A 60,948-nucleotide genomic window follows, 5' to 3' on the forward strand; every position below is an offset into this window, starting at 1 on the left:
CTCAATATATGATCCGTTGGGATTCTTGGCACCAGTAATCCTCAGAGCAAAAGAAATAGTGCAAGAATTATGCAGACAGAAGTTGGGATGGGACGAACCCATACCTGCAGGCTTGAGGCCAAGGTGGGAGAGTTGGATAAGAGACTTGCAAAATTTGAAAGAAATTCGGATAATCAGATGTTTTGTACCTCCTGATTTCGGAAAGTACAAGAAAATAGAACTTCATCACTTTTCAGATGCCAGTAGTCATGGTTATGGTCAGTGCTCCTACATCAGAGTAATAGGAGAAGAAAAGATACACTGTGCCCTAGTTATGGGAAAGGCCAGAGTCGCACCCAACAATATTCAGACAATACCAAGACTTGAACTAACGGCAGCCGTCGTTTCAGCCTCAGTAAGTCAGTTTCTGAGAGAAGAATTGGAATTGAAAATAGATGAAGAGCATTTTTGGACAGACTCACAAGTTGTCCTAGGTTACATAAACAATGAAGCTCGAAGATTCCACACTTTTGTCGCTAACAGAGTTCAAAAAATTCGAAAAGCAACGAATCCAGAACATTGGCACTATGTTGACACAAAGCAAAAACTGGCAGATCATGCTTCAAGAGGCCTAAATGTAACAGAATTGAAGAATTCAAACTGGTTCACCGGTCCAGAGTTCCTTTGGGAAAGGGAAATCATACCCAGTGAAGGTTATACAGAACTGTCTATGGGTGATCCAGAAGTAAAGGTAGTTCAAACATTGAGCACTGCCGCTAAGTGTCAAGATGACATACTTGAACAACTAGCCAGATGTTCAAAGTGGAATACAGTCATAAACATAGTAGCTCGAATTCAATGCTTAGCAAAAGGAATCAGAAAGAAAAATCTTTGAATGTAGAGGAAAGAGTGAAAGCTGAAGAAACGGTTATAAGACTCATTCATCAAAGATTCTACAGTGAAGAATTGAAGAGACTTAGTCAAGAACCTAAGAGACTTCCAAACAACCACCCATTGTACAAGCTTAATCTTATTCTGCAGGATGGTATACTGAAGGTGGGAGGGAGGCTGGAAAATGCGTCGCTACCTAACAGAGTTAAACATCCAGCAATTGTACCCAAACATTCTACCTTCACAAGATTGATTATCAATCACTACCACAACAAATCCTTGCATCAAGGAAGAAGCTTTACTCAAAGCTGTTTGAGAGAAGGTGGTTACTGGATAGTGAAAGGAAGCAAAGTTATTGCGAAGTACATAAGTAAATGTGTAATCTGTAGAAAGGCACGTAGACCTACAGAAGAACAAAGAATGGCTGATCTACCAGCTGATCGTGTAAACCAATCACCACCATTTCTTTATAGTGGAATGGATTGCTTCGGCCCACTTATAACCAAACAAAACCGCAAGGAGTACAAGAGATATGGACTGATATTTACATGTCTAAGCTCCAGAGCAATTCACCTGGAAATGTTGGAAGATATGTCAACCGACGCCTTTATCAACGCCTTAAGATGTTTCATAGCCATTAGAGGTACTGTCAGAGAACTTAGATCTGACCAAGGATCTAATTTTTTGGAGCAAAGAACGAATTGAACAAGGCTCTAAAAGAGATTGATAAAGAAAAAGTAACTGAGTACTTGTTAGAGAAACAGTGTGATTTTCACATGAATGCTCCACATGCAAGCCATACAGGCGGAGTCTGGGAGAGGCAAATCAGAACTGTAAGAAACGTACTAAGTTCAGTGTTGAAAAAGAACGCCGGAAGATTAGATGATGCTTCACTTAGGACACTATTCTATGAAGTAATGTCTATTGTTAACAGTCGTCCACTTACAGTCAACAACATCAACGACCCAACAAGCTTGGAACCTTTAACTCCCAACCATCTACTTCACCTTAAAGCTGATTACATACAGCCAACGCCTGGCAACTTCACCAAAGAGGATTTATACGCAAGGAAAAGATGGCGAAGAGTTCAATATCTATCAGAGCAGTTTTGGAATAGATGGAGCAAGGAGTACTTAGCTCAGCTCATACTAAGAAGTAAATGGCAAACGCCTAGAAGAAATGTACATGTTGATGACATAGTGTTAGTAAAGGAAGACGACTTACCTAGAAGTCAATGGAAATTGGCCAAAGTCCTAGAAGCTCGAAAGGCCGAAGAAGGACTAGTAAGAAGATTTTTGTTACAAATGGGAGACTCAAAATTGGACAAAAAGGGAAAATGTCTCACAACTCCACTCAAGTTGGAACGTCCAATACAAAAGTTAGTTGTTCTGCTTGAGAGTAACAAAGACACTTGAGAGTTGAGAAACTGATGGAAAATTCCTCAAATTCATGTTCGAATCCTATTGCTGAGAACATAGATAATTTTGGTGGGAGTGTAGCTGGCCAGCTAAGACCAGTCCTAGGTTGTTAATATGGTTCACATATATGTGTATACCAAACCTGCCAATAACCTCAGTACAGTATATATGTGCATATGTTAAAGCCAAAAGCAGAATCATTGTTGTGATTTATGTCTTTGATTGTTATATGACATTTATATATTCATTGTGTTAGCAGAAGCAGAAAAGGAAAATATGCCTTTAAGAGTTAGTATAGAGCTGAGCCAATCACAGACAGCCTCACACTGTAAGAGCCTTAACCAATCCCAGCCAGTTTCACATTTATGCCTGTGTAAAACTCCCTGCTAGGATTTTCTAGAGACACATGCTGACCAGACAGAGGAGGAAACAGACAAAGTTCCAGTCAGAAAAGCTTTATGGAGACAGAGAAGGCCAAATAGGTATTTAATGCACTTGTGTGTTCCTCTGTTGTTTAGTAATGCAGGTAGATCTGTGTGTAAAAACTGTTGTGTGTGTGTTTACTTGTAGTTCCACCAAACTTATCGAACTTACGAATTTACGAATCAAGTCACTGTAGAGTAATCATAATCCAATCGAACCTATCGAATCTATCGAGATAAGCTATTGAATCAACCCAATGTAATACGAATTAAACCATTGTAATATGAAAGAAACAAGCCATTGTAAGCAGTGTTATATGAAGAAGATTGAAGTTATTAAAGAAGTTAACTAAAGTATTCGGTGTGCTCTTTAAACCTAGTGCATCCATAGAGCGGCATTGGAGGAATTACAGAGTAAAGTCAGTCTATCAAACAAAGAAACAGCAATTGAATAATTTTTCTAATGCCACAGCGCACTAGGCACCAAAGGGTGCTGCGCCTGCCACACTTGGTGTACAGCAAATGATGGAATAAATTTCTATTTACATCAGCATTCATCTGCGGTGTGCAGCCACTTATTCCAGTATATGATGTAATTACTTACTGAGGTTTGGGAAGAAGCACCATTTAACCCCAGGAATAGTTGAGTTAAAGCAGCATCCTTTGGAATAGCACTCGCCCGCACTAATTCCTGGATATCCGCAGTCGGTTCTGTCGTTCGGACTCACTGTGCACTGAGCCTTATCTGAGATGGAAAACAAAAACAATAGGAAATTCTTGTTACACCCTCAAATCAACTGAAAAAGCTAATTTGCTGATCTGATGTCTTCAATACTAATTGAGTAATTGGCTTAGAATAAGTAGATCAGGAGTTCTGGCCTTAATGCTTAGCTAAACCCAAAAAAGAAGATTTAATATATTATAGCCTAGCCACCCTTAGATGTAGGGGCTGCATTCATTTTCTGATTTCTGGGCTACGCTCATTCCTCCACTGTATATGTAGGGTAAGGACATGAATGTGCCCATGTAATTGTCCTTTCTGGCCACTAGATGACAACAGAATTAGTGGAATGAGTTAGGCCCAGGAACAGTTGGATTGGCAGGTAGTGCTGGTGCTGTAGGAGCCATTAGAGCTTTCCATAGGTAGGACACCAGTATAGGCAGTACATGGAGTACATGGTGTTAATACCAACCCTGCCTCTGCCACTAGTGGGGCATCCTGGGTTGTAGACTAGCATTTAGTTAAGGAGAAGAGCCCATACCTTACAGGGGTCATCTAGATTCCTGCATCCCTAGGCAGGGATGTATATAGTCCATAAAGTCCTGTTCATCTCCATGCCAGTGGTCTCCAAACTGTGGTCCATGGGCCTGATGCAACACTTTGATTGCCTTTGTCAGGCCTTTGGGGTACTACGCCTACCATTGACACCAACAATGGAGCACTATTCTTCCCACTAATACCAATGACTGGGCACTATTACTCCCACTGATACTAATGATGAGGCACTATTCCGTCCACTAATACCAAAAACAGCAGTGTTCCTCACGCTGATTCCAACAGTTGGGCACTATTTCTCCCATTGTTATCAACCACGGCACTATTCCACTTATAACAATGATGGGTCACTATTCCTTCCACTAATAAGAGCAATGGCACTATTACTCCCACTAACAACGACTGGGCACTATTCCTCCCACTAATACCTAACGTGAGCCACTATTCCTCCCACTAATAACAATGACTGGGCACTATTCCTCCCACTGATACTAACAATGGTGCAAAATTCCTTCCACTAATACCAACATTAGCACTATTCCTCCCACTAATACCAATGATGGGACACTATTCCTCCCACTAATACCAACAATGGGTCACTATTCCTCCCACTAATACCAGCAATGGGGCACTATTTCTTTCATTAATACCAACAACAGCACTGTTCCTCCAGCTGCTTCCAATGATTAGGCACTATTCTTCTGACTGTTATCAAGGACGGGACTATTCCTCCCACTTATACCAATGACGGGCACTATTCCTCCCACTGATACTAACAATGGAGCACTATTCTTTTCACTAATACCAACAATTGAGGACTATTTCTCCCACCTATTCCTACGATTGGGCTCTATATCTCCCATTATTATCAACGATGGCCCTCTTCCTACCACTAATACCAATGACCAAGCACTGTTCCTCCCACTGATACTAATGATGGGGCACTATTCCTTCCACTGATACCAACAATGGCACTATTCCTCAAACTAAAACCAATGATGGGGCACTATTCCTCACACTAATACCAATGATGGGGCATTATTCCTCCCACTAATGCCAATGATGGGGCAATATTCTTCCCACTAATACCAATAATGAGGTACTGTTTATCCTCCTACTGACCACAGTAATTTTTTTACTTCCACTGACCACCAAGCCTAAGGCATTTTCTACTCCCACTGGCCACAGTCTGGCTTCCCTAAAGACTGAAGGAACATAAACTGGTCCTTGCGCTAAGTTTCTCTCAGTGCCAGTTTTCTTTGAAAAATCAACTCTACTTTCTATTGAAGGAAATGAAGGAATATTCAAGAGTGTTTTAGAGATAATGGCAAATATAGCTTGTGATATTCTCCTTTGTGGAAAATTCAGGTTATGTTTGTTTTACAAGTTCTCTGTGGTAGTACTTACTTTCAGAGTTACTGTGGAAGCACCAGTTCACTCCCCGTACACTGCTATCAAAGCAGCACCCTCTCTTGGCACAGTCTGAAGCACTTACTCCAGGTAATCCGCAGCTTCTTCTCTCATATGGAGAACTGCCACACTCAGCCGGTGCTGGTTCATTTAAATAAAAACACATTTGGAAGAATTATGTAAGTATTTTAATACTAAACTCTCCAAACAAATAAAGCTTAACACTTCCTTCGTGCAACTGAATTATCTGCTAACATAATAGAAAGATATACAGTCCAGTTAAAATGTTCTTCAAAATATGTATCAAGCGCAACAAAGCTAATATGGGGGCTGTAGGACCTCAGTTTTGGAGAGCAATCACAAAAATGAAATGTATTCCTCCTGGAGAGGGATACACTGAGTATACACTAGTAGAATTTTGTTTGAGATGTTTTGTCATAAGAAAATTCTTTCATCTTCCTAATCATTGCTCATATAATCAGAACTCATATAAAGTTCTTATGTGCTGGTATCTAACACCAGTTCGTTCTTATAAATTTGTACCAGGCCACTCTCCTCTTTGCTTCAGATTGTGTGGACAGGAGGGCACAATGACCCATATCTGGTGGACCTGTCCCAGGGTTCGCACGCTTTAGTATGTTCCCTGATTGACACGCTCCTACACTATAATCTACAGAGGCATTACTACTCAAACCCATACAGATGGTGCGTAAGAAACACGCAAAATTAATCACCTTTCTATTTATTGCTAAACCATTGCCCATTCTTGGAAATCACCTGTTCTCCGATTCCAAGAAGTCAAAAACCGACTGACCGGCTTCATGGTCAATGAGAAATTGACGGCCATACTGGAGGATAAACATGCAAATTCTTGAAGATCTGGTCCCCCTGGATAGCTAATCTGATTTGAGAGCATTGCAACTGTAACCGCAACTTTTCTTTCTCTCCATCTGTTGCAAGATTGAATCATTAAACTGATTCAACTCTCTAGGATGTTGCCCCGTTCCTCTTTTCTATCAATCCCCTTTTCGTGATCACTTAGCCTCACCCTTCTCCTGCCCCCCTTTTCCTTTCCTAAAAACTATTTCCCCTCTCCCCCTACCATCCCCCCTCCTCCCCATAGATATATGTATTTACCCAGTTGGGCCCAGGGGCGGACTGACCATTTGGAAACTCGGGCACTGCCTGAGGGCCCGGGGTCAGTAGGGGGCCCCATGAGATGCCTCTGGTACCTTTTTCATAGGCTTTTTTGAGTTTGGGCAAGGACACAGGGGCCCCATGATCCCCTATTGCCCAGGGGCCCCATGAGTTGTCAGTCCACCCCTGGTTGGGCCATTTAGTTTGTGGCCCTTTTTTTTATGATGCTAGAAGGCAATCATATAGGTACCTGTCCCTACCTTATAATCATTACTGAAGAGTTGAGCCTTGGTAAATCCATGGGTTCCTGTTTTTTCTTCTGGTTTTGCCCAGAATTGGGTAGTATTTGGAATTATCCATCAAAAACCCATGTTTTCTCACTACATCTCTGTCACAAATGGTTTTCCTGGCTCTAGTAGTCTCGGATGCTCAGATGTTACTAAATAGTTTTGGTGCCTGCACTTGGGTGTCCTAGCCTTTTGTATTTCTGCAATCCAGCTTGGTTTCTTATTGTTTTCCACTGTGTAGGCCACTCTTGTAAACTGGTAAATTCTAATAAAAAGTATTGAACCAGAAATTCTGTTAGTGTATACCTAGCTGTAGACTGATACTGAAACTCCCTTCCATAGTTTGTAGCAGGGAGTGTAGATAAATTCAAACACTTTCAGATAGGTTTCTTAGTGAACACAATGTACAAGGATATGGAAAATGGTACATGGACACGCACGCACTCACACACATAGACAAGTGCTGGTGACCTTTGAACTGCTAAAGAATATTGAATGGATACCATCCATTTGGAGATTTCAAGTATCCATATATCTGCTGTTGGTCATACACTGTATAGATGCAGATTAAAATACAATTCCAAGTTTCATGTCATTCTTCATGTACTTTATTGGAACCAAATTGGCCAAACAAACTATTTCCATTACAGAACAGTGCAGCCACTGTGTGCTGTAATATACTGTAGTAGCATTAGCTACTTTACATGCAGTAAGCGGCGCTGTGTAGCAGCAACAGTATGGGAGGCTCCTCCACCATTCAGGAGAAGCCTTGTATTTTTTGTCAATGAATACAAGGCTTTCTTTGATTGGTTGAGGTGGGCACATTAAATTATGATCACCACCTTGACAGAGAAGCCTTGTTTTCATTGATAAAAACACAATGTTTCTCCTGAATGGTAGGGAAGCACTCGGCCCAACTCTTTATTTTCAGAAGCAGAGGAGATGTCACCGGTGCTGCTGCCAGAACACAGCACAGCATACTGTGTGTAACTAATGCTACTACAGTCCATTGCAGCACACCCATAAGCCCCATCATTCTGTAAAGAAAATAGATTGTTTGGACCAGTTTGACCCAAAATAACTATTTCAAGTGTCATTAAACCCACATCAATAAAAAAAACTGTCAGTACATGCTGTACATATTCACTCTGTGGGATTTATTTTCTGCATTCTGGTTGATCCTGCTGTTCACTATCCCTTCCCCCTTGTCTGTGTCCCCACTGCAGTCTGAGATTGTGTAGACCAGCCTCTGCCACATCTACTGAGCATGCTCCAGTTTCTGTTCCCTGCTAAGCTGTTCATTTTCTCCTTTTTCTTATCTCTGCAGCTCACATGACTATAGAGTCACACATGTGGGCATTTACACTCCAGATAAATGACAGCCTACTCCTTCTCTCCTCCTTGCCCTCTAAACAGCTATACACTATTGGGCTGGATATTACGTTGATTGGTGGAGATTTCACCTCCCTGAATCTCTCTAATGGGAGGGAATCTAAACACTATCCAAAATGAAAAACGTTTTGGCCTTAGATACATTTTAAAGTGTAGGTATAGCTAAGACTTTTTTTTTATATTTTGGTGGGATGGGGAAAGATTAGAACCCTTTATCAGGTCTATATTACTGTTTATATACTGGCTGGGGAGAGTCTTCTTCACTATTTGTCCCAGTGACCATTGTCTGTGGTACAAAAATGATGGGAAATCTAACATTTTTGAGCTGTCAAAAGAACAAGAGGTAAGGGGGAATTATTTAATGGGAATACCCTGTCTGATGACAACACTATAAGAGGGAATACTGATTTACTTTTGAGCAATTTCCTCTTTCTTAGATGTCTCTGGAACAAGAAGGGAACTATCCCCGATGTCACAGAGGAAAAAAACTACTATTACTATTCCGTACCCCAACTACATACCTCCTAACTTTCTGAAATGATAAAGAGGGACACCTTTTAGCACACAGTATGTGGGTAAAGGACATGTCCTGCAATGGTCCTGGTTACACGGACCACAAAGATCTATAATGCAGAAAATGATTGGCTAATCCAGGGGTCTCCAAACTTTCTAAGCAAAGAGACAGTGAATAGTTCTTCAGAGTTTGGGGGGGGGGCAGACTGTGGCTTAGTGGGAGTAGAAAATGCCTCAGTGTCAGTTGGAGTAATAATAGTGCCCCATCATTGGTTCTAGCGGGAGGAGTAGTGCCCCATTATTGGTATCAGTGGGGGGAACAGTGCCCCATCATTGATATTAGTGGAAAAAACAGTGTCCCATAAATGGTATTGGTGGGAGACATAGTGCCCCATCATTGGTACCAGTGGGAGACATAGTGCTCCATCATTGGAATTAGTGGGAGAAATGGTGTCCCATCATTGGTATCAGTGGGAGGAATAGTGCCCCATCATTGGTATTAGTGTGAAAAATAGTGTCCCATCATTGGCATTAGTGGGAGGAATAGTGTCCTATCATTAGAATTAGTGGGAGATATAGTGCCCCATCATAAGTATATGTGGGAGGAATAATGTCCCATCATTGGTATTAGTGGGAGGAATAGTGCCCCATCATTGGTATCAGTGGGAGGAATAGTGCCCCATCATTGGTATCAGTGGGAGGAATAGTGCCCAATAATTGGTATTAGTGGGAGGAATAGTGTCCCATCATTGGTATCAGTGGGAGGAATAATGTCCCATCATTGGTATTAGGGGGGTAAATAATGTCCCATCAGCGGTATTAGTGGGAGACATAGTGCCCCAGCATTGATATTAGTTGGAAAATAGTGTCCCATCATTGGTATTAGTGGGAGGAATAGTGTAATATCATTGGTATTAGTGGGAGGAATAGTGTACCATCATTTGTATTAGTGGGAGGAATAGTGCCCCATCATTGGTATCAGTGGGAGGAATAGTGCCCCATCATTGGTATCAGTGGGAGGAATAGTGCCCCATCATTGGTATTAGTGGGAGGAATAGTGTCCCATCATTGGTATCAGTGGGAGGAATAGTGTCCCATCATTGGCATCAGTGGGGGGAATAGTGCCCCATCATTGGTATCAGTGGGAGGAATAGTGCCCCATCATTGGTATTAGTGGGAGGAATAGTGCCGTATCATTGGTATTAGTGGGATAAATAGTGCCCCATCATTGGTATTAATGGGAGATATACTGCCCTGTCATTAGTATTAGTGGGAGACATAATGGCCCATAATTGATATCAGTGGGAGAAATAATGTCCCACCATTGTTATCAATAATAATGCTCCATCATTAATATTAGTGGGATATATAGTGACCCATCATTGGTATGGGGGGGATGAATGGTGCCCCATCATTGGTGTCAAGGAATAGTATCCCATTGTTGGTTTCAATGGGAGGAATAGTGCCTTGTATCAGTAGAAAAGAGCACCAGTTTGGAGACCACTGGGCTAAACTACATGTGTACTTTATTGACCTCTATTTTTCCTTTTAATTGACTTATTAAAATAACCAGTAAAATAGCAGTTGGATAAAAAAGTTTAGAGCAACTTAACACTTTTGGTAATAAAATAGTATATTTTGCATAGAAATGTACACATCAGATCAAAAAGAAGGACAACTGAGGCTGCACAAGGGATTTGGTCTCAAATGAGGGATAGTTGGAAACTATGAAACTCAAAAACACGAAAAAAAGTTTTACCAAACAAAGGGAAATTTCACTCCATCAATGTCTCATTGCAAACAAGCAATGCAACATTGGAGCCTTGAAAGGAGCAAAAACCAATGCAACATTGGAGCCTGGGAAGGAACAAAGACTAATGCAACATTGGAGCCTGGGAAGGTGCAAAGACCATTAGGTATGGTGCCATTTGTCTCGGTCATTTTGCCTACTTGTGACATGGCCCTTAGACTCTAGTCAGCCTGTTTGCTGTACAATTTTAAAATTTGTGAGTTGCAATTACTTACAGTTTTCCTTCCTTCCATTTCCATCAGCCAAGCTCTGAAGTGCTAGAAGTACACCGGTCAGCAGAAGGAGCCATTGTTTGGGTGCCATGATGGTGGTTCTATCTGGCCTACTGAGATGACAGACTGCAACTGGCTTTCATGGTCATATATGTATATTTATATAGCATTTGCAGACAAGGCATAGGGTCATTTTTGACGCAGAAAATATTTCATAACAAACCATGCTATTTTTCCAACAAAGGGCCGGGATTTTTCTCTTTGTTCCTACAAATCTCAGCACAGGACAGATAGGCGTTTCTGTAGTGTGCAATGTACAGTGTATTTGACAGCTATTTCAGAAATGCAAGGAGGTATATTTCAGCAAATAATTCCTATTGTATATAGAGTAAAGATAGGTACACCATAATCAGTCATCAATTCGATAAGGATCATGTACCTGTTTGACAACTAATACTGAAAATAGTGCAATGTGTTTGATATTCTGAAGTGCACCTGTACATCTAGAAATGTAAGTGTTGCCATGTTTTACTTGTTTTTAGAGGTGTAGGCCCGCAGGATGACCTTGTGAGTCACTTGGCTGGAACAAATATAGGAATGGGGCCTTTTTAAACTTCACTTGCTACATACTTGTTTTAGGTCATATGCTAGATAGTGAGGCCAGGATCAGGGTTTTCTATGAACTCCGGTCACTACAAATACCAACAGATCACCCGTACCATATGGTGACATCACCTCCAAAACCCCACCCTGTGCGTTTCGTCATCTGACGTCCTCCAGATAAGGAGGTTTTTTTGTCTTTTAGTCATATTTTGCTTATTCTACACTGGCCCAAAATGCTGTCTCTTCCCCTTCCCCACTACACATACACACTGAATGCTGGTATGTTAGATTCTGGGAAGCTAATATAAACCTTTATATATTCTTACTACCTTTAACTAAAAAATGCTCCTTAATAAATATATAACTCAATGAAAATTGAGAAGGTATTATTATTATTAATATTATACAGGATTTATATAGAGCCAAGAGTTTGCTCAGCGCTTTACAATATAAAGGGAGACAACACAGCAACGATACAGTTCAATACAAGAGGGTTGGGAGGGCCCTGCTCCTTGGAGCTTACAATCTAAGAGGGAGGGGCTGGTGATACAAAAGGAAATAACTGTGGGGGATGAACTGATAGGAGAAATATAGAAGATTCTGTAATTAGCTGTAGGCGAGGTAGGCTACCCTGAAGAGATAGGTTTTCAGAGATTGCCTAAAAGTGGGCAGAGTAGGCGATAGTCGGATAGATTGGGATAGAGATTTCCAGAGGATGGGGGAGGCTCTGGAGAAGTCCTGGAGACGAGAATGGGAGGAGGAGACAAGGGAGCTAGAGAGCAGGAGGTCATTGGAGGAGCGGAGAGGACGATTTGGGTGATATTTGGAGACAAGATCGGTGATGTAATTTGGGGCAGAGTTATAAATGGCTTTATATGTTATTGTTAATATTTTGAATTTTATTTGTTGGGCAATGGGAAGCCAGTGGAGGGATTGGCAGAGAGGGGTGGAGGACACTGAGTGGAGGCCAGTGGAGGGATTGGCAGAGAGAGGTGGAGGCCAGTGGAGGGATTGGCAGAGAGGGGTGGAGGACACTGAGTGGAGGCCAGTGGAGGGATTGGCAGAGAGGGGTGGAGGACACTGAGTGGAGGCCAGTGGAGGGATTGGCAGAGAGGGGTGGAGGACACTGAGTGGAGGCCAGTGGAGGGATTGGCAGAGAGGGGTGGAGGACACTGAGTGGAGGCCAGTGGAGGGATTGGCAGAGAGAGATGGCAGATATGGAACAGTTAGTAAGGTGGATGATTCTGGCAGCAGCATTCATGATAGACTGAGGAGGGGATAGCCTGCAGTGAGGTCGGCCAATGAGGAGGGAGTTACAAGAGTCAAGGCGAGAGATAACCAGGGAGTGAATAAGTTGATTAGTGGTTTCAGAGCTTAAGAATCTTGGAGATGTTATGGAGGTGAAGATAGATATAGATACATGAATGGATAGCTAGAAATATACATCTAAATGGATGGATGACTACACTGTCAGTTTGTGTTATTTGAATTGTGATTATTCAGATTTGCGAGCCCTTCATTTTTGCCAGTCTACAGTGCTGGTATGTAGGACTCATTGAAGCTAATATAAAGTTTATATATTTATACTACATGTAAGGAAAATGTATGATTAAATAAATATAAAAATGAATCAATATGCTGACTAAAAAACAATACTTTTTTGGAAAAATATAAAACCCAGCATATAATAAGAAAGCACAGTGACACACTGCTCTGGAGCTCAAAGTCATCAGACTACACCAGTCCATCACTGCTAGCCATCACACTGACACATTGGGGTTTATTTACTAAAGCTGGAGAGTCCAAAATCAGACTCCCTTCTGCATAGAAACCAATCAGCTTCCAGGTTTCATTGCCAAAGCTTCATTGAACAAGCTGAGGTTAGAAGCTGATTGGTTTCTATGCAGAATGGAGTCTGATTTTGGACTCTCCAGCTTTAGTAAATAAACCCCATTTCATCAGTAATGACTTTTTCAAAGGGGATGCTCCCCTGATGATGTGTCAGTGCATGGCTAGCGGTACTGGTGTGGTTTGACGGCTTTGAGCTCCAGAGCGGTGTGTCACTGTGCTTGTGGCCAATTCATAGGATCCCTGCCCAGCGTCGGTAGATATATTATTGCCCATTGCATCTTGCATGCTTGTGAGTAATAGTCTATGTTTATGATAAACACATTTTTCATATAATACAGTGAAATAATACAGTGAAATTTGGAGCACTGGATCTAGTGAATTGGAGGAAAGGGGAACCAAAGGATCTCAGATTCACATTTTGTGTAAAGCGCTGCCTGCCATTCTGATATTAAGAAGGGAGGTTGAGTGTTTTTCCAATAATCGCTGATGGTGTGTGGACACTTGGGACACTTTTGGGAAGATTTCATCTAATCAAAAGAAGATTTAGGCCCATTTCACACTGACAGTCTGATCGGGTCCCCCTGTCAGTTTTTTAGGTGAACCCGACCACGACCAAACCATCCATAGCGGTTGACCGGATCAGATGACAGTCGGGTGGAAGCAGACTAGTGATCCTTTTCCATCCGACCGTCCCATAGAAAACTGTGGGCTCTGTCTGTGTCCACTCTGCAGCAGTAGAGCGAGCACAGACCTGTCATCCACTTACTCAGCGGGGATCAGAGGAGAGATCCCCCGCTATCGGGTCCGCCCCATCTAAAAGGGACTTTATAAGTGGACTTGTTTTTTATGCATGCGGGGTTACAACTTGAAGGCTGTGGTTTATTGTATCATTGTATATTTCACATTGACACATGGACGCTTTTTATTATTAAGAGCACTTTCAGTGTTTGGCTGTATTTTAATATTGATTAACACGGCGCTGTAGATTCAATTGATTTAATAGTTTATTGTACACTACATATTATCACTAAATAAGTATAGGACTCAATTCAAATTGAGAAGATAGATAGATAGATAGATAGATAGATAGATAGATAGATAGATAGATAGATAGATGATAGATAGATAGATTACATACAGATAGATAGAATACATACAGATAGATAGATAGATAGATAGATAGATAGATAGATAGATAGAATACAGATAGATAGATAGAATACAGATAGATAGATAGATAGATAGATAGATAGATAGATAGATAGAATACATATAGATAGATAGATAGATAGATAGATAGATAGAATACATATAGATAGATAGAGAGATAGATAGATAGATAGATAGATAGATAGATAGAATACATATAGATAGATAGAGAGATAGATAGATAGATAGATAGATAGATAGATAGATAGATAGATAGAATACAGATAGATAGATAGATAGATAGATAGATAGATAGATACATAGATAGAATACATACAGATAGATAGAATACATATAGATAGATAGATAGATAGATAGATAGATAGATAGAATACATATAGATAGATAGAGAGATAGATAGATAGATAGATAGATAGATAGATAGATAGAATACATATAGATAGATAGATAGATAGATAGATAGATAGATAGATAGAATACATACATACAGATAGATAGATAGATAGATAGATAGAATACATATAGATAGATAGATAGATAGATAGATAGATAGATAGATAGATAGATAGAATACATATAGATAGATAGATAGATAGATAGATAGATAGATAGAATATATATAGATAGATAGATAGATAGATAGATAGATAGATAGAATACAGATAGATAGATAGATAGATAGATAGATAGATAGATAGAATACAGATAGATAGATAGATAGATAGAATACATATAGATAGATAGATAGATAGATAGATAGAATACAGATAGATAGATAGATAGATAGATAGATAGATAGATAGATAGATAGATAGAATACATATAGATAGATAGATAGATAGATAGATAGATAGATAGATAGAATACAGATAGATAAATAGATAGATAGATAGATAGATAGATAGATAGAATACATATAGATAGATAGATAGATAGATAGATATGAATTTGTAAACAAACCCATGTGATCACAATGTCAGAGCTGCCACAGTGATCATTTGATCAGGAAACACACTGACTAGTTGCAGACAGCTAATGTAGACCTGCAGCTACCACTTGATGGGGCTCTGGGAACTAGGTGAGTGCACAGGTGCATATTTCCAGGTCTCAAATGAAATGTGAATTAACATTCTTACAGCATAAAGCGTGCATAAGAAAGTAAAGACACCATTTGTTTTTTTGCTTGTTTCACATTATAAGGCCAGAGTGTTGCAGTACTAGGCTGCAGAGTGCAGATGATGCTCAGGTTTCCGAGTGTTGGATTATTGGGGATGAAGGGGATGCAGAGTGCAGATGATGGTGTCCAGAGTGTTGGATTACTGGGGAGACAGGGGGTGCAGAGGGTTGCAGTACTAGGCTACAGAGTGCAGGTGATGCACAGGATTCAGATTGTAGGAGTATTGTGGATGCAGGGGGTGCAGAGTGTTGCAGTACTGAGGTGAAAAGTGCAAGTGATGCACAGGGTCCAGTGTTGGATTGTTGGGGAGACAGGGGGTACTGAGTGTTGCAGTACTGGGGTGCAGAGTGTAGGTGATACACAGGATCCAGAGTGTAGTAGTATTGGGGATGCAGGGGGTGCAGAGTGTTGCAGTACTGTGGTGAAGAGTGCAAGTGATGAACAGGGTCCAGAGTGTTGGATTACTGGAGAGACAGGGGGTGCAGAGTGTTGCAGTACTGGGGTGCAGAGTGCAGTAGATGCACAGGGTCCAGAGTGTAGAAGTATTGGACATGTAGGGGTGCAGAGTGTGGCAGTACTGGGGGTACTGGGGTGAAGAGTGCAAGTGATGAACAGGGTCCAGAGTGTTGGATTACTGGGGAGACAGGGGGTGCAGAGTGCAGTAGATGCACAAGGTCCAGAGTGTAGAAGTATTGGACATGTAGGGGTGCAGAGTGTGGCAGTACTGGGGGTACTGGGGTGAAGAGTGCAAGTGATGAACAGGGTCCAGAGTGTTGCATTATTGAGGAGAGAGGGGGTGCAGAGTGTTGCAGTACTAGGGTGCAGAGTGCAGTAGATGCACAGAGTCCAGAGTCTAGACATATTGGGCATGTAGGGGTGCAGAGTGTGGCAGTACTGGGGGCACTGGGGTGAAGAGTGCAAGTGATGGACAGGGTGCAGAGTGTTGGAGTATTGGGGATGCAGGGGTGCAGAGTGTTGAAGTAATGGGGATGTTTGGGGTGCAGAGTGTCGGGTAGTGGGGGTTGCAGGGGGTTCAGAACTAGGTATAGAGGGAGATGCAAAGGATACAAAGTGTCGGGTAGTGGGGGGTGAATGTGAAGACACGGAGGGGCCCTGTCAAGTAGGATATACAAGACCCCATGATTTCTAATGGTGGCCCTGCTTACTACACCACACTGGGACTTCTTTCAGGGAAGGCTTAGTATAAATATCCAAGAGAGGCATCAGTAGTTTGCTAGGCAAAAAAAACCCAAAATCTTTGACAAAGAGGAACCTGGTGACTATAGCCACTATTAGAACCATTACAAATCCCCCTACCCTGGGATCAAGGCAAGACTCTTCCTCTCTTGAGTTAAACTGGCATTACACCCTATGTACACCACTTTAACGTTTAGTTTGCCATGGGCAATTTTACATACATTGCCACTTGCTAAAAATATGCCAAAAAAATACTGAATGCAAAAACCTGAATCTTCAAGGATTTGACACATTTATCCTTGAACAACTAATAAGGAGATAGATACTTTTAGAGCAAAAGCGTAATGAACTCCTGGGAGAATCGAGGATGAAGAAGGATCTGGCGGTCCTCGTAGACCACAGACTCAGCAATAGCAGTCTACAATGTACAGGGACATTGAAAATAGCAGTCACATACACATATAGTCAGATTATACTGGATAGACTGCTATCTTTATTCAACCTTACCAACTACCGTATTTTTTGCTCCATAAAGTGCACTTTCTTCCCTCCCAAAAATGGGAAAAATGTCTGTGCGTTCTATGGAGCGGCCGACCCAGTATTCCCCCCCAACCCCCGTTGCCATGTCAGAATACCGGGCCGGCTGCTCGCCTTTTCTGTGCAGCAGAACCTGCTCCTCGGTTCTGCCTGTCCCTCGGTCCAGCGGTGTCCTCATCACTGCTGGTTTCACCAGGCGTCTTCTCTCCCTGGCGCCGGCATCTTTAGTGTGGGCACCCGGCTGTGACAGCTTGCAAATTCACAGCCAGGTGCCCACTGCACATGCGTGAAAAGCGCTGCACTTTGTGAACAGCCCTGTAGTCTTCTGGGACCTGTCACGTGTCCCACAAGACTGGAGGGAGGGGGGGAGGACAACTTCCGCTTCCGATCGCCTAGGCGATCACAGCGGAAGTGAGAGAGGGTACTTGTCAAATTCGGGCACCTGCTCCCCAATGGTCTGCAGTCTCTGGTCATCTCCTGTACTGTGTCCGCAGTCTCTGGTCATTCCCTGTACTGTGTCCGCAGTCTCTGGTCATCTCCTGTACTGTGTCCGCAGTCTCTGGTCATCTCCTGTACTGTGTCCGCAGTCTCTGGTCATTCCCTGTACTGTGTCCGCAGTCTCTGGTCATCTCCTGTACTGTGTCCGCAGTCTCTGGTCATCTCCTGTACTGTGTCCGCAGTCTCTGGTCATCTCCTGTACTGTGTCCGCAGTCTCTGGTCATCTCCTGTACTGTGTCCGCAGTCTCTGTTCATCTCCTGTACTGTGTCCGCAGTCTCTGGTCATCTCCTGTACTATGTCTGCAGTCTCTGGTAATCTCCTGTACTGTGTCTGCAGTCTCTGGTCATCTCCTGTACTATGTCCGCAGTCTCTGGTCACCTCCTGTACTGTGTCCGCAGTCTCTAGTCATCTCTTGTACTGTGTCCGCAGTCTCTGGTCATCTCTTGTACTATGTCTGCAGTCTCTGGTCATCTCCTGTACCGTGTCCGCAGTCTCTGGTCATCTCCTGTACTGTGTCCGCAGTCTCTGGTCATCTCCTGTACTGTGTCCGCAGTCTCTGGTCATCTCCTGTACTGTGTCCGCAGTCTCTAGTCATCTCCTGTACTGTGTCCGCAGTCTCTGGTCATCTCTTGTACTATGTCTGCAGTCTCTGGCCATCTCCTGTAGTACAGCCACAGTCTCTGGTCATTTCCTGTACTATGTTGATTCAGAATATTTTTTTTTCTTGTTTTCCTCCTCTAAAACCTACTGTAGGTGCATCTTATGGTCAGGTGCGTATTATGGAGAGACAAACACGGTATATCTATGACACCTCTTTAAATCCATTTAACAACATCAATCAATGCCTCTTGCGGTTGGGCGTTGCACGTTTCAGTCACTGCATTGAATATGACAATGTGATTAAATATGTCACCACTTGTCACCAATAGCATACATAAAGCTGTTAATATGTAACTAGTGTCAGTTAGAACATTAGTGGCTAAATTCTAGTGTAAAAGAAAATAAATGAGAAAAAAATGCCTAAAAAAACACGCCTAAAAAGTGCAAAGGAAAAGAGACACCCTTGGTATTCCAAATTTACAAGGAACGCAACAAGAAATGCAAAGGAGCAATCAGGTTGGCTAAAATAGAATACGAGAAGCACATTGCTGCAGCAAGTAGAGAAAAACCCCAATGTTTTCAAATATATTAATAGTAAAAAGGGTAAAGAAGAACAGATATGCCCCATAATGGATGAACATGGCAAGCTGGTCACAAATGACAGGGATAATCAGGTATATTAAATCATTCTTTCTCTTCAGTTTTTACAGTCGAAAAAGGCAGGTTTGGTAGTCTTAACAATAATAATAACCACTTGAGCTCCGGAAGATTTTACCCCCTTCATGACCAGGGCATTTTGTGCTATTCAGCACTGCCCTACTTTAACGGACAATTGCACGCTCAGGAAACACTGTACCCATATAACATTTTTATAATTGTTTTCACACAAATAGAATTTTTTTTTCTGGTGGAAATTGCTCACCACTGGGCGTTTTACTTTTTGCGATATGAAAGAAAAACAAACTGAAAATTTTGAAAAAAATTATATTTTCTGCTTTTCGTTATAAAACATATCCAATAAAATCAAATTTCCTCATAAATTTAGGTCAAAATTAATTCATCTACAGGGTCTACAATCTATGGTATATATACAGTGAATGAAATAAGTATTTGATCCCCTGCTGATTTTGAATGTTTGCCCACTCACAAAGAAATGATCTGTCTAAAAATCAAATGGTAGGTGTAATGTAACACTGAGACAGAATAGCAACAAAAAATTCAAAAGAAATGCATGTCTAACAAATGATGACTGATTTGCATGTTCATGAGGGAAATAAGTATTTGATTCCCTATCATTCATCAGGATTTCTGGCTACCAGGTGCCTTTCATACAGGTAACAAGCTGAGATTAGAAGCAGTCTCTTAAAGGGAGTGCTGCTAATCTTATTTTGTTACCTGTATAAAAGACACCTGTCCATAGGAGCAATCAAACAATCAGATTCCAAACTCTCCACCATGGCAAAGACCAAAGAGCTGTCCAAGGATGTCAGGGACAAGATTGTAGACCTACACAAGGCTGGACTGGGCTACCAAACTATCGCCAAGCAGCTTGGTGAGAAGGTGACAACAGTTGGTGCAATCATTCGAAAAATGGAAGAAACACAAAACAACTGTCAGTCTCCCTAGGTCTGGTGCACCATGCAAGATCTCACCTCGTGGAGTGTCAATGATCATGAGAACAGTGAGGAATCATCCCAGAACTACACGTGAGGATCTTGATCTCCAGGCAGCTGGGACCACAGTCACCAAGAAAACAATTGGTAACACACTACTCTGACAAAGATTGAAATCCTGCAGTGCCATCAAGGTCCCTCTACTCAAGAAAGCACATATTAAGGCCCGTGTGAAGTTTGCCACTGAACATCTGAATGATGCAGTGTAAATGATGGAAATAAAATCTAACTTTTGTTGACATATTATAAGAATGTCTAATCTGTAATTTGATGCTTTTGGAGATTTTTCCATCTTTCCTTGGCTTCTTTATGCACATTAATACAAATTTTTAGCTGGGGTGCCCAAACTTTCGATCCCCACTGTACGTGTCTCAAGCGTGTCACCATCTGGGGTCCCCTTTTTGAGCAGGTTCTGCAAGTGGGGACTCAGTCCTTAGATTTAGTGTCTGCATTGGTTTTACTTTTCTCCCTCAGGTCAGGCACATTTTCAATCCAACAGGCATTTCAAATCCAACAGGCATCTGATGCCGGTGTGTGCACAGCAGCCGCACAGGTATCAACAGGATTTAGTGAGGTGGTGATCACAATCAAACTATATCATGAGGCCATATTAAATGGTACAAGTAAATGTCTGTTGGATTGAAAATGTGCCTGACCTGAGGGAGAAAAGGAAAACCAATGCAGACACTAAATCTAAGGACTGAGTCCCCACTTGCAGAACCTGCTCAAAAAAGGGGACCCCAGATGGTGACACGCTTGAGACACGTATATGAATTTTGGAGTATCCAACCCAAGTTGCGATTGGAAGGTGTATGACCCTGTCCTTATCTTGGCAATTGATGACCGCTATCCGATACTACAGGATAAATCTTACATGCGTATTTTTGACGCACTTCTGGTGAGTGCGCAATTTTTACCCCAGATTCACCGTGTGATACACTGGAATTTTATCCCACGCACCTATTAGGATCTATCGGATCCCCACGCTCGGCCTTATTTTGAGACTTTTCATTTCACTCAACCTCACCTTAGTGTGATTTGATATTTGCACTTAATTTATAATGTGTTATTTATGTCATTTATGCTATTTTAGCGCTGCACCTTATATATATATTTATTTACATGCGTGTATAAATTGTTTGCTTTTCAGAACATTGGTAAGCCTCTTTCTATGAGAGTACTACCTCAACCATACAAGGATCGCTATCTATGCGTGTGTATTCAATGTTCTGATTAATGATCAATTTCTGAATTTCTGGTTAGCTTGAGAAATGCTGAGATTGTGTGATTTCTTTAGGGAGTGTTCATAGCCTGAGGAAGGACATGCTATCAGAAAACTTGCTTGATGATGGAGCACTGAACCACCCATCGATTGGAATTAGAGTGCTGCAGCTTGAACTCAAAGTGATTCTGAAAACACACTGTTACTTCACATTATCCATTCTCTTTCTGTGTGAGGATGATGGCACCAGGGATGGACGTACCATTCGAGCACTCAAGCACTGCCCGAGGGCCCGGGGTCAGTAGGGGTCCCCATGAAATGCCCCTGGTACCTTTTTATAGGCTTTTTTGGGCATGCTTTGAGTGTGGGCAAGGACACAGGGGCCCCATGATCCCCTATTGCCTGAAGTCCCCATGAGTTGCCAGTCCACCCCTGGATGGCACTATAATTATTTTAATTTAAAAAAAAACATCCAAATACCCTTTTCCTAATTGATATACAGCTGTCACATGACCCAGCTCTTTCCCAGCTTGTCTGCAGAGAAACAGTGACAGGAGGAGCTTCTAGTTGTCTTCTACTGGTCACATGTTCAAAATAAAATTATTTAAAAAGCCTTTAGGATACAGAGTAAAAAACAATTAATATCAATAAACTGTTTTAAATAGTCATACAAATATATATTTTAAATCACATATTTATTATTTTATGGCAATAAAATGGTGTACGTTGATTTCTGTCAGTCACAGGCTGTGTCATGCCCCTTCAACCTGTGTCTCAGAATAACAGGGAGGTGAAGCCTCCATCAATCAAGATGTATTATCCCACCTCGCTATGTTTAGCTGGTTAGTGGGCATGGAGGAGGAGGGAGGGAATGGGCTGTCATTTACCACTGTGTATATGCCCACATATGTGACTCTATAGTCACATGAGCTGCTCAGATGTAATAGGAACGAAATGCACAGCATAGAAACTCACTGAAAACTGAGCATGTGCAGAGATACCTCTACAGCTGCAAAATCTCTAGCTAATTTGGGGGCATGAACAGAAGGTGGAGATAGAGAGCAGCAGGATCAACCAGGTTTTTTGCACAATACACTAAACAAATCCTATAGTGACTGGCGAAAGAAAAGTGGTTCAAATTCCAATAGAGAGGTGTAAGAAACGAATTGATGGTTACAAGAAGCAATTGATTTCAGTTATTTTTTCCAAGGGACTTGCTACCAAATACTAAATTGAGGGTGCCAATAATATTGTCCAGTCCATATTTTGGGTTTTTTGTGGAATGTGCTCGAAAGAGCAGGGCCCTTGATCCCCTCATGTTTTGCATTGTATTGGTATTGTTCTGTCACATGTTCTGTCCCCCTTTGTAATGTACAGCGCTGAGCGAACTATCGGCACTTTATAAATACTGTATAATAATAATAATGTGTCAGATTTGGCTTTTTGTTTCACATTTTTTAGTGTCATACCAATACAAACAAAAGAAATAAACATGAGAATGGCAAAACATATGTAATTGCAACAATGTTCTGGGCACAGTGGTACATTATCTGACAAAACATATTTTTAGCCATGACTACATATATATATAGTGGTTGAGAAACACTGTGGCAGAGAAATTTAGCCTGAGAACATTTAACTTTGCCCCATTCACTCAGAATGAATTTTCATGCAGTTTTGATTGGATTTTCTTTCCTTTTGTGATATTAAAACTGGGAAAAAAAAGAAACTGGTTTCACTGGGAAGAAATAGACAGCATGCACAGTAGAAGTGGTAGAGTTTCTAAACCTTCACAGCTCTTCTTAACATATTAAAAAAAATAGAAAAGAAAGCTCTCTAGTACTATGAATATTTGGTTTAAAAGTGTTGGAAGTGAGTTACGGAACGAAAAGGGGTCTGTCAGGGGGAAGTATCCTCATTTGATATTTTTTACACTATAAAAGACATATTTGCCAACTGTCCTGGATTTGGCAGGACAGTCAGGATTTTTATCTTTTTTGTTATTTTTTAGTTATATTTGTATTAATTTTATATTATAGATGCAACAAATTTCCACACAATAAAATCCAACAATCTCCATAACAAGTTTTAAAGTTTTACATAGTCCCCTCCCCACCCTCTCACCTCCACCCCCACCCCCCCCCCCCCACCCCATTTGGTCACCTACTACTTTAAACCTCTTTCTTCCTGTTCCACAATTTTATTCTTAACATCTCATTTATCTCACTCCACACTCCTTCCCTACCTATGAAAGACGGGAGAGACCATCATTCCTTTCTTGTCTTGATCCTTCCTTTACACTCCAATCAATTCTAGATTTCTCCTGGATGTTTTAAAAACCATCCATCTGTCCCAAATTTTCTTAAATTTTTCAATTCTGTCCTCTCCGATGTGATATAGTTCTTCCATCTTGTATATAAACTCCACTCTACTTATCCAATCTCTAATGTTCGGGGTTTCCTGAGCCTGCCAGAATTTAGGGATCAGTCCTTTTGCTGCGTTTATTAAGTGAAATATCATCGTATTCTTGTATTGTTTCACCGTAAGATCAGTATTATGGAATAAGCAGACCCAGGGATCCTTCAGAACACTAATTCCTATTATTTCCTGTATTTGTTGTAACATTTCCTACCAAAATTGCTGTATTTTGCGACAATCCCACCATATATGTGCCATTGTTCCTTTCTTCCCACATCCCCTCCAACATGAGGGTGAATTTTCTAATCGTTGATTATGTGCCACACTGGGTGTAATATACCACCTTGCTAAACATTTATAATTCATTTCTACAGTATTCATATCCACCGCACCATGCACCAAATTAAATATTTTCTTTTTTGCACGGTCATTTAATTTTGTTCCTAATTCCTTTTCCCACTTTTCCAAAAATGGTGGAGAGACAGATCCAGATAAACCAGTAAGAATCTTATATATGTGAAAGGTAACATGTTTTCGCATTGTATCTGTACTAAAAAATTGTTCAAGTGGATACGTCTTCCACCGTCCTTAGTGGCTGTGGGAGTGCTGTAACAAAGTGTCTTAATTGATAATAACGCCACTCATCTAACCTAAGAAAAATGTCCTTATTTTTTAAATCTGTAATAGTGCACAATTATCCTTTGTCAGTGATATCTTTTAAACGTGCATTTCTGTCTTTTATCCAATTGCGTGCAATATTCTCTTTCCCTGGAGGGAAGAGTTCTGTTCCGACCAGCAGTATTAACAGTGAATTATACTCCCACCCCCTTTGTTTATGAATTCTATCTCATATCCTAAAAACATTTCATGTTAAAGTGCTATTATTGTTCAGAAAAATTTCTAAACTGTTGTGGAAGCCATACAATCATATCTAACTGTGACTCACTCAGTGTACATTCCATCATTGCCCAGCTTTTTCCCCGTTGGTTATAAATCCAATCTGCTATTCGTGAAACCAACACTGCACAATAATATCTCCTAAAATTCGGCACGTTTAGACTCCCATTAATTCTATCTTTACACAATACCTCGTAGTTCAATCTTGGTCTTTTATTTGCCTATATATATTTAAGTATCATCTTTTTTATTGTCTCAAAGAATGACTTCGGTAAATGTATTGGGAGCATATGAAATGTATACAGAACCTTTGGGACTATCACCATTTTTAACAAATTTATACGACCTGTCCAAGAGAGTGATCTAGTGGATATTCTCCTCAAGTCATCCTTCATCTCATTTATTACTGGAATGTAATTTGTCTGATATATGTTCTTTAAAGAGGAAGTTAACTTTACACCTAAGTAACTCAATTTAGTTTTCCTCCATACAAAGGGAAAAGCTTTTTGTAATATCTGTCTTTGGAACATTTAAAGCAGTTTAGCTAATTGTTCTGTGATGTCTGCGTCCCGAGCTGTGTCCCAGGATTCACAGCATTGACAAGTGTAAATGTGTTTGGGGTCAGGACATGGGACACCAATCACCATCTACTATGGGGTTGTAGAGGCTAATGAGTGCGTAGTGCGTAGCAGTGGGCAGGTACCAAGGAACAGTTGAGCAGAGGCTTTCCTGCACTCTGGATCCATCAGGATCCATGACACTGGCAGGTCTCAGCTTTGCAAAGGGGGCAGTGCATGCTATAAATTCTGCAGGGTGCCCAAACTTTTGCAGACGCCATTTTTTTGTTTTCTGTTATTTTGAAAGTGTAAATGATGGAAATAAAATCTAACTTTTGTTGACATATTATAAAAATGTATAATCTGTAATTTGATGCCTTTTGGAGATTTTCCATCTTTCCTTGGCTTCTTTATGCACATTAATACAAATGTTTAGCTGGGGTGCCCAAACTTTCGATCCCCACTGTAGATATCTTTACTTCTCATTATGTATGCTGGTTCTCTGAGAGGTGGGAGCACCGTGGAGAGGGGGATGGAAGGCATTGTGTGTGGGGATTTACTGCACATGAGGGTCATAAGGGGCACTGTATGTGGTGGAAGGAAGGGGGATTAAGAGCTGGGGAATGCCTCTCAACTTCCTACCTTCACTGAGCATGTGAGATATCACTTCCAGCTATCCATTTCTAGGAGCAAAAATCACCATGTACCCTATTTAACCCCCCCATGCCCCTAATTTCATCCCATGTCCCCCTCCTCACCCCACTCTTCACCCCCTTTGTTCCCTCTCTACTTTATTGCCATTTCCTCTCTTCACCCCCCCCCCCTCCCCTTCATCACCACCATCCTACTTTGCACCGTCCATTCCTCTCGTCACTGCCCTGTCCACCTCCTTGCCCTCTGGTTCCTTCCTCACTACCCTGTCCCTCTCTTCACCCCCCTTCCCCCTCATTATCACCATAACTTACTCTTCACCCTTCTGTTCCTCTCTCCACTCCCCTTCCCCCTCCTCACCCTCACCCCTCTGTCCCCACTGAACTGGTCACCAATGGCAGCACACGCAGCAACAAAAACCTGAGAGGCATTGTGACCCCCTCTCTAGTCAAACTTAAAAAAAATTGTGGCTGGAGTTGACCATTACCCTTTTGCTGCCAGAACTATTTTTTTTTGTAATGTTTCAAAATTAATTTAAGTCCCACGATTAGTTAACCCCCCCCCAAAGAATGTCTATCTATTATCATATCTGATATTTCTGAAATCAGAGTCCCTGGAGAATAAAAAAATGGCATTCTTAATTTTTAATACTAATATTAGTTCAATGGTTTATTAAGCGCACATTTTCAGTAAAAAATTCACTAACGTTAATTATATGTGCCCAAACCCAATATTTTACCACTGATAAGTGGAAGTAGAAAATACCCCAGCATTGGTGGGAGGAGATATATTTCTCCATCATTGGTGCCTGTAGAGGAATAGGGTCCAATTGTTGGCGTCATTGAAATTAATAGTGCCCCATCTTTGGTGTCAGTGGGAGGAAAAGTGCCCCATCATTACTGTCATTTGGAAGAATAATGCCCTATCGATAGTGTCATTAGCAGGAATAGTGCCCCATCATTACTGTCATTTGGAGGAATAGTGCCCTATCGATGGTGTCATTGGCAGGAATAGTGTTTCATAGTTTTATATCAGTAGGAAAAATTATGTCTCAATGTTGGTGACAGTGAAAGAAATGGTGAATCTTCATTGGTCTGGGAGGAATAGAGCCTCATATCAGAGGGAGAAAAAGTGCCCCAAAGTCAAGTTAAAAACAGGGAAAGGGCTGCATCTGGCCCACGAGCTGCAATTTGGAGGCCACTGTTATGGATCAACTGTGTGTATAGGATTGTGTATATGGAGGTTTTCTCTTTATTTATTCTGTCTTTTTCAGCTAAAGAATGTAACAATGTAACCCTTACTCTATGAAATACTTTTTTGCCTTTTTTGCTTTAAATAAAATGTGTATATGGTATGTGTTGGGATGGAGAGTTAATATATTAATATATAATGATATACTTACTAATCTTTTCTTCCTTGCTGTGGCTATCTTTCTTAGCCAGACCCGGCTGCTCCAACACAAGGAGAATGGAGAGAAGGAAAAATTGTTTTCCCATGGTAACTCACAATTTCGATCTCTACTATCAGAATGGACCGGCTCCATTGGGTGTTGTTATTTATAGGAATAGAGCTGTTTATTCAGTCCAGGAAACATTTACTGAGGGTGGGTTAAAGTCCATATTGCTTTTACACCCATTCCATTCTGACAGCAGGTCCCCTTATTACAGGTGTGTGTGTTGGCAGGTGCAGGTATTCTTCCTGATGGCACTGTGCCAATGCTACAGGGAAAGAGGGGTTTAATAAGGAAACTGTGCCCTTATGGACTCCATTAGTTTTCTCTGGGTAAGCAGACTTCCAATTGGATACCCACAGGAGTCTGGATGGCCATCTTAACGTAGGACCCTTTAAAGGAGGGATCCCACGTCATTTGGGAACTCTTCTTGGCAAGTGCCAGGTTAGGGAGAGAAGTAAGATATATCTGTGTTCAAATATCAACAGCTTCTACATGTATGTAGCACTACCCCCACAGGAGCCGCTTTGTATGGTGAGTCCTCTGATCCTGGCCATGACTCTGTGAACCGATTCATCCATTCTGACACATCTGGATATGTCTTAGTGTGCTGCAAAGGCCTATTTTAGCTTAGGCATTAGTATAATTTTATGATTAGTATAATACCACACCTGTATCAACATATGGTTAGACACCAGACCACTTGACTGTAAATAAAGTAACTACATTATTGCAAGACAAAATATGAAGGCAATGCACAAAAACAATAAGTAGGTAAATGGGTCCATTTGACTGCAATGAACTAAATGACATGAGTACAAGGCTATGATATGGCAGTTAACATAGACTACAATAATACTAGATCAAGTTAAGCCAATACACACAGCCTTAACATATGGAATAGCATTCTCTCTGAGAGTATAAAAGGCAATGAACGATCTTACAGTGAATCTTTGTGACATCTGAATAAGGACAGTGTCCCTGAGTGCACTCTGTGTACTCTTTAGACACAGGTATAGTTAGACTTTTCCCAGGATACTCCTGGGTGGTATTTGTATAGTACTTGGCACCTAATTTGCAAACTTAATGTGGGCTAAAGTGGGGGCCCATCTGTATAGTGGTGCACTTATTACTGTCTCTTTATAGTGGTTCTAAAGCCTTAAGGTTTTTTTAAATAATTACATTCTCTGCAATAAGGTTAAAAACCTTTTGTGTCCAGGATTCCCCCAAACCTTATACTTATCTGAGCCTTATCTCAATCCATCCTCACAGGGCAGACTGATAGCAGTGGAAGCCACTGACATGGGAGCAGGAGTTTGGACTATGGATGAGGCCCACATGGGTACCCCCCTTACCAAGCAGCTTGGGGGGGTATTCGGCGGGGGGAGGGACCCAAGAAGAGGAGGATTGGGTCTGCTGTTTGCAAAACCATTCCACAGAGCGGGTAAGTATAACATGTTTCTTATTTAAAAAACAAAAAAGGTTTAGATACACTTTAAGGCTGCCTGCCGTGAAGTACTTTGGGACAGTTAGGGAAAAGAGGCAGTCTCCAGTTGTATTGGATAACTAACAGTGTGAGCACAAGCACAGATAGATCCGCTCATCAGTCCAGGTACACCACAAACTTTATTCTTGACGCTTGATGGTCTGTTGTCCTCAGGAACCTTGGCCTGGTAACTTAGTCCTCACAATCAGGGCCTATAGGCTCAGCTCCAGCTCTGTGGTCCTGAGCAGCTCCATCTGGGGTACTCATAGACACACACACAGGTTGCAGATCTGCACATTTCTGGTCTCCAGCAGCAAGAAACTGTCATGACTCAGTCCTCAGACCTCTGGCCCTCAGCATACTCTCTCCCAGTGTAGGCACACATGGCAACAGGTCCATACACTCTGGGAAAACACACTGGCTCTCCTCCTCCACACGCAGTGTGTTCTGGACAGTGAAGTCCCTCATAGTTTGCAGCCCATTTCCTTGCACTGCATAGTGCTTCTCACAGACTACAGTTCCCAGTGTCCTTTGCAGTTGCTGTTAGGTAATTCAGGGGGAGAGAGGATGTGCGCTACACTAACCTTCCTCCTTACTTGTGTATTGCCGCTGCTACCAGTAGGGGGGTGAGCGAGGGATGGAGCAAGCAGACACACAGCATCAGGATGGGGGGGGAACTCCTCTAGTCAGTGGGCACTAGCCAGTCCCTACTCTGCTCTGCAAAATGCTAATACTCCAGTGACTTTACCGAATTTGGTCAGCTTAAACATGTATTGCAATGTATGTGAACTAAAAATCCCAGTTTTTTTCATTGCAAAGGTCACTAGAAAGGGTGTATAGCGGAATGCAGAGGGTTAATCCAGGATTTTTAGGTTAGGTTGAGAGACCCTCTGAATAAGGACAGTGTGAGCACAAGGAAAGGTTCCTATCAAGTAGGGACAGAGTGGGGGATACTGTCTGTGCCATATTAGCTTTCGAGGAGTCCCTTCAGTGGGCTATTTTGGCCCGGTTGTACAGTATACCACCACTCCTCCAGTAGAAGCCATCCTTGGTAAAGTTACAGTGTACTGAAAGCTGAAATGAAGGACATGTCATTGTACATTGTAATCATTCTTAAATGTGGCCGAACCTGTGAGGCAGGGGCAGGCCGGACTGGCCATGGGGAACACCAGGCATTTGCCCGGTGGGCCGGGCCTGCGGGCTCAAGACGACCGAGACGCACAGCGGAAGGTAAGCGGGGACCACGGTCTCGCACAGGACTAATACAGACCGTGGCTGCCACTCACCTTCCTCCGTGCAGCCATGTCTAAAGCAGGGTCGACAGGAGGAGCGGTAACAACGGCTCCTGAGGACAAGCAGGAAGTGCCGCTGACACAGGGACACCTCCTGGGATAGCCTCTGCACTGAAAGGACAACGACGGCCTTTCTTCTTCACCCACCGGCACACTGTGACAGGTCTGTAGTGGCGGTGAATGGGGCTGTCTCTTTGCTGGATGAGCTGTCTCCATGCTGGACAGGCTGTCTATTTGCTGGTTGAGCTGTCTCTTTGCTGGTTGAGCTGTCTCTGCTGAACAGGCTGTCTATTTGCTGGATGGGCTGTCTCTTTGCTGGACAAGCTGTCTCTTTGCTGGTTGAGCTTGAGTTGGGTCCAGCAAAGAGACATCCCAATCCAGCAAAGAGACAGCCCAGTACAAAAAGGGTCATCCCAGCCAGCAAAGAGACACCCCTGTCCAGCAAAGAGACATCCCGTCTCTTTGTGGATTGGGATGTCTCTTTTACTAAATGGAGATGTCTTTTTGGTGGACTGGGCTGTCTCTTTTCTGGAATGGGCTGCCTCTTTGCCCAGTTGGGTTCAGCAAAGAGACATCCCAATCCAGCAAAGATACAGCCCAGTCCAAGAAGGGACATCCCCATCCAGCAAATAGACATCCCTGTCCAGCAAAGAGACATCCCATCTCCTTGTGGATTGGGATGTCTCTTTGCTACATGGAGATGTCTCTTTGCTGGACTGGGCTGTCTCTTTGCTGGACTGGGCTGTCTCTTTGCTGGACGGGGATGTCTATTTGCTGGATGGGGATGTAATCAATACAGTGCCCCTTTACAGTGCAGTGCCCTTTATATCACAGTGCCCATTTATATTACAGTGCGGAGGACCAACTCCATGAATATTCTGTCACCAACTGCCTTCGCGAATGTCCTTGCACAACCCCCCACCCGGAAATTGGCTGCTCTGTCTAAAATGAAGAGTCTGGGCCTGGACAAAGGAGTCAGGTGGAAGATGGACTGAGAGAAGGTGCCGGAATGTGGAGCCTGGGAGGGAGCCCCAGTGAGGGGCGGGTTACCTGCAAGCAGGTGTTGGATGGAAGGATCTCCATTGTGCCACAAGTCTCCTAAGGTGGACATCCTGACAGCACAGAAGGAGCCGACCCAATGTAAGGCCTGAGAGCAGCTGCAACCCAACAAGCTAACAGGACAGGATAGTGTGAGTACATCTACACCCCCTACTGAGAAGGGAGAGGATGGTAAGGTGCAATACCCAACTAGTGCTCATGCAGGACTACTAAATTGCAGATCTTGGAATCCCTTGCCCAAGGATAACCTCAGGACAGCTGGATGAAGGAGGTACACCAAAGAGGACATTAGTGCTCCTTAAAGAGACAATTGCCACCTTTTGGTACGCATTTTTGTACAGCGTACAGTGTTTTGCTGAGAAGTTGTCCTCAAGTTTTCATTCAAATATATATTCTTAACTCTGAAAAAAAAACTTTTTTTGGCTCTCAGCCACCTCTAAATCTCCAAATGTATTTTTTTCCTGCTGTGATTGACTTTCTGTTAGAGTGGCTACAATTTTTTACCATGGTCCCACTGTATGTAAGAATGTTGCCCTTTGCTCTTACAGTTGCAAGAAAAAGTATGTGAAACCCTTGGGATTACGTGGAGTTTTGCATGAATTGGGCATAAAATGTGCTCTGAATGACATCTAAGTCACAACAATAGAAGAACACAGTCTGCTGAACATAATACTACACAAACATTAGATGTTGCCATGGTTTAATTGCACATAACATGTAAACACTCACAGTGCAGGGAGGAAAAAGTGTGTGAGGCCCTAGCTTAATGACTTCTCCCAGAGCTAACTGGAGCCAGGAGTGAGCCAACCTTGACTCCAATCAGTGTGATGATATTGGATGTGTTGCTGACAGCTGTCCTGCCCTTAAAAAACACACACCTGTTTTGAGTTTACTGGTTTCAAGAAGAACTGTCTGATGTGAACCATGCCTCGCAGAAAAGAGCTCTCAGAAGACCTACGATCAAGAATTGTTGACTTGCATGAAGCTGGAAAGGGTTACAAAAGTATCTCCAAAAGCCTTGATGTTCATGTGTCCACGGTAAGACAGACTGTCTACAAATGGAGAAAGTTTAGCACTGTTGCTACTCTCCCTAGGCATGGTCGTCCTGTAAAAATGAGTGCAAGAGCACAGCGCAGAATGCTGCATGAGGTAAAGAAGAATCCCAGAGTGTCAGCTAAAGACCTAGAGAAATCTCTGACACATGCTAACATTTTTGTTGACACATCTACAATAAGGAAAACATTAAACAAGAATGGAGTACATGGGAGGACACCACGGAGGAAGCCATTGCTGTCCAAAAAGAATATTGCAGCACGATTGAAGTTTGCAAAAGAGCACCTGGATGTTCCACAGCACTACTGGCAAAATATACTGTGGACAGATGAAAGATTGAGTTGTTTGGGAAGAACACACAACACTATGTGTGGAGAAAAAAAGGCACAGCACACCAACATCAAAACCTCATCCCCACTGTAAAACATGGCGGAGGGAGCATCATGGTTTGGGGCTGCTTTGCTGCCTCAGGGCCTGGACGGATTGTTGTCATTGATGGGAAAATGAATTCCAGAGTTTATCAAGACATTTTGCAGGAAAACGTACAACCATCTGTCCACCAACTGAAGCTCCGCAGAGGATGGGTGATGCAACAGGACAATGACCCAAAGCATACAAGTAATTCAACAAAACAATGGCTGCAACAGCACAGAATACGCCTTCTGGAGTGGCCCAGTCAGAGTCCTGACCTCAACCCGATTGAAATGCTGTGGCATGACCTTAAGAGAGCGATTCACACCAGACATCCCAAGAATATTGCTACACTGAAACAGTTTTGTGAAGAGGAGTGGTCCAAAATTACTCCAGATCGTTGTGCAGGTCTGATCTGCAACTACAGGAAACGTTTTGTTGAGGTTATTGCTGCCAAAGGGGGGTCAACCAGTTATTAAGTCCAAAGGTTCACATACTTTTTCCTCCTTGCACCTTGAATGTTTACATGTTATGTGCAATTAAACCATGGCAACATCTAATGTTTGTGTAGTATTATGTTCAGCAGACTGTGTTCTTCTATTGTTGTGACTTAGATGACGTTCAGAGCACATTTTATGCCCAATTCATGGAAAACTCCACGTAATCCCAAGGGGTTCACATACTTTTTCTTGCAACTGTACTTCCAAGATGGACCGTAGGATTTATAGTGTGCATAGAGCAGTGTACATGTCCACAACTAAAGTGCTCATTCCAAATATAGCGCTTACCCCCTTATTCTGCCACAACTCTCTTAACCTCTTGATTTCCACTGACACACTTGGTCATAGACTAAAAGCCATTCACACCAGTGTGACTTAAGAGTTAGCAAGCTCCACTCAATAACAATACACAGGAATTAGGCCACAAGTAACTTGGTGGTAAATTAATTAAATGTATTATGAAAAATGCAATAAAACAAGGTATGAATCAATAAATAGATACAGTTGCAAGAAAAAGTATGTGAACCCCTTAGGATTATGTGGAGTTTTGCATGAATTGGGCATAAAATGTGCTCTGAACGTCATCTAAGTCACAACAATAGAAGAACACAGTCTGCTGAACATAATACTATACAAACATTAGATGTTGCCATGGTTTAATTGCACATAACATGTAAACATTCACACTGCAGGGAGGAAAAAGTATGTGAAGCCCTAGCTTAATGACTTCTCCCAGAGCTAATTGGAGCCAGGAGTGAGCCAACCTTGACTCCAATCAGTGTGATGATATTGGATGTGTTGCTGACAGCTGTCCTGCCCTTAAAAAACACACACCTGTTTTGGGTTTACTGGTTTCAAGAAGCACTGTCTGATGTGAACCATGCCTCGCAGAAAAAAGCTCTCAGAAGACCTACGATCAAGAATTGTTGACTTGCATGAAGCTGGAAAGGGTTACAAAAGTATCTCCAAAAGCCTTGATGTTCATGTGTCCACGGTAAGACAGACTGTCTACAAATGGAGAAAGTTTAGCACTGTTGCTACTCTCCCTAGGCGTGGTTGTCCTATAAAAATGACTGCAAGAGCACAGCGCCGAATGCTGCATGAGGTAAAGAAGAATCCCAGAGTGTCAGCTAAAGACCTACAGAAATCTCTGGCACATGCTACCATTTTTGTTGACACATCTACAATAAGGAAAACATTAAACAAGAATGGAGTACATGGGAGGACACCACGGAGGAAGCCAATGCTGTCCAAAAAGAATATTGCAGCACGTTTGAAGTTTGCAAAAGAGCACCTGGATGTTCCACAGCACTACTGGCAAAATATACTGTGGACAGATGAAACCAAGATTGAGTTGTTTGGGAAGAACACACAACACTATGTGTGGAGAAAAAAAGGCACAGCACACCAACATCAAAACCTCATCCCCACTGTAAAACATGGCGGAGGGAGCATCATGGTTTGGGGCTGCTTTGCTGCCTCAGGGCCTGGATGGATTGTTGTCATTGATATGAAAATGAATTCCACAGTTTATCAAGACATTTTTCAGGAAAACGTAAGAAAATCTGTCCGCCAACTGAAGCTCCGCAGAGGATGGGTGATGCAACAGGACAATGACCCAAAGCATACAAGTAATTCAACAAAACAATGGCTGCAACATCACAGAATACACCTTCTGGAGTGGCCCAGTCAGAGTCCTGACCTCAACCCGATTGAAATGCTGTGGCATAACCTTAATAGAGCGATTCACACCAGACATCCCAAGAATATTGCTACACTGAAACAGTCTTGTGAAGAGGAGTGGTCCAAAATTACTCCAGATCGTTGTGCAGGTCTGATCTGCAACTACAGGAAACGTTTGGTTGAGGTTATTGCTGCCAAACGAGGGTCAACCAGTTATTAAGTCCAAAGGTTCACATACTTTTTCCTCCCTGCACTGTGAATGTTTACATGTTATGTGCAATTAAACCATGGCAACATCTAATGTTTGTGTAATATTATGTTCAGCAGACTGTATTCTTCTATTGTTGTGACTTAGATGACATTCAGAGCACATTTTATGCCCAATTCATGCAAAACTCCACGTAATCCCAAGGGGTTCACATACTTTTTCTTGCAACTGTACTTACATAGACTTAAGGGCACTATTATAGATGAATGGTCAATGACCCACTAACTGGCACTCAAAAGCACCCAAAGGGTATAGAAAAGTTAAATTAAAATATAATAGGTATAACTAGAATATCTGTATTAGCATCAACTAACTTAGAAGGTTAAAAGGGTCCATGGGTGCACACTATGCATATAACACCAGTAGTGGGTGAGAGTATGCATTTTTAGTGTGTAGGGGTACCCTTGAAGGTGGTTGAAAGTACCTGGCACCTAATAGTTAAAGCTGACCGACATCCTGTAGGGCACTTCTGTGGGTGGTGCACTGTGTTAGCGGTGAATACAGATGAGCGGCTGGGAAAGAGCAGTCTCTATGGCAGTAATTGTGTGTGGCAAGAGTTTAAAATGTGTAGTTCAGCTCACTATCCCTGGCAGAAAATTAGTCTAGTCCTAATGGCTTGATGATCAGCAGGTTGCAGAAGTCAGATCTCAGTGCCTCAGTCTCTCAGCACCGGTCTTGGAAATGCAGCAACTTGATCTCAGGCTCAGTCTCTTGGACAGATTGGCATACTTGGAAGCAGATCCTCTCTCCCAGATGTAGGTGGATGGGCACAGCAGCAGGTCTGCTCAGCTCCTCTCCTTGGCTCTGGTCTTTCGGATGCAGAGCACCCTAGCCAAATAGGTCTGTACCCTTCATTCTCCTTTCTAAACTGACCACGATCTTTCTCAGTTTGGAAAATAATAAAGCTCTCCTCCTACTGTTGCTGGGATTTGTGGGAATTAAAGTCCAGTAGCCATTAGCCTCCATAGACATGTATGGTGCAGCACCCCCTTTAAGAACTACATCTCACAACATCCTATTGTGCCTGCAATGAAAGTCCTCTCCCCACCTATGATTGGTACCAGATTTCCTGCCCCCTGATTGGCTCAAGTCCATGGCTGCCAGGGAGGGGGACAAAATGCTCTCCACTTGGCCAAGGTTCTTAGGGAGGACAATCCTATCAGCAGGGAAGGAGCCAGCCCAGAGTAAGGCCTGAAAGCAGCTACAATCCACCAAGTTAACAGAACAGGACAGTGTAAGTACTTCTACAGCCCAGGGGCGGACTGACCATTCGGGCATTCGGGTATTTTGCCAGATCTCCACTTTGTCACTTTATGTACATTGAATTGTCATTTCTGTGCAATTGATAGTTGTTCATTATTTTTTTCACTTTATTAGCACTAATATTCACTTTCTTGGGATACCATTTATTATTACCACTCATTGCTAATTGCATTATTTACTGTCACTTTATTTGGGACATTGGTTTATTTATTTATTTTTTCAGATTTTGATGATTGCATTAGCACTTTATCATATCAGCACTATATTTTGCACTTTATTATGCATATTATTCTACTAGTGGTTTAAGTCAGATCTCAGTGGCTCAGTCATGGCAGATCTCAGTGGCTCAGGCATGTTGGGTCAATGATGTCATAAAGGACTTGTCAAAGACTGTCTCCTGTCTTTTTCACACTACACCTTTTTTTTGTGAATGGGTAGCAGTACCATGTACCCCATACTCATTCACAAGGGGGGGGGCGGGATCTGGGGGCCTGATAAGGGATCTTTTACAGCGCTGCACCTATTATGTATTATTATTGCCTGAGGGCCCAGGGTCAGTAGGGGGCCCGGTGAGAGGCTCACTGGGCACAATTCACTAAGCAGTATCTTACCGCATTCGAGTATGCAGTATTATACCGAATGAATTATTTTATCAAGTCATGCGATATTTTAGTAGTGAAAATCATGCATTAATGTTTCATCTGTCAGCGGGGGGGGTTCCCCACTGACAGCTGAATGTAAAAGAGAGAATCGCTTGCCATCAAAAAAACAATTAAAAATAACGTGGGGTCCCCCCTCCATCCATGCCAAGCCCTTCGGGTCTGATATCGATTTTGAGGGGAACTACCACGCCAAAAATGTTTTAAAAATCACGATGCCCGCCACTGCCGCCACCCAAAAAAGAAGCAGAAAAACAAAGTTCCGCTCCCGACGCTGGCTCTCGGCCGCTGGACTGCTCTGCTGGCTTGACAGTTCTTAAATATGTAAGGGGTAGGGCCGCCCGGGGACATCACATGTGTGACACCGCCCCTTGCGGCATCATCAACCGGGGCATGTTGGGTCAATGATGTCATAAAGGACTTGTCAAAAGACTGTCTCCTGTCTTTTTTCACACTGCACTTTTTTTTTGTGAATGGGTAGCGGTACCATGTACCCCATACTCATTCACATGGGGGGGGCGGGATCTGGGGGCCCGATAAGGGATTCCAATAAGCACCCCACCCGCAGACCACCACAACCACCGGCCAATGTTCTGGGGAAGATGCCCTTGTCCCAATCAACATGGCGACAAGGTGCTGTGGGGGGGGGACCCCCTCAAAACATCCCCCCATGTTGAGGGTATGTGGCCTGGTATGGTTCACGAGGGGGAGGCGCTCACTTGTCACCCCTCCCTTTCCTGACCTGCTAGGCTGCATGCTCGGATAAGGGACTGGTATGGATCTTGGGGGGCCCCTTGTAATTTTTTTAAATTTTGGCGTGGGGGTTCCCCTCAAAACCCATACCAGACCCGAAGGGCTTGGTATGAATTGTGGGGGGACCCCACGCTGTTTCTTTATTGCTGGCAATTTTTTTGTTTACATTCAGCTGTCAGTGAGGAACCCCACTGACAGCTGATGGCTCATGGGTTGTTAAGGACTCTGCGGCCACCCACTCCTTAAGAACCCATAACAGTACTGACAGATACCAGTACATATCGCATGCCTGGACCACTACTTAATTACTGTATGCATTTAATTGTTTATTTCCTTTTGTGAATTGACTTTAAGGTCTTTTTATGCATATTTACTGAGTGTTTTTCCTTTCTTTCTTTCTTCCTCCATCCATTCCCTCAATCCTTTTTTCTTCCTTCCCTTCCTTCCTCCATCCCCTCCTTTCCTTCCTTCCTTCCTTCCTTCCTTTTTCCCCTTCCTTCCTTCCTTCCTTTCCTCTATCCCCTCCCTTCCTTCCTTCCCTTCCTCTATCCCCTCCCTTCCTTCCTTCCCTTCCTCTATCCCCTCCCTTCCTTCCTTCCCTTCCTCTATCCCCTCCTTCATTCTTTCCTCCCTCCCCTCCTTTCATTTCCTTCATCCCTCCTTCCCTTCCTTTCTCACTTCCTGCCTTCCTTCCTCCCTTCCTTCCTTCCTGCCTCCATCCATTTCCTTCCTTCCTTTCCTCCCCTCCCTCCCCTGCTTTCTTTCCTTCCTTTCCATCCTTCCTTCCCTTCCTCCATCCATTCCCTCCCTTCTTTCCTTCTGATATAAGGGGGTACAGGTTCTGTTTATTCATCCAAATCTAATGACAGCCCAATATATACTAGTGCTCCCTGCTCACTCCCTACTGACACTGTCCACTGCCCCCACAAAATTATGGTGAAGAAAATAATACAAAAATAAACTGTAAAAAATAAGTTAAATATTAAATAATAAATAAACAAATTCTGACATCCACGCCATTGCTTTACTGACACCATCCACTGGCCACCCGAAAGCATTTTGAAAAATTGATAAACATAATAAAACATTAAACTGTGAACAAAATAATAAAATTGCAATAATAATAATAAAGATCTACTGACACAATCCACTGCCCTATTGACACCAGCCTGTACATTCTACCTACCGCCATACACTCCGCACTCCTCTCCCTGTAGATATTACCAACCACTATCCACTCCGCACTCCTCTCCCTGCACATATTACCAACCGCCATACACTCCACACTCCTCTCCCTGCACATATTACCAACCGCCATACACTCCGCATTCCTCTCTCTGCACATACTACCCACCACCATACACTCCACACTCCCCTCCCTGCACATACTACCCACCTCCATACACTCCACACTCCTCTCCCTGTACATACTACCCACCGCCATACACTCCTCACTCCTCTCCCTGTACATACTACCCACCTCCATACACTCCACACTCCCCTCCCTGCACATACTACCCACCTCCATACACTCCACACTCCCCTCCCTGCACATACTACCCACCTCCATACACTCCACACTCCTCTCCCTGCACATACTACCCACCTCCATACACTCCACACTCCTCTCCCTGTACATACTACCCACCTCCATACACTCCACACTCCTCTCCTGCACATACTACCCACCTCCATACACTCCACACTCCTCTCCCTGTACATACTACCCACCGCCATACACTCCACACTCCTCACCCTGTACATACTACCAACCGCCATACACTCCTCACTCCTCTCCCTGTACATGCTACCCACCGCCATACACTCCACACTCCTCACCCTGTACATACTACCAACCGCCATACACTCCTCACTCCTCTCCCTGTACATACTACCAACCGCCATACACTCCTCACTCCTCTGATATGTGGCTCTCACTGAGTCTAGGTTTACACTTGTGCGGTGTGGAACACCTCATGGGATTCGCAGAGGAATCGCACCACATTCCTGTGCATATAATATGCGATGTCTGTACGGTGTGGTTTGAGCCATACATTCTGTATGTCTCAAATAGCATTGCATATGCACCAAAAATGTGTATAACCCTTTTTTCTCCCGCACCTGATTCACGTCGCAAGGCTGTTAACACCCATGTAATCCAATTTCTGGCAATCGCACTGCGTTTTGCAGTCTGTTTTGAGGCGTCATCAATTTAACTTTGCAAGTGTACAATCCAAACGCACACGTTCCTGAGTTAAAAATGGCTGTGTGTATAAGTGGGTGCTGCAGCGACCGTTGGCTGGAACCAAACAAAATCAGCAAGGAAAAATGTCACCAGCACACCGAGGATCACCATATGGGTCCAAAAGTTTTAATGAATGATCACATAGTTACAGCAAGGCAACGTTTTGGAGTCTCACAGGACCCCTTCATCAGGCATGGGACAAATTGTGATAGAAACTGGAGAACTATTTAAGAAAATCATCCACCAAGCAGAGTGAAGTGAAATGAGCTTGGCCCCACCTCATGATGTCATGTTCCCTCCAAAAATGCATTCAAATCAATGTAAACAGAAACATTACAAACTGCGAAAATAAATAAAACAATAATCAGATGTCAATTTAACATTGTCACCTGTACCAGATCACATGGATTTACTGCGTTTCCGACACAGCCTAAATGTGAACCAGGTCTGAAGGTGACCTCTAAGTTATGATCATATAATTCAATAACGAGGTTTCCTAATTCCAATCTACTAGAAAGTTTATTTTATTCCTTTTTTATGCAAAAAAAATTGTTTTTTCCCTTCACTTTTTTTATTCACATCTCATTTCTTTATCAAAGTATAGGAGAGCAAAATTTAGTAGAAGGAAAGATTTGTTAAACATGAAAAAGAAAAACAAATCTAAGGAGAAGGATATCCGGATGGTTATTACCCTCTGCAATCAGCAGATAACATTAGGACAATATTGGAGCAGCATTCGGGATTCCTGCTAACAGGTAATAAGTTAAAGGCTAACACTTTTTACAGCATCTTACGTTACACCCATATTTAGGTGCCAAACTTAGAGTGGCCAGGCTCCCCCCTCCACTGTCTATGGAGAAGCAACTTGCACACCCTTGGAGAGCAGCAAGGGGTGAGCAAAGCTGAGACTAATCATTTCCTTCAAAACTTTGGAGGGGATAGACCCTGCTGAGGTCCCCATCCTGCACAGAGGTACGAAAGCTCAAGAGTTAAGTCTAGTGTATGAATGGAGCCTGGGGCCCCATACTGCTACTGAACAGAGTAGTGGAAAACTGAACAGTCAATTTATATTTGGTTAATAAATATTTTGTCTTTAATATTGGTGCTGGTGGCATCTTATGGTACTTATTTATGCAAATAAAAAGAAAATGATCAGTTTCATGTTTTGTTGATTTAATATCAACTATTATATGTTGAGGCCTTGTGTTTTGGGTGGTGAGTGCTCCAAGAAGTCTGCTGAGGACTGAGGCACACCTGAACTGGTTCCTGCCACCCCTGGAACTGGAGTCTCCAGTTCCCAGAGGTCCTGAGCATGAAGGTTCCAAAGCTGAAAGTCCAGCAGTGCGACCACAGCCGCGGATGATGCTGGATGGTGCTAAAAGAAAATCCTACTTGGGATCCTGATGAAGAGCGGCCTAAAGATATTGGTGGATCCATGTGACCTGTGGCCCCTGAGTCACTATCTGAAGATGAATCATTGCCAAGTGACTGATGAAAGCCAAGCTATCCTCCACCCTGTACGGCCTAATAGGTAGGCAACTACCTATAAGAGTCTCTGATTATGTTGTTAAACTATGTATACTAGTTCTGCCTTACCTTATTTTGTCACTCTACTGTTGACATTTTATTATGTTGCAATGCTGAGGACAGCATATGTTAAAGAGGGGGGAGTGTAGGCAGGTGCAGTCTGTTTTCTCTACTGTAGGTGGCACTCAACCCAAGTGGTAACACAGCCTGGAGAGGAAGTCGAAGGGAAACATGTCTTCTCTATGGTTTCCTGGGTCAGTAGAGAAGCATTCCGGTTGGCTAGGCTGTGACCTTTGGTGGCCATCTTGGGTCAGCAGGGTCTATTCAAGTCCCTTCCCCCAGATTTTGATGCCTTTTGTGTGAGTGGATAGTGTAGGGAGAGAGACTCTGCCTGTCAGAGACAGTAACTAGCGGTAGGGAAAGGTACCTGATGAGGAGGGAAAGGCTAGGGATGTGTTAACCTGACAGAAGCCTCCCATATTGGGACCAAACTGGCCAGGTCACACTACACCCTCAAAACAGATGCTGTTGGAACCTCTCCTCAGCGTCATCTGAGACTGCATTGAACTGTGAGTTATTTCCCTAGGTGGCACTCTCCCACTAGGGTGTTTGTAATTTTGGCATTCTGCTTATTATAAGTTTCAAGTTTTTCTCTGTGTATTTACTGCCCTCACCATGCTGCACCTCTCCACATGGACATGCTGGCACCCTGTTTCCTTGGGGTCTATTGAAGAGGTTCCTTTTCAGGTTCAAGCAGCACTACAAGTATTTTAATCCAGGTTGCCCTCCTATTCGTTCTGTATTGAACTGTATTGTAATTGTACTGTCTCCCTTTATATTGTAAAGCTCTGCACAAACTGTTGGTGCTATATAATTCCTGTATTATAATAATATTAATAATAATAAATAATGTTCAAATACACCTAAAGAAAAAGGAATAAAAAAGATACAAAACACCTGGCGCATGTACTCCACCCTCAACTCACCCGTTGACCGATCCAGCATATTAAGGCACCTGACAATGCCAAACTCTACCACAACAAAGGAATCTCTTCCTTGTTTGAGCATTATTATTCCCAACTTTATCATTTGTCTACGGCAAATCCTGATGCTCCTTCCGTTTCCTCTCTTTCGGCTATGTCCCAATACATTGCGGAGACGGCGTTGCCAGTTCTGGATGCACAGGACGCATTGGATCTAGAGGAGCCCTTCTCGATAATGGAAGTTCTTGGGGCAATTAAGGCCTTGGAAATTGGTAAGTGCCTGGGCCCAGACAGGTGTACCCCAAGATTTTACAAAATATTCGCCGCCCAACTGGCCCCGCTTCTAGTCCAAGCTTTTAATGTTATTGACGACTTGAAAGTGCCCTCATCAGCCTCTTTGTCCGCCAATATCTCGGTCACCCCTAAGCCAGGTAAAGACCCTTTTCTTTGTAGTAGCTACCGCCCAATCTCTCTACTTAATTTAGATGTTAAGCTTTTGCTAAAGTTCTAGCGAACCGCATTTCACCTTTTCTACCCACTTTGATCCACCACGATCAGGTTGGCTTTGTTCCTGGTTGAGAAGCTAGGGATAATACGTCTAAAACAATCCATCTTATCTCTTACATCAAGCAACATGGCTTAAAAGCTTGCCTCCTTTCATTTGATGCTGAGAAGACTTTTGATCGCGTTGACTGGCACTTTCTACATTTTACCCTAGAACAGATATATTTGGGTTTGCGGTTCCTCACTCAGATTATGTCCCTCTATTCTCATCCTTCGGAGTCTGTCCTGGTGAATGGTACAGTTTCTACGCCCTTCCCCATATCAAACGGGACTAGACAGGGTTGCTCCCTCTCACCTCTTCTCTTTGTTTTAGTAATGGAACATCTTGTGAGAGCCATACAAGCTAATGACTCAATCTTAGGCATCCGCAGTTCCTCCTCACATCACAAATTATGCCTATACGCAGATGACCTTCTGGTTTACGTTCAACAGCCATTTATTTCGCTCCCTAATCTATTCCACAAATTCCACAGATTTTGTTTATTCAGTAATTTCAAACTTAATACAGTATCTCTAAAACGGAGGCTTTGAATATCTCTTTGCCTGACCGTGTGTTGGCGAACCTACTCTTTAATTTTTCTTTTCAATGGCAACCAAAGGCTATTACGTACCTGAGGGTCATGATGACTGCCGATCGTAATACTTTATATTCCATTAATTACTTACCCCTGCTTTCACATATCCAAAACGATCTGGCTTCAGGGGGCGCTTCAGCTTTGCCCTGGTTTGGACGCATCAATACCCTCAAGATGGATACCCTACCTAAGTTACTGTACGTTTTCCAGACTGTACCGATCTCTGTGTCTAGGAGTTTTTTTCTCTCTCTATGCTCTCTTTCGATCTTTTAGATTTATTTGGCACCAAGGGTTCTCAAGGTTAAAATATAGGTTACTTACTTACCCGAAACTCGGGGGTGGAGTGAGTTTGCCTGACTTTGAGCTATACTATACAGCCGCGCTACTAGCTCAGATGCTTGATTGGTTCCCCAGACCCTTCCGTAAAGCCTCTGGTATGATAGAACAAGATCTATCTCAGGTTGATGTTCGGGCTCTACCATGGGGTTATGTCCATGACTTTCGGTGTTTCCCCAGCCTGTCCCCATTGACTGTGGCTGTACTGCGACTGTAGTATAAACAGGGCATCATCGCACTCTTATCTTCTGATCCCTCTCCCTTATTACCCCTATTTGATAACCACGCTCTTCCTCAAGGATTTGGCTCTTCTACTATCAGTCCCTTTACGTGTGCCTCATGGCCCGTAGCTCGAGACTTTATTTGCCCCCAATTGGGCCTTCCGCTTCTTCAAGGTCGGCCTAGGGATTGGTTGACCACTTTACATTTATCTTCATTCTGCAAACACTTATACTCTTCCTCCTACATTCATTGTCCACTCTCTGAGTTTGAGCGGTTGTGCTCCCACTCTGAACCGCCGAGACATGTCTTAGCTTCCCTCTACAACGTGCTACACAGTGCTCTTCATTCCGAATTCCTTCTCTATGCTAAGGCATGGGCTCGAGACCTAGGTAAAGACATATCGGCTGAAGACTGGTCCACATTGTTCCATTTCACTCATAAATCGTATGGTACAGGGACCCCCTCTCACTACACAAAATTTATCCTTCTACACCTAATCTCTGCTGGTGTTGTACTAAAGCTGTCGGTACACAGCTCCATATTTGGTGGGATTGCGACCAAATACAACCCTTCTGGCGTCAAGTTTTTGATATATATACAGTGGGGCAAAAAAGTATTTAGTCAGCCACCAATTGTGCAAGTTCTCCCACTTAAAAAGATGAGAGAGGCCTGTAATCGGCATCATAGGTAGACCATTAACTGGGGAGCACAAACTATAGATTTTACGTCCTCCCACTGTAAAAAATATTGCAAAAAACCTTGCCAACCAAGTCCGTCTCCAACCAAGGAGGCGCTAAGTGATATAGTGGCTATCCAGTCCTATGACAATTTGCCCCCACATTACCATGAGTTCCGGGATGTCTGTGACAAGAAAAATGCAGATAAATTGCCCCCTCTTCGCCCATATGATTGCCCCATTGAGCTGCTCCCAGGGGCAGAAATACCTTTTGGCCGCCTGTTCAATCTGTCAGAACCTGAACTAAAAGTACTCAGGGAGTGGATCGATGAGAATTTGGGAAAAGGCTTTATTAGACACTCCACTTCTCCTGCGGGGGCAGCCCTGTTCTTCGTTAAAAAGAGACTCCACCTTGCGTCCATGCATTGACTACCGAGACATGAATAAAATCACTATTAAAAACCGCTATCCATTACCCTTAATCTCGGAAATGTTGGAAAGACTTCATTCTGCTAAGATCTTTACCAAACTTCGATCTACGAGGGGCATATAACCTTGTCCGCATTCGTCAAGGAGACGAATGGAAGACTGCCTTCAGAACCAGGTATGGGCATTTTGAATCCTTGGTGATGCCGTTTGGACTCTGCAACGCCCCTGCAACATTTCAACACTTTATCAACGATGTCTTTCGTGATCTGTTGGACCAATTTGTAATTGCCTATCTGGATGATATCCTTATCTTTTCTGATAATTGGGAAGAGCACCGCAAACATGTTTGCACAGTTTTCGAAAGATTAAGGAAAAATAGACTTTACATTAAATTGGAGAAATGTGAGTTTGAACAAACCCGAATCCAGTTCTTAGGCTATATCATTTCTCCGGAGGGAGTGAGCATGGACCCCGAGAAGGTCAAAGCAGTGTTAGTGTCAGGGCTCCAGGGTATGACCAGAGGTATGTGAACTGACGCAGGGAAACGCAGGCTTCAGATAAGTTATAAACAATATAATTTATTAAAGACTAACAATACAAACATAAACGCAGTGCAATAATAAAACATAACACAGTGCAAACGAACCAAACCACCCACAGATAACAAGACATACAATGCAAGCGTCGTCAGGCAGGCCGGGTCAATAACAAACGGGCAGGTAGGAACAGGAGGAGCAGGCAGAGAGTAGTCAGGTCACAAGCCGGGTACAGCAACTAACAGGCAGGAAGGTACAGGGGGTCAGGCAGAGAATGGTCGGGGTCACAAGCCAGGGATCAGAACAGGAGAAGTCATCAGAGGTCAGGATCAAGCACGGTCAGCAACAAGACAGGAACAGGAACGCAGGTTTACAAGATACAGGGCCCAGGAAAAACACACACACCAAGGCAAAGCCTGCAGGTCTGGCCATCATTTAAATACACCTGCATAAGCAGTTTCAGGTGTTTGGCTGGCTGCAGGGTTGAGTCTCTGATTGCTGGGAGAACCCGCTGGCCAGCCCTGGTACTGCAGCCCACAAGGCAGGTGAGTCCCACCATTATTGGCAAGTCCATTCCTGACAGTTAGATTGGTCAGCACCCAGAAATGTTAAGGAAATTCAACGTTTTGTCGGGTTTGCCAACTTCTACAGAAAATTTATAAGAAACTTCTCTAGAGTGATAGCTCCAATCACACAACTTACAAAGAAAGGGGTACCCTTCGTGTGGACCTCTGAGGCACAAGCTGCATTTGAAAAGCTGAAAACTCTTTTCACTTCCACACCAATCTTGGTACATCCCGATCCTGAACTACCCTTTATAGTGGAAGTAGATGCTTCCAATTCTGCTGTGGGAGCGATCCTGTCTCAGCGAAGTGATGAAAAGATGCAGCTTCATCCTTGTGCCTATTTTTCCCATTTGATGTCTCCAGCCGAAAGAAATTATGATATTGGGAATAAAGAGCTACTGGCAATTAAGGAAGCCTTTTCGGAATGGAGGCATCTGCTAGAAGGGGCTAATCACCCTGTAACTGTTCTCACTGACCATAAGAATCTAGAATTTGTTCGTTCGGCCAAGAGAGTGTCTTCTAGACAAGTACGTTGGTCGCTATTCTTTTCTAGATTCAATTTTATCATTTCATATCGACCTGGATCAAGGAATGGTAAGGCCGATGCCTTATCAAGGATGCTGTCTGAGCCTCCCCAGGAGGGTGATTCCGAATGTTCGATCTTGACTCAAAAGAACTTTCTAGGGGCCACAAGTACAAAGACATTCTTGAGTCTTCTCAAAGAGGGGTATGAGAACGACCCACTTCTCAGTGATCCTCCTAGAGACATTAACCTTGAGTACAAGAACGGGTTTTGGACTCTTGAGCATCGTCTCTATGTACCTGAGTCGGCTCTGGTGGAAGTCCTCAAATTAGTGCATGACTCCAAACTGGCGGGACACTTTGGGATGTCAAAAACAGAGGATATTCTGGCACTTTCCTTCTGGTGGCCTTGTTATAAGAAAGATATCAAAAGCTACGTGGCCTCTTGTTTGACATGCGCACGTCATAAGGCACCCCGAGCTTCTCCTTTGGGGTTGCTCCAACCACTTCCAGTTCCATCAAGGCCTTGGGGGTCAATTTCTATGGACTTTATAGTCGAATTACCTCCTTCAAGAGAAATGACTACGATCTTGGTAGTTGTCGACCGCCTTATTAAATGGCTCATTTCATACCGGTTAAGGGGGTACCGTCTGCTGAACAAACTGCGGAGTTTATGGTTTGAGATGTTTTTAAATTACATGGAATCCCTGATGATGTGGTATCTGATAGAGGAGTACAATTTACTTCAAAATTTTGGAAAAGCTTTTGTTCAGCTTTAGGGGTAACCGTTAACCTGTCCTCTGCTTTTCATCCACAATCTAATGGTCAGACTGAGAGGACCAATCAAACTTTGGAACAGTACCTTCGGTGCTTCGTCAGTTATCTTCAGGATGACTGGGTGGACTATCTACCTACGGCAGAGTTTGCCTATAACAATGCTAAACATAGCTCCACTTCCCAAAGCCCCTTTTTCCTCAATATGGAGTATCATCCAGTTTTTATCCCGGATCTCCCTATCACAACTCAAATTCCTGCTGTTTCCAACAGATTAACTACATTGCAGGAGATTCAGGCGAAGTTGATCGAGACCTTGGGGAAGGCTCAGGAAAATTATAAAAAGGCTGCCGACAGTCGTCGCAGATCACTTCCTACCTTTCATGTGGGTGACAGGGTTTGGCTATCTACCAAAAATCTGAAGGTTCATGTTCCAGCTGCAAAGTTGGGCCAAAAGTTTGTGGGACCTTTCCAGATTTCTGCTCAGATCAACCCAGTCACCTTTCGCTTAAAACTTCCTGACAGTATGAAGATTCACCCTGTGTTTCATGTATCACTTTTCAAACCATTTCATGAAAATCCTTTCTCTGGAAGAATTCTTCCTCCTCCTCCACCTGTTGAGGTACAGGGTGAAGAAGAATATGTGGTAGAGAATATTCTTGATTCTAGGATGTTTAGAGGAAAATTGCAGTATCTTGTCAAATGGGAAGGATATGGGCAAGAGGAAAATACTTGGGAGCCTGAGGAAAACGTCCATGCTCCTAGATTGACAAGAGAATTTCACCAGAGGTTTCCTCACAAGCCTGGTCCTAAGACGTCCAGGGGACGTCCTATGAGGAGGGGAGTACTGTCAGAGCCTGGGATTGAACCTGGTCCTTCTGCGGTGGGAGGCAATGTCTCTTCTCACTGAGCTATCTGGAATGCTAGACAGCTCCCTTGACAATTCTTGGATAATCCTGCCTTGTGCCTTGTTTTCTCTTGAACCTTGAACTCCTTGCTCCTCCCATGAACTTCCTTATAAAAGCCATGTCCATGCACTTCCTCCTTGCCAGATTATTGTGCCTTACCAGCCAATATCCCGATTACTGTTCCTGCTGCTGTCTTCATCTACGTTACCGACCTTTGGCTTGCTACTGACTACAATTCTGCCTCATCCTATCTACTACCATTGGTGACCGATCCTTGGCTTGTGACTGACTCCGCTTCTGTTTGATCCCTGAACTGTTTGATCCGCTTTTGGTTTCCAGCCTACTCATTCCCTGGTGGGGTGATCCTGAGATCTGCGACCTGGCATTCACACGCAGCCAAATCCATCTCCACCATTAGGAGCTCTGGGGAAAACCGGTGGATGCTTAGACCCCGCACCTCAGGTGAGCCTGCGTCATTCCCAGTGTGGGCCGCTGGTGTACCAATCCTGCTGGTTTCAGGTAAGCCTTGCAACTGCTGTAGCAACTGGTCTCTGAACCTGACCTTATATCGTGACACCATACCTACTGTGAAGCATGGGGGTGGCAACATCATGCTTTGGGGCTGTTTCTCCGCAAAGGGACCAGGACGACTGATCCATGTACAGGACAGAATGAATGGGGCCATGTATCGTGAGATTTTGAATGCAAACCTCCTTCCATCAGCAAGGGCATTGAAGACCAAACGTGGCTGGGTCTTCCAACATGACAATGATCCCAAACATACCGCCCGGGCAACGAAGGAGTGGCTTCGTAAGAAGCATTTCAGGGTCCTGGAGTGGCCTAGCCAGTCTCCAGATCTCAACCCCATAGAAAACCTTTGGAGGGAGTTGAAAGTCCGTGTTGTCCAGCCACAGCCCCAAAACATCACTGCTCTAGAGGAGATCTGCATGGAGGAATGGGCCAACATACCAGCAACAGTGTGTGCCAACCTTGTGAAGACTTACAGGAAATGTTTGACCTCTGTCATTGCCAACAAAGGATATATAACAAAGTATTGAGGTGAACTTTTGATATTGACCAAATACTTATTTTCCACCATAATTTGCAAATAAATTCTTTCCTCATCAGCCAATGTGATTGTCTGGATTTGTTTTCTCATTTTGTCTCTCATAGTTGAGGTCTACCTATGATGCCAATTACAGGCCTCTCTCATCTTTTTAAGTGGGAGAACTTGCACAATTGGTGGCTGACTAAATACTTTTTTGCCCCACTGTATAACAGGATCTATGTTGTGTCCTTGGCCCCTTTGCCAGAGATTGCTCTCCTTTCCATATTACTGGGCTCACTGGCAGCACAGAAGAAAAGTTTGTTGCTTCTCTTTCTATCTGTGGGCTGCCAATTTCTTCTGGAAACCGGCCACCCCCTGCCTCTTCTGATGTGGGTTTCTGTGCTTAATGATATCATGCGTATAGGAAATGCTGGCATTTGACAATGATACCTATGATAAGTTGCTGTGGTCAATCTGGCTCCATTTCTCCTCCTCTTTGACTCTCCGAGATATGTGTTCCCCTGTCATGCCCTGATGGAGTTGAGCCTTGCTACACCAATTCATTTTGAAATGTCCGCCAGTTGGGCCTCGCGGCTTGCGCCTGGGTGCGGGCCACGGGGTCACTCCGGTAGGGTCCTGGTAGGAGGCCTCTTTGACCCTGCTTTTGCAGTTCCCATCTCCCAACCCTCTCTCTTCTTGCCCTTTATTATTTCTACAACAATCTTCTCTCTTTTCTTTTTTTACTTTTTATCTTTTTTCTTAGTTTGGGATATACACTTAGTTATACAGAGTTATTTCATTTTGTTTCATAAGTCCCACCTGGGGATTCCCCCCTTGAAACCATGTTTTTTTCATATCTACGTAATATATTCTATTGATCCTTTCATCTTCCCGTTGTATGGAATCACTTTCACCCACCCACATGGATCATGTCCACATCTGTGATATCTGTATGTTCATTTATTTGTACATGTTATCATTATTTCTAATGTTTTGTTCTGTTAAATTTGATATGAAAATATAATAAAGACAAATTTGCCTTTAGAAAAGGTACAAAAAAACGCTAAATGAAATAACCTAACTACCCTGAACACCCAAAAAAAAACCACACCCCCAAAGAATATTTCACCTAAGCCACTCAATGAACTGGTTGATTAGTGTACAAGTCCGAACATGAGTTAGGGGTTTGTGTCAATTTTTGCTGCTCTTCTCTTTTCTCATCTAGCAGACACTCCCACTGTCAGCCTGATTTGATATTTTGCCTGGGAAATTAATATTAATTTCTACAGCTGCAGGTTCCTCAAGACCCTTTTGTACTGAATTATACTGTAAGTGTACTGTCTCTCTTTATTTTGTAAAGGGATTTGCAATTCATTTGTGTTATATAAAGAAATGCAGGTACTGAAAAATTTAAAATATGGTTTCCAGAAGTCTACATTAAATTTTTCCATTTTATTGAAGTGTTCATTGAGGGATTTTTATATTATATCTTATCAATTCCTTTTGTTGATTAATAGATGGTTATGTAACCATAAACATATGGTGAACAGGGCACAGAAAAATAGCACGGGAGTTTTCAAATGATCTGTTTTATTGGCTCATTTATTTTCTTGTGATCACTAATCAATAAAGCCTAACTTTAGATTTGATATCATTTTAACCACTTGAAGACCAGCAAGTTAAAAAACAACCTTCCAATCCAGGTCATTTTTAGATCAATGCTTTGATACTTTGACTAACAATTGCTCTATACCCAAATTAATTTTATATTTATTTTTTTTAGACAGAGCTTTCTTTTGGTGGTAATTAACTACCACTGTTTTTTTTTTCATTATATAAAGGAAAAAAGACTAAGTTTCCTTAGTTTCTGCTATGAAACTTTGGAAATAAACTTTAAAAAAATGTATTCTGCTACAATTCTTTGGTGAAAAAAAATAGGTGTTTATTATTTATTCTGTGTGAAAGTGATAGAGTCTACAAACTATGGTATATATACATATTTAACCTCTTGCCGTCCGCCTGCTGTTTATAAACGGCAGGGCGGTGGCAGTCCAGGGGCGGGTTGCCGTTCATAAACGGCACCCGCCTTTTCTAGCTGTGCGCGCTCCCTGAGAGCGCGCACCACCGCAATCCGGTGCCCGCTGTGTCCTCCGGACACAGTGAAACACCGATCGTCAGATGGGACCTCTGTACGAGGTCCCGATCATGTGATCACTGATTGGCGAATCAGTGATCACATGCAAAGTAGTAAGCAAGATGTCACTTGTGACATCATTGCTTACTACGTGTGAAATCTGTGAATGATCACAGAGGTCACATGGTACAAGGCTATTCACAACAGCCTTGTACCATGTGACAAGCTGTGACCAATCACAGCTCACTCAGTATTTCTCAATGACTGCAAGAATGCAGACAGAGAGAAAGAGAAATGATTGCTTTTACATCCTATATGTGTATATGTAAAAGCAATCAGTGTAAAAAAAAAAAAAAAAAATCTTCATCACCCCCCCACAAGTAGTACAGTGTCACCATGGTGATACTGTACTGCTAGGGTGACAGTATGTAAATAAAAAAAATAAAATAAAAAATAATAATATAAAAAATTAAATAAAAATGTAAAAAAAAATGTTTAAAAATTATAATTTTTGGTTATAAACTAATTTGGATTTTTTTTTTACTAAAAAAATAACGGAATAAATTTTGGCCAAGATTTATGATGAAATATTATTTATTTGCAAAATTTTATTAAAAAAACACTTTTTTTCAAAATTTTTGGACTTTTTCATTTACATAGTAAAAAAAATAAAAATCCCAGCGGTGAATAAATACCACCAAAATAAAGCTTTATCTGTCTCAAAAAAATGGTAAAAAATTCATATGGGTACAGTATTGCATGACCGCGCAATTGTCATTCGAAGTGTGATAGCGCTGAAAGCTGAAAATTGCCCTGGTCAGGAAGGGGGTAAAAGTGTCTGGACAGGAAGTGGTTAAAAATTGATAAATTCTGATGTACTGACTGCCTATCTAATTTCTTGAGGCCCTAAAATGCCAGAACAGTACAAATACCTCTCAAATGACCCCTGTTAGGAAAGCGGACAGTCCAAGCTATTTAACCATTTCCATCTGCCCAAAGCCTATAAACAGCGGACAGGAAGCAGTGTCAATATGGGCTAATGTACCTGTAAATTAGCCTGCCTCAGCGGCTCCTGTGCAGCTCACAGAGCGAACCCTCGGGAGCCCGGTGATCCATGTGTCACTTGAACACAGCAGATCACATTACCACCGTGTCCGGTTAATCACATGGTGTTTTACCATGTATTTGCTGTGTCCAATCACAGCAATCACATGGTAAACAATAGAAACCAAAAGTAAACATTGTTTCGTTCTACTCTCACACAGAGAGAACTGTTGCTGCAGCATGTGAGTGTACAGCAACCTGTCAAGCCGTATGTACAATTACAGATTGCAGTGCCAGCCTGCCCCAGTGTCCCTGACTCTGTCCCAGTGTTAGAATAAAAAACAATGTAGCCAGCCCCTGTCACCTGTCCCAGTGCTAACAATCACACCTACATACACCATATCAATGTCCTGATCGCCATTCTTACCACATACTAACGCCATGATCACCACCATATGCCATACCAGTTCCCTGATCACTTCCGTACACCATAGCAGTGTCCTGATCACTGCCATACCCCACACCAGCATTCTGATCCCCTCATATGCCATACCAGCTTCCTGATCACTACCATACCCCATGCCAGCATCCTTATCACTGCAGTACCCTATACCAGTGTTCTGATCACCCTATTATGCCATACCAGTGTCTTGATCATTGCCATACCCCATACCAGTATCCTGAGAACCACCATACTCCATACCAGCATCCTGATCACTGCCATACCCCATACCAGCATCCTGATCACTGCCATACCCCATATCAGCGTCCTGATCACCACCATACCCCATACCAGCATCCTGATCACCACCATACCCCATACCAGTGTCCTGATCACTGCCATACCTCATACCATCATCCAGCATTTTATGGTCTCAACTGATCAATTTTTAAGTATATATCCCATAATTTGTGGACTCTCTAACTTTCACACAGACTAAATAATATACACTTTTTTGGTTGTTTTTTCCAAAAAAAATGTAGCAGAATACATTTGGCCTAAATTTACGAAGAAAGATTATTTATTTGCAAAATGTTATAACAAAACCTTTTTTTTTTTTCAAATTTCCAGTATTTTTTCATTTATATAGCAAAAAATAAAAAACCCAGTGGTGATTAAATATCATCAAAAGAAAGCTATAACTGTATCAAAAAAATATAAATTATTCATATAGGCACATTTTTGCATGACTGAGTAATTGTCACTCAAAGTGTGAGAGCGCTGAATGCTGAAAATCGGCCTGGACTAGAAGAGAGTTAAAGTGTCCTGACTTGAATTAATTAATAAGAGACATGGTGAGTTTTTTGAAGTTGTATTTTTTGCCACAATTTTTTGGAAAGTGAAGATAATAATCAAAATTAGATTTTATCTCATAAAGTTGTCATTTTAAAGTGTTATTTCTAACACACAGTGTGGGCTTCCTTTTTTTGCCACACATTTTTGGAAAATAAAGAATGAAAATGAACGTGTATCTTTTACACAATTTGGTGAATTTAATAAGATATTTCTCAGACGCAGCTTGGCATACTTAGAATTACACACCAAATCTGCTATTCCTTCTGACCATGGGGATACCACATATGTGAGCTTATTTGCAGTCTGGATGCACACCAGGGCCCAAAATCCAAGGAGCACCTTGCAGGCTTTCCAATTTTTGTTGGAACTGGAGTGCAAGGACAGTAGAAACACCCACAAAATTACCACTTTTCGACCAGTAAACACCCCAAGTTATTTCTAAGAGGCATAGTAAGTCTTCTGAGCACGCCACTTCTTTGCTACAGTTTTTTTCTTTTTTTTTCGAAAAATGCTGATGAAAAAGTAATTTTTTTCTGCACAAAATATGGTATGGTTATCTACCAATATGGTATCTTGTGTATCACAAAAATAAATTAAATTGTATCACAAACAATGTGCTGTAAAGCTCATCTCTGTAGTGATCAGGGACTATAGCTTGCTGTAACATCACCTATAGCAGTCCTTATTTCTATAAACTAAGCAATCCTAACCTACTGGTACATGACTGACCCCAGGAATGCCACGTTTACTGGCTAAGAGGTACAAGAGGCTAAAGAAAGGGTGAACAAAAAAGTTCCTATGGTTCCAGAAGTTCAGTTGTCCGCAGGGGATAGCTGAGACTTGTGTCTCGCAGGAAACGTAGTCAGTGGGATGTGCAGATGGGTCAGTTCTGGCAACAGGTGGAAACGTGGTCAATAAAAAGGATAAGGTCTGTGCAGACAGCAGGCATCACTGCACTGATGTGGTGGTGATCAGGAACACTATTTCTGGTTTAGGTGCCACTGTACTGATGTGGCGGTGATCAGAAACACTGTTGTTGGCTGCATTGGCTCAGGTGCCACAGAACTGATGTGGTGGCAATCAGGGACACTGCTGATGACTGCACTGGCTCTGGTGACACTGGCACTGGTATGGCTAGCAATCAGAAACATCATTGCTGGCTACACTGGTCTTATGATATTGTCACAGGTATGGCAGCAGTCAGGAACACTGTTGATGGCTTATACTGGTCTGGTGATACTGAGACTGGTATGGCAGCACTCAGGAACATTGTTGATGGCTGTACTGGTCTAGCAACACTGGCATTGGTGTGTTGGTGTTCAGGAACCCTGTTGCTTTCTTACACTGATCTGCTGACACTAGGACTGGTGTGGCCAGTAATCAAGAACAATGTTGCCGACTTACACTGATCAGCTAATACTGGGATTGGGATGGCAACAATCAGGAACAATGTTGCTGACTACACAAGTCTACTGGCACTGGGAATGGTTTGGTGGCAATCAAGAACACTGTTGTTGGCTTACACTGGTCTGGCAACATTGGGACTGATGTGGCAGCTATCATGGACACAGTGGTTTGGTGAAACTGGGACCAGTGTGGAGGTGATCAGGAACACTGTTGTTGTTACACTGGTCTGGCAACACTGGGGCCTGTGTGGTGCCATCAGGAGCACTGTTTCTGGTTGCACTTGCTGTGGCAACACTGACACTGATGTGACAGGGATCAGGAACTCTATTGCTGGCTTACACTGGTCTGCTGAGACTGGGGCTAATGTAGCAACAATCAGGAACTCTGTTGCTGGCTGCACTGGTCTGGTGACAGTGGGACTGGTATGGCAGCAGTCAAGAACACTGTTGCTGGCTGCACTAGTTTGAGTTACAGTCACTGGTGTGGCTGTGATCAGGAACACTGTTGCTGGCTGCTGGCGTGGTAATGATCAGGAACACTATTGCTGGCTTACACTGGTCTAGCAACACTGGGACTGGTGTGATGGCATTTAAGAACGCTGTTCTTGATAATATGGTTGCATAAGTGTGCACACCCTTAAACTAATACTTTGTTGAAGCCCCTTTTGATGTGATTCCAGCACTCAGCCTTTTTGGGTATGAGTCTATCAGCATGGCACATCTTGACTTGGCAATATTTGACCACTCTTCCTTGCAAAAACACTCTAAATCTGTCAGATTGTGAGGGCATCTCCTCTGCACAGCCCTCTTCAGATCACCCCACAGATTTTCGATCGGATTCAGGTCTTGGCTCTGGCTGGGCCCTTCCAAAACTTTAATCTTCTTCTGGTGAAGCCATTCCTTTGTTTATTTGGATGTATGCTTTGGGTCGTTGTCATGCTGAAAGAGGAAGTTCCTCTTCATGTTCAGCTTTCTAGCAGAAGCCCAAAGGTTTTGTGCCAATATTGACTGGTATTTGGAACTGTTCATAATTCCCTCTACCTTGACTAAGGCCTCAGTTCCAGCTGAAGAACAACAGCCCCAAAGCATGGTGTTGCCACCACCATGCTTCACTGTGGGTATGGTGTTCTTTTGGTGATGTGCAGTGTTGTTTTGGGCCAAACATATCTTTTGCAATTATGGTCAAAAAGTTCAACTTTGGTTTTATCAGACCATTATACATTTTCCCACATGCTATTAGGAGACTTCAGACGTGCTTTTGTAAAATTTAGCCAGGCTTGGATGTTTTTCTTTGTAAGAAAATGCTTCTGTCTTGCCACTCTACCCCATAGCCCAGACATATGAAGAATACGGGAAATTGTTGTCATATGCACCATGCAGACAGTACTTGCCTGATATTCCTGCAGCTCCTTTAATGTTGCTGTAGGCCTCTTGGCAGCCTCCCAGACCAGTTTTCTTCTCATCTTTTCATCAATTTTGGAGGGATGTCCAGTTCTTGGTAATGTCACTGTTGTGCCATATTTTCTCTTGATGATGACTGTCTTCCCTGTGTTTTTTGTGATTTGTTTGTTATGTCGTTAAGTTATTTCAGATGCTTCAAACATTAACAAAAGGCCCAAACTATCACATCCTGTCATCTGAATTAAACGAATGAATAAAACTGAATGTGTTTTTTTCGTTATCATTTATTGATTTGTTGAAATTAGTTATTATTGTGCTTCGGAGATTCTATACATCCAAATCCCCGGATAACGAAAATTCCATCTGAATTTCGATTCATAACTAAACGAATCTCACATGTCTAGACAGGTTTGATTATAATAAACAAACTGCTCAGCCCCATCATAAACATTAGGAAAGAATTGGCAATTCCAGAGAAGAGCAAGTAAAAATTCAAGCAGCAATGTTTAATTATATATTTTTTTTTTCGTTAGGCTATGTACTCTCATGTATTATACTCATGTATTGTCCCCCCCTCTATTGTACAGCGCTGAGCAAACCCTTTGGCGCTATATAAACTCGCTAAATAAATAAATAAATAATACTCTAAATGGGAACATGTAACAAATATAAAGTAGGTGTTATTCCTATTATCTCCAATAGTGGACTTACACTTTACATAGTTAGTCTGGCTGAAAAAAGACAAAAGTCCATCCAGTTCAACCATTAAAAAAAAAGTTAAAATCCTACACCCACAGTTGGGGGTCTATATATTTCAGTAGCAGTTGTCCTTTGTAGTATCTACATATAGGAGCTTGTGATGCCTATACTGCACTACAATATTGTTACTTTTTCTTCTAGCGCAACACTGTGGTCACCAGAAAAACTACACCTGACTGAAAAAAGTACTTTCACATGCCTCAGCCAACATGAATGGAAGACTTAAAGTAGATATAAACCTAATCGCTAAAATCTCATATAAGCTTTAGCTTCTTAACCACTTGCCTCCCTACCGCAGTGTATATACTGCGGCAAGACGGCACCGCTGTGCTAGAGCACGTAGAAAACCGGCGTCTAGGAAAACAGGTAGGGGGAGCGCGGTTAACCCCTTCCTTCCCAATGCCATTAGTACAGTGTCAGTGTTTTTTTTTCACTGATCACTGTATTGGTGTCACTGGGTGTAGGAAATTAATTCAGCATAAAACAGACGTCTGTATCTTTTCATATCAGTGTCTCCTCTAAAATGACAACTAAAGTCATTGAGCTAGTAACTTTGCGTGTGTATGATGGCTTTGAAAAACAGGTGTTAAAGATGAACCATGGTATATTCATGTCTAAGAGGTCAGCAGGTCATAAGCTTCTTTTAAGAATAGCAAATTGGAATGTAATAAGGTATGCAGTAACAGCAAAGAAAGAATGTCTTTTATAAAGAAAATCATGTCTAACCTATAATATAGTTAGTTGGATAATTATTTCATATAATTAATTTATTAGTTAGGAATAGTGTGTGATAAGTTTAGTATCAATTATTGTTGGTTATATCTATGCATTTATGTGATCATTGTCCTTTCTAAAGATATGTGAAGCTATTGTATATCACGTAACAGTATCATGTATTTCTGTCATCTAAGAGGTTTGAAGATAACGTCACACTAAGAGTTATAAGTATAGAAGATGTACAAATATGGACACCATGTGTTAGTAAATGTAAAGCCCAAACTTTTATTTACATTTTTGACAGAGTAGTGAATGGTTAAAATTATACAGTTGTGCTCAAAAGTTTGAAAACCCTGGCAGAAATTGTGACATTTTTGCATTGATATTGAAAATATGACTGATCATGCCAAAAAACTGTCTTTTATTTAAGGATAGTGAACACATGAAGCCATTTATTATCGCATTGTTTTGGCTCCTTTTTAAATCACTCAAATGGCGCTGATCAAAAGTTTACCTACAGTGGAATGTTTGGCCTTGGTACAGACACACAAGGTGACACACACAGGTTAAATCCATCCATTATGCTGAATCCGCAGATCCGAACCATCCTGTGGGGATCGTAGGCATGCAACCTATACGGGGTGACACCGGACCCGCTCCTCGAAAAGGTAAGTAGTAACGAAGGCCAACGATTCCCGCAGGATGGATCAGACATGTGGATTTGGAGTCCAATCCATTATGCTCAATCCGCAGATCCGATCTATTCTGCGGGGATCGTCGGAGGGGGTGTCACTAAGTGTTATTGCACCAGGTGACACCAACCCTAGGGACACCCCTGAAGATGTACATCATTGTTAGTATACGGTTCCTTGCATGGACCTCAACCAAGATGGCCACTGCTGAACTTCCAGTTAGCGTCTGACGTCACTTGCTGACACGTTTTGTCATTACGACTTTGTCAAAGGATGGCAAATTGATCAAATTTGGATGATGAGCAACGGTTTATAAAAAGGGAAGCTTGCCATGGCAATGAAACACACAGATTGCAAAAACTGACATTGGTTCTAATCCCTTCCAGCTTCCCAATGGAGCAAGTTTACATTAAATTCTCTTCCTATGACACCTTGGCACCAGAACAGAAATTGAAGGTATTTTTTTTGTTAATCAGAATATTAAGCTCTAGTTCTCCAAAAACATGCTGGTAGGTTAATTGGATACTGTCTAAATTGGTCCTAGTATGTGTATGAATGTGAGTTAGGGACCTTAGATTGTACACCCCTTGAGGCTAACCCTGATGTGAATGTACAATAAATATGTAAAGTGCTGCATAAATTGACAGCACTATATAAGTACCTGAAATAAAGAAATAATAAATAAATGAATAGTACTAAGAATATGTGTTTAAGTGTGGTGGGAGTGATCTGGGGAAATGAGAAAGATCTTTTGGGAGAGTAGAAGTATCTTCATCATTGAAAATGTTTACATGATAAAATAATTAATATTTGTCTATAATTAGTTTGATAGGAAACATATGCATAGAATTGTCACTGAGTTTTGGCACAGTGAAAATGGATAATCAAATGTCTTACTATGAAGTATAATAATGAAGGAAAATTAAAGTGTTACTAAACCCAGGACCCTGCATTCACCATATCGGGTCTCCTCGGACCCTGCATTCACTATATCGGGTCTCCCCGGACCCTGCATTCACTATATCGGGTCTCCCCAGACCCTGCATTCACTATAACTGGTCTCCCAGGACCCCGCATTCACTATATCTGGTCTCCCCGGACCCTGCATTCACTATATCTGGTCTGCCCGGACCCTGCATTCACTATATCTGTTCTCCCCGGACCCTGCATTCACTATATCTGATCTCCCCGGACCCTGCATTCACTATATCTGCTCTCCCCGGACCCTGCATTCACTATACCTGGTCTCCCCGGACCCTGCATTCACTATATTATTATATTTATTATTATTATACAGTATTTATAAAGCGCCAATAGTTCGCTCAGCGCTGTACATTACAAAGGGGGACAGAACATGTGACAGAACAATACCAATACAATGCAAAACATGAGGGGATTGAGGGCCCTGCTCTTTCGAGCTTACAATCTAGGAGGGAGGGGATAGGGGCACAGGATGAGATAGCTGTGGGGGATGGAGTGGTAGGAAGAGTGGAAGAGGTCGGCAGGTTAGCAGGGGGTGGGGTAGGCTTCCCTGAAGAGATGGGTTTTCAGGATGCGCCTAAAGGAGAGGAGAGTAGGTGATAATCTGATGGGTTGGGGCAGGGAGTTCCAGAGGATGGGTGACACCCTGGAGAAGTCCTGGTGGCGGGCATGGGAGGAGGAGACTAGGGAACTAGAGAGAAGGAGGTCTTGTGAGGAGCGGAGTGTGCGTGTTGGGTGGTACTTGGATATTAGGTCAGTGATGTAGTTCGGGGCAGTATGGTGGACAGCTTTGTACGACAGTGTTAGGATTTTGAATTTGATCCGTTGCGCAATCGGAAGCCAGTGGAGGGATTGGCAGAGGGGGGTGGCGGAAACGGAGCGGTTGGAAAGGTGAATGAGTCTGGCAGCCGTATTCAGGATCAACTGAAG

General features: G+C 42.6%; 1 protein-coding gene and 1 long non-coding RNA gene across 2 annotated transcripts; one reads left to right on the forward strand and one right to left on the reverse strand.

Annotated features, from left to right (window-relative positions):
* Positions 1-3,316: 3,316 nt before the first annotated feature.
* On the reverse strand, positions 3,317-10,868 carry LOC149450445 (uncharacterized). Its single transcript, XR_016315251.1, has 3 exons — positions 10,751-10,868; positions 5,394-5,537; positions 3,317-3,455 (listed from the first exon to the last, which is right to left on the reverse strand). It is a non-coding gene; the product is annotated as an uncharacterized LOC149450445 (long non-coding RNA).
* Positions 10,869-42,585: 31,717 nt separating this feature from the next.
* On the forward strand, positions 42,586-57,122 carry LOC149450446 (uncharacterized). The gene is made up of 4 exons (XM_089691952.1): positions 42,586-42,703; positions 47,059-47,304; positions 47,853-48,514; positions 57,051-57,122. Exons 1-4 carry the CDS (start codon positions 42,586-42,588, stop codon positions 57,120-57,122), a joined length of 1,098 nt encoding a protein of 365 aa, XP_089548078.1.
* The last annotated feature ends 3,826 nt before the right edge of the window (positions 57,123-60,948 follow it).

This window comes from Staurois parvus, unplaced genomic scaffold (assembly GCF_062004578.1).
Source record: "Staurois parvus isolate SC_StPar_1 unplaced genomic scaffold, SC_StPar_1.0 ptg000574l, whole genome shotgun sequence".
Lineage (NCBI taxonomy): Eukaryota > Metazoa > Chordata > Amphibia > Anura > Ranidae > Staurois > Staurois parvus.

Excerpts from the sequence above, each read along its gene's own strand:
- LOC149450446 (XM_089691952.1), top strand. The coding sequence starts at position 42,586 with ATGTCCCAATACATTGCGGAGACGGCGTTGCCAGTTCTGGATGCACAG. Across the intron at positions 42,704-47,058 it reads AATTAAGGCCTTGGAAATTG|AGGGGTATGAGAACGACCCA; the intron begins GTAAGTGCCTGG and ends GTCTTCTCAAAG. Across the intron at positions 47,305-47,852 it reads CAAAAGCTACGTGGCCTCTT|TTTTTATCCCGGATCTCCCT; the intron begins GTTTGACATGCG and ends AGTATCATCCAG.